The sequence below is a fragment of the Scomber japonicus genome, chromosome 19 (genome assembly GCF_027409825.1).
Source record: "Scomber japonicus isolate fScoJap1 chromosome 19, fScoJap1.pri, whole genome shotgun sequence".
NCBI classification, from domain to species: Eukaryota; Metazoa; Chordata; class Actinopteri; order Scombriformes; family Scombridae; genus Scomber; species Scomber japonicus.
The window spans coordinates 16,425,115-16,497,203 of NC_070596.1; the positions used below are offsets into that span (position 1 = coordinate 16,425,115).

The 72,089-nt window shown below is 38.9% G+C and overlaps 2 protein-coding genes across 4 annotated transcripts; both read right to left on the reverse strand.

The window, feature by feature from the left end:
• Positions 1-13,411: 13,411 nt before the first annotated feature.
• Positions 13,412-30,440, reverse strand: tbx5a (T-box transcription factor 5a). 2 transcript variants are annotated; one of them, XM_053340360.1, is made up of 8 exons: positions 30,297-30,440; positions 29,456-29,550; positions 27,936-28,055; positions 26,981-27,128; positions 19,292-19,444; positions 16,284-16,375; positions 14,563-14,795; positions 13,412-14,004 (listed from the first exon to the last, which is right to left on the reverse strand). In XM_053340360.1, exons 1-8 carry the CDS (start codon positions 30,438-30,440, stop codon positions 13,412-13,414), a joined length of 1,578 nt encoding a protein of 525 aa, XP_053196335.1. The 2 variants fall into 2 exon arrangements, with proteins under 2 accessions (XP_053196335.1, XP_053196334.1); XM_053340359.1 differs by having other exon boundaries at positions 30,285-30,440.
• Positions 30,441-59,812: 29,372 nt separating this feature from the next.
• Positions 59,813-66,641, reverse strand: tbx3a (T-box transcription factor 3a). Of its 2 annotated transcripts, none has more exons than XM_053340357.1 (7): positions 66,250-66,641; positions 64,850-65,117; positions 64,125-64,271; positions 63,092-63,168; positions 62,514-62,671; positions 61,303-61,946; positions 59,813-60,312 (listed from the first exon to the last, which is right to left on the reverse strand). In XM_053340357.1, exons 1-7 carry the CDS (start codon positions 66,639-66,641, stop codon positions 59,854-59,856), a joined length of 2,145 nt encoding a protein of 714 aa, XP_053196332.1. In that variant the 3' UTR covers positions 59,813-59,853. The 2 variants fall into 2 exon arrangements, with proteins under 2 accessions (XP_053196332.1, XP_053196333.1); XM_053340358.1 differs by having other exon boundaries at positions 64,835-65,117.
• Between the last annotated feature and the right edge of the window lie 5,448 nt (positions 66,642-72,089).

The window sequence follows — 72,089 nt, forward strand, 5'->3', positions numbered from 1 at the left end:
GAGTGAAAGCAAAGGGCAAAGGGGGTGGGGTAGATTGGGTTTGGGAGTATACTGGCACACAGACAGGCCACAGCGTCTCTCCAAGAACGACATGCAGACACCTGCATTTAGAGGGATCAATACCTTGCCACAAACAGCTCAGAGTGCCTCTGGAGAATAACATTTATTGATTTAGGACTGGTGTTAATAGAAGTAGCCAGTATATCTTATATTCTCCACTTAAGGCTGCTCTTTTTATGTTTTCAAAGCAAATCTGAAGCAACCACCTCTTAATTTAGTAGTTACACTGTTAACAGTATTACAGACAATAAAATTAAGCATTTGAAATCAATTTTATTTTTGGAATACACGTAGAAAAAGTAGTTTATACTCAGTTGATATAACTGAGAGAGAAACATATTGAATCTAATTAAAGCACAGACTACAGCAGTTTGAAATTTAGTCTGAGAAAGCATTAACTTTTTTTTTACATTCTAATTTTCCATTTTCACCAGACTGGCAGTGGCACGCATGATAAGTCAACTTACTGTTCCAAAATGTGATGGCCCCATACTGTTGCCTCTAGACGTATTGACCTGCTGTGTTGGCACATTGTCTCCAAAGACACAGAGGGGTCAGGTGGGGCTGTTTCCTCACTACCCTTGGGTTCAGTTACTCTGTAGGCAATGTATTGATCCCCTTGAAGTTACAGAGCTCCCCTGTTGAGTATTCCTATAGATCACGGCTGAGGTATCCCATAGCCAGTGTATAATAAGCAGCATGGTTTTTTGCATGAGGGTGTGGTACACTCTTGTCACAATGCTGCTCTGTTGACAGTTTTGGATGACCAGATTATTCATGCCACAGTGTCCCGCTGGTATTGGATTAGGTGTGATCAATCTCACGCTATGTTGTAGAACCAAGACCTACAATCAATTTGAACATTTAAAATGTGGCCATTTTCATCTGTCACGTAGCCTATGAACAGAGAATAGAGTATAGTAGAGAATAGAGTTGCATTCAAATATAATATTTTCTTCCTCTTCTTGTTTTATGGCTGTTGAAATCCAGCTTTTTGGGGCATTCACGCCAAATATATTATTTTCAAAAATATTACTTGAAAGGACATCACAAACTGTTGTTTATTTGTTTATCTTATTTATGTCTTCTTTTTTAATTCACATTCAGCTCCCATTCTTTCTAATGGTCAGCAGTGGACAGCCAGTTTTTTAACTAGTTTATGGTATCAATTGCTAGTTTCAAGTTTCATTCTGTAAATTATGGTCTCACTTAGAATAAAATAGAAGATAAACACAATATGATTAAGGGCGTGGCTACCTTGTGATTGACAAGTCACTCTCATGTTGACAACATTGATTATATCATGTAAAAATGGCGTAACCCAGACAATGGTTTCAAATCTGTTTTTTGCTGGCAAAAATTACCATTAGCATTACCATCATCACAGTTAACCATGGATTGTAAATGCACAGCGGTAATCTAACTAGCAGTTACCACTAAGGTCAGTCTCTTATCCAAATATGGTCAACTTCTGGCTCCAAACATCAAATATGGTGATGGTCAAATCCAAAATGGCAACAGTCAAATTGCTAAACCCAAGGTGTCAAAACAGCAGTCTACAAACCAATCGGTGACATCACAGTGACTGCGTTCCATCATTTTTTACAGTCTTTGTTCACATTTCCTGTTCCCATGATAGCTCTTCTTGTTGTCCACAGAAATTATACCATAGGGCTGTGCTGGTGGTAGAAAAGCATTGTTTTTATTTTTGTAGTTTTAGTTATGATCTTCTATCAAAGTAATCACTTAAGTCTTTGAACATTGCAAATTGCAACAATGACATTTAAATCATTACAGCAAATATGGAAGGACAAAGCTGAACCATGAAGTTGTAAACAGTGATGGATGTTTAAGAAGATGTTTTTCTTTGTTTCTCTTCCCAAAAAGTTTTGGCTAACATATGGATTTATTTAAAACCTGTATAATCATCTTTTGTAAATCTTGCGTGAAATCTTGCCTTGTTTTAGCGATGTTCATTTCCAGATCTTTGTGTAAATATTTCCTTATGCAGTGGTTGTTTACATGCATTTTAATATGTGATAATGTTTTATTTTGATGATTATTTATTTTTGGGAGACTTCCACCTTGTTCTCCTGGTCCATGGTCAATTTTCATTGTCTAAGGTATGGTTAAAGGCATGAATTAAATGGGTTGTTTATCCTTTTTATATATTTGTATCTAGTAAGAAAAAAAGTTTATTTGGCAATTTACCTTTTTGCCTTTGCATTGTTTGTGTCTATTATCTTGAAGAGCTCAAAACTAGGAAGCACAAGCGCCATTGAAATAGCGGGGTATGAAAACATGGATTATATACATTACTATTAGAGGTGTGATTTATGTTCATGCAAAAATAAGAGAAAATTTCAGTATTTTAATTTAGCTATTTATATCACACTGAACAGAAATTTTATTTTATTTGTAAGATGTCACATGCGGTGCATTACATTTTGGTTATGTTTTACACTTATCATAACACTATATAAGCATATTTCAAAAGCTTGCTATAATGCATTGGATTGTCAGTTGATGTCATATAATTTATATGTGAGTTGTGAAGCTACAGAGTATTGTATTTCTTTCTTTCTCTATAGTTTTACAGTGCTCAATGTAAAGAAGAAGAAATAAATACAATCTACTTGTCTGAATAATAGCTGTGAGAGGACTGTTCCACCATTTTAATTTAATTGATTGTATTTGTTCTGTTTTGTGGGATTACCATGCAATTTATATCTGCATTTTAGGGATCTTCCCAGGACAAAGCAGATAGAGATGCTTAAGATTGAAATAAACCAGCATGCTCCAGATCTCAGAGGACTGACACAAGTCTAAATGTGTTCCATATGGAGAAACTACTTCCCAGGTGGATGAGGGAAAGGGTTTTTTTTCCCTACTCGCCGGTATCTACAGTCTGTACCTGTAATTCCCACAGACTGAGTGAGGAATGGAGAAAGCCTGGCCACGGTGCCTTATCAGCTCTAATGATGAGACAGCTGGAGGCCATTTTCCAGCTGGGCCAAGCTTTGACATTGAAACACTTATGGTCTACCCTGCCCAGGCACTCCATGACAAGGATGGATGGGACTTTTGCAGTGTTAACCATTCATTCAAATCTGACATGATGGCTTTACCAAGCAAATGCTATAATTTCACTCACTCTTTGTTATCTTCCACAGAGAGCTAAAGTCGAGAGCAGCCTTTGGGATAAAAGTTATCTATCATGCAAGACAGAGAATCTTTTTTGTTTGATGAAAACATAATGTTAAAATCAAATCCTGATTAATGTGGGCTGTGATTAAAAAGAGTCTCCACCAAGATGTCATTGTGTAATTGATGAATAGATGTGTGTTCTTTGCACTAAACCGGATAGCATGGTTGGTACAGCACAATATTTCACCTAACTGAACTGGCTTTGGGGATAAGAATAATTTATCTGTCATGGAAAGGCCTCTCATCAGTTATTGTAAATTGATTTGGCCCAGATTCACAGCGTTTCTCAATATTCTTTTAATGGATACAAAACATATTTTCTCACTAGTACAACAATCTGTTTCTTGTCAGATGAAAGAGCTTTGAGACTTTTCTCTTATTTTCTTTCTGCCTTTTCTATTATCATAGTCTGTTTTCTAATGTGTTGCTCTCAAAAACTCCTCCATGCAGTTAATTAATTAAGATTTATTTATTCAGGGATTTTGATCATTAAAAACCAGATCTCTTTTGTAAGAGAGCCTTGAGAATAAATTACATGTATACAACGTCCCAACAAGACAATTCAGTCGCACAGCAGTATATTAAAGATATAAGTAGAACTGCAGTCCAGTAGTAATGCACATAGTACTGGAAACAAGTCTGGTTGGAACCTTTAAAGCTAACCTCTCATATGATCTGATGTCACAGTTTGTTTATTTACTAACTTGACTAAAGATGTAAATATATATGAGTAATTGATGAGAACAGAGGAATGCTGATGCCTTCTGGCTGTGAGTTATCTTAAGTAATGAATCAAATGACATTATGATAAAATAACATCCAGTGGTTTGAGAGTAATGGCTCCAGCAAACAGGATATCTCCATAATACAATTCAGATAGTACTGGACTGTACAGTATGTTTTTTTTAACTTTGGGAGGAAAAACAAACTGGTAAATATCTGTTTAGAATTTGTCATTTTGAGTGTGAGTGAACAATTTCCACAGTGGCATAGATAATTGAAGGAACATAAAATGCTCTTGTGAAATGCATATATTTAGTCTTTTCTGAGTTTAGATGATGCTTAAATTAAAGTAGCAGTAATGAAAACGAGACTGTACCTGGAGAGGGCCTGGTCTACTCTAGAGCTGGAGGCACATAAGATGGTATCGTCGGCATAGAAACGCACATTGCAATTCAGTTGACATTAAACATTATCCTAATATATTCAAATAAATCAGGGAAGAATATTTAGAGGTGAATGTATGTACAATAAATATTAAGGATTATCTAAATTTATTTGAGTACGATTGTGTAATGCTTCCCTGTGGTACAAGTTATCAAACGTGAGGATTTTATTTGAGACTATTGGTAACAACAGTCTGAACCAGCTGATTTGAACTAACTGTAAGCAGAATCAACAAAAGCTATTGAAAGTAGTTTATTTAACAAAATATTGTGATCATTGGTGTGAAAAGCCTTAGACAAATCTACAAAGAATACAGCACAATGTTGCTTTTTATCAGGCAAGTGAACAATGTCCTCATACTATGACCCGGTATAAAGCCTCACTGCTGTGGCCAAAGCACAATGACTTAATGAGCGATTTTAGGTTTTTACAAAGATTTATTTTAGCTATGGGCTGAAAGTTGTCCCCAGCCAGGAGTTCCAGTTGAAAGTTCCCCATTACCATATGGACACAGCTTAACGGATTCTCTGAAAACCCTCTTAACAGCTTCTGCACTGATATCTGACTCTAAGACACTCTCTGGTTTCTCACCCTATCAACACTGCACCATCCTCGTCTGCCTCCCCCAGAGGACGATCCCTGCCCTCCCCCTTCTTTTACCAAGTATTCTGACCAGGAGTGGTGCTGAAAGACTGAATGGTGGGAGATGGAAGGGTCTGTGCTCCCATTTCAGCGCTCCCATGCTTGTCTTGTCTCGGGCCAGCTGCAGAGGCAAAAATCGGCCGCCGTGCACAGATGCAGATTTCACATCACGGTGATCCATGTCTCCGTTGATATGCTGGACATCTTTACACGAACCAGAAAATGTGTTATCTGATGGAGGGCTCTCCTAATTCCAGACCTACCTCCACTGTCATCTGACCAAAAGCCTCAAGCAAGGACTCAAACTTATGCCCTGGGAATAGGCCAAAAAAGTGTGCAAGACTATTTTATCTGCCAGCAAGAGCAATATTAGCATTTGCCTCCTTGTGCATGGCCCAGATGTTCTGTTGATTGAGGCCTGGGTTTGAGCCTCTTTATTGGAATTGCATTAAGAATCACAACCCTGTGCTATTATTAGGAGAGCGCACCTCTTTGTCCCTTCTTTGCTTTGTCTTTTCAAACTTAAACGGAGCCGCCTGATATTGATGTCTCAGCCTGTTGTCCAAAGGTTTTCAAAAGGAACTCCCAGTTTGTAATGAAAGCCCAAAGTTGCAACAGTTTGACTTTTCAAACAGATGTTTGTGACTCCTGGATGAGATGGATTTGATTCTCTGAAAACCCTCTTTGTGCGAGGCGCTCATCCATCTGTGGTGATCTGTGTTTCAGTACATCTTAATAAAGTAATCCCCCTCCCTCGTTTTTCTACCCCTAGGAATGCTCTTGTTCTTGCACTCTTCTCCTTTGTCATGCGGGGCACCCAGACTATGATTTGTTTAGGTTTCAGATTTAAGGTTGACTGAGGCCATGACTCATCATTACTCTGAGATGACTTGTTTTAATTTTCTCTCTGCTGAAGTAACAAAACAGTGTAGGGTTTACTGAAAGATACATGAAGATATTAGTTTATTAGGGGACACAATTTTAGTTAGGGCTGTTTAAATGTGTTTGTGCTTTAAGTTTCAACATATTTGAATATACATGATGCACATTTTTCCAACATTTCATCATGTTCAATTATTTAGTAGATAAAAGCATCATTCCTTTCCATCCTATCTAGCCCTATCACTCGAGGTATGGCAAAGATATACACTCATAATCCAAATAAACCAGCAATGTGCCAGTGTGAAGTTCCATTCATCATCCAAGGTTTCCATTCATTAAGCATTCATTTGTTTTCCTTTTGACATATCACCAGACTTTCAACCACTGACCATGATAACTGAAGCAGTGGCCAAAGGTTCCAGCTCCTCCCTTTGAAAAGCTGACCTGTTCTTTAAATGTTTAAAGAGCCTATTGCATCATCGGTCCTCGCCCACACATGCATGTTTGGGTGAATCAGAGGGGGATGCATGGTGTTGTGATACATCATGTGTTTAAGCAGTGGAGGGGAGGCCGGGGTTGTGTGGGGTTAATGACTGTCCCTCTCTGTGGGCTGTGCCTGCTCTCGGAAAGGATAAGACTGGCGGTGTTGGGGCATCTGGAGCGCAGGGGTCACATCGCTCACATCAAAGGAGGCTGGGAGTCTAGGTCAGTGTGTTTGGCCATGGGGTGGTGGAGAGAGTGGAGGGGTAGTTGGAGGGAGTGGGAACGGGATCATAGGGAGTAAAGGATATGAAGAGGCAGACGAATGGGCAGTGACAGTGAAAGACAAATAGGAGAGAAAAACAGAGAGATTGTGAGGGTTAAGTGATGGGGGAAGGGAAATGGACGTGGCTGGGTTTGTCATTTTCTAATTTCATGTAAAAAGTTATATTTCTTACGTGACCTGCTGTTATTAATCTATATCTTGACTTTCACCAGTCTTTCACCAGTCAATAAAAATTTCCAAAACAGATGGGACTCAGTTGCTATTGATTATACAGTATTTTGCGGCCCATCCAAGCATCTTCAGATACAACAATTTCAAATATCCAACAATTTATGATGTGAATAATACAACTGTTATGTGGTAAAACCTTGCGGCAATACAAGAAAATTGAAAACAGCGCATATGTTGTACCTAAAATGAAGGGCTTGGGCCTCCCAAGCACAAGTTTGCCAATTTGACTTACCCGTGTTTTCAAAACTGGACTCACACAATCACCAAAGCAACACAGAATACTCCTTTGAGGCTGATAGGCTGATAATAGGTAGCCCTCCTCTTCTGGCATTGGTTTGTCTTATTCTCTTTACTTGATGTAAACTGCTTAACTTTTTTAAGTGTAAAAGGGCAGATGTCAAAGTTCCCAAATAGTTCTTTTTCACAGCAGACTTACTGAACTATCATAACAGGAAATGCACAGGTGTTGCTATTAACATTAATGGTGGCTCCATTCTATTCAAGTGTCCCATTCATGACAGTGTGACAGGGAGCCAGCAAGTACAACACCAGCAACCTGAAAGTGAAGCAGCTAAATGGAATTCAGCCATCATTCATTTTACACTGCTACACCTGTGCTTTTCCTACTGTAACATCACTGCTGTTACTGTGCCCCAAGTGTGTAGCATCAGTGGTTAACTACATGTCGTACCCATCTCCAATGGCAGCCCAGGCCCTCCAATCGCCCTAATCTAACAAAATGAGACTTATCATAAGATTGTTCTCCAGTCAAGGCCCATCAAGTAAAATGCCCTTGTGCATTACCTAAATAGGATCCTTTGATTTCTTATCAAAGGAAATTTTTTTGAAGAAAAAAAACCTCACTTAGGGCCGGGTTAGGCTCGAAAACAAGTAATCTGTACAGCGTGTTGTCAGAAGGTGGAATGAAAAGTTGGCTGTCTTAGAGAGGGAAACGATACAATATTGTTTAAATATGGGAATAACACATTCTCAGACTGTTTCTCCTTGGGGGCATTGATAGTGTTCACATAAAACAGTTGTGTCAAGAATGAAAAAGAGAGCTTGAGAGAAGTTCAAACCGTGGCTCCTTTCTCAGTTCTACACCCCTGGACATTCATGGCCTGAACTGGGTGTGAATGTCAGATTGACAGTTTCGTACATTTAAAGAAATTGTTAGAGACAGCCCCTTTTAATCTGCGTTAGATAAAAACCTTTGTGGATTGCTGTTAGTTAGTCTGCTAGCCTGCTGCTGTTCTGCTTGCTTTTCACCACACAATGTGTTTACACTTGACAAGCAAATATCAGTGTGACTGCACCTTTAGGTAGAAAATTGCTGCTTAGTGTGTAGACACTAAAGATATTCAGCACATGAATACATTTTTCACATGGTCTAAACTGATGACTGTCGTCTCTGACTGAATCAGTCACTTTCAACAGTGGAGCTCCCTGCACTGATAACTGACATAATTGTTGTTACCTCAGCCATGGTACATAGTGCATTTATTCCTTGTTAAAACCTTATTAAAAGCCACAGAAACAATATTAATGTGACTCTGTCCCATGTTGACCTTATAAACAACAGCTGTTTCGTATAGTTAGTTTTGCACTGCACTGAACAAAACAGCTCAACCCAACAAGAGACTAGGTGTACTCCTGAGCTTGAGGCAGTCAGAATCTGTCCTGAGTATAATAGTGGTAGGAACTATGATGCATTCACTTACTGATTTACGTAATGAAATGCATTTGAGCTGAGATACCATTGCTTTGCAAAGAAAATTTTAAGCCTGAATCAGCAAAGATGTTTGTAATTTCCACCTCTAGTGACCACACCTCATTCAGTGGTGTCACAGCAGGTGTTTTCCATCAGTGGCATCACTAATTGGATTTAGGCCAGTAATGTAACATGATTCAAAAAAGACTGCAACAATAGCACCTCCAGTACAAGAACTAAATTCACACGACAATGAAGTGCAACAATGGTATTTCCAGTCTAGACAAAGTGCTCCCAGTCCTCCAGACATAAAGGTAAGTGGGGGTTAAGGCACCAGTCAATGAGTGTTTGGCTGGATGGCTTGAGGTAGCACATTAAGTTTGTTGGCTGTAGTGCACTGACCAATCAGCATGGCTTTGAAACACAAACCAGATCAAAACTGATGCAATTCAAGGGAGGAAATGGAGAGAAAAGAGGGAAAATGCTAAGAAGGGAGAACAAGTTCACATTTTAAAAAGATGTTTATAAGCATACCTGTTAGAAAAAAGAAGTCCAACTCATTTGATACCTCCCACCTCATTTGGTGGCCTAGGTGACCACCTATAAAGCCTATGCCACAGGCTGCCTCTGCTGCGAACTTCTCAAAACACTGGGTATAACACACACACTCACATTGATTTAAGAGATTTATCAGCGGTTGTAGCTTCAGAGTATGGGGTAGGGAGGCTGTCCAGACAGCAGACATTTAATCTCTTGGATTATCTACTTGGTAAAGGGATGCTGGAAACAATGAAGTATAAATACTTGCTGCCAATACTGCATTTATCTGATGTTAACTCAGATCCTACTATGGCTGTGTCACAGGCTAATGATGTTTGCTTTGCAGATACAAATTTGAGAGTTTTTAAGGCCCTGAACACCCATACAGGTGTTTTCAGTTGCATTGACTAGACCTCTCCTCAGGTTGAAGGTTGTGGAGCTTTGATGGAAATTATGTGAGCCACCAGACCTCATATGCTAATAAGGATGATAAGGGTGTAATTTGCCCTGCCCCCACAGGTACAGCAATGCAAACAGGAGATTAGTGAGATGTCACTCAAGCTCAGTTTGGACACAACCACACAGTCCTGAGTCGAGGTCTAATCAGGCAAAATGATTAAAATCACCTGGGTGGGTTTACCATGAGTGTGCTGCCTTATAGCAGAATAACAGAATTCAGCAAGAATTGACGAAACAATGTTGTAATGTTTTAAATTTATTGCAGGTATTCTGGTATGTACATGTTTATTTACAAAGTTATCCACGTTTTTCGATCTTATTTTGATACTTTCTGACAGCTGTATAGTAATCTCCTGTTTTCTATATAAGTATGATTAGAAAATCCTATAAACAATCATAAAAAACAGGCTATAAAAAAATGGAACCATCTATCTTTGACACATGCAGGAGCAAGCTGATTTACATAGTTGAAAAATAAATACTATTGACAAATAACGTTCTATTGACTACAAGCATTTAAAAATTAGCCTTTGTTCACATGTAAAACTTATCTCTAACATACACCCATTTGTATGGTGAAACTGACCTTTGCTTTGTAATGTGTATCAAGTCAATTTACATTCTCTGTGGTGTCCAGCTGCTACTTTACAAGCTGATTTAAATTTCGATTGATCGTCAAAGAAGTGCCATTTTAGGGATTAATACTTCAAATTTGAGAGCACAAACATTCACATGGGTACAGTAATGAGACTGCATGAAACACACAACAACACAAAGACAGGAAATCTCCTTCGAAGTTTGCATGGCTGTTATGTCAAAAAGAGGGCGAGATTTTTATGATGCTTTGTCAAACTATCTAAAATGACATTGTAATACTGCAATGCTGGAGTTTGTCTCTACATGTCAAAAGAATTCAGAGGTGGAAGTACAGTACATGGAGATTGTTTTATAAGCTACAATCCAAATAAACAATAATGTAATGTTCAAATCCTTCTTCCAGCGTAACAAGAGACATGTATGCCCACAGCACAGACTGTAGCAAGGTTTAGCAGCATGGTAAACTGCTGAGCACCAACCTATCTGTGAACATCAGGTGTCAATCTACAACTGCATACTTGCCAACTAATTGACCAATGTGTGTCTGAAAGGATGCTTGACATCACTAGTGAAGATTTCATTACAATGATGCCTCTTTTCCATAACCACTTTGATCTTGTTAAAAATGTCAAACTAATGACGTGGATACATGTTTCATTACATAGAGAACACATGTGTACAAACACATTTAGAGCTAAAAACCACATGTGTTGCCTGTACTTGCAACATAATAATTTCAGTGTTTCCGTGATTGTCAGTGACCGATTCATTAACTGGTAATAAAAATAGTTTAGATTATCTTTCATTTTGGTGCCAACTGGAATTAGTTCCACTTTTATATTACTGCCTTTCCTATGATGAATATAGTGTGATTAAACTTTTAACATGGATTGTACAACTGCAACACAATCTGTATGAAAATCCCAGTTTCCATGTCATTATGCACACTGCTTTATTGATGGGGCACTGTCAATCATACAGCAAACCATCTACACTAAATATTATCATTAATGGGTTCTTCCACTGCCATAAACTGCTGTCATATTGTTGTTTCTTCCACAGAAGTGTTGTAAAAATGTAATCAGAAAGCTGTAAATAAAACTTCAAGTCATATTGGGCAAGTGGGGCAATTTATTAAACCAGATTATGTTTTCATTGTGTTTTTATCCACATAATCATGCTTTAATGTCAGTATTAATAGTGTTAACCCAAATCTAAGTAACAGATTTAAAATGTTGAATTTTTTTCTTAGGAGAGATATTTTTATTATGAACCAAATGTCTATACTGTACAGCTAAATACCTCTCAGTCTGCAGCAGCACTATTTTCAGTACTATCCAGTCAAACTGAAACAGTGATCAACACATTTCCTTCCAACATGATGATAGTCAAATTACTAATCATTATATAACTGTGCTTGAATAATTATCACATTTTAAGTTGCTGCTTTAGGGCACAATAAAGTGACTAAACCCTCAGCCTGACTTGTTAAGGCTAATGTGTTACCAAAAATTACCTCTTTACACATCCACACATGGAGTCACTATTCACTCTTACATTGTCACAAATTATTTGGTTGGATGTTCATGTTTATCCATCCATCTGTACCCGCTTATCCTTTGCAGAAGGCTGAAGCCTATTCCACGTCACTCTGGGCTAAAATAAAAATACAATTTTATTAAGTGGAGCTTAAACTTCTGACATTTGTTTTCTCTTATTGCTCACAAACTTCCTGCTACACTTTGCTGGCTGCCAGTCCACCACATTGATGTCAGCAGAACAACAGGATGGTAATTTAGGCCTAAAACTTTTTATTCTCACTTAATGCGTCCACAACAACAGGATTTTGTATTTATTGATTTCAAATCAACCAAAAATGCAGCGGGGCTTGCTCAGTTATTTAAAATGCTTGATTATATCATGCCTGAAAGTTCTTATCACTTTGAACATGGGATTTATTTTAGTTTTCTGCTTATATGCATATACTGCACAGAGAATTCAACATGAGAGCTTGACATTAATGGTTTCTGCATGTTGTACTTTGTGATAAATTTAAGATATTATGGCTAAAATATGAAAGTAGTTTTGCATTTGCAACTGTTGTATCTTACTACCCTTAATTATTTCATATTTTTCAGTTTTTCAGTTGTTTGCATTGTGAGGCACCTTGTAACTCTGGTTGTGAATGGTGCTTTATAAATAAAGTTTACTTGCTTACTAATTATCATGCCTTTAATAGTCAGAGAATTGTATATAGTTGGTATGGATGTCATTGTGTTGAAAAGAAACATTTTATTTGTTGTTCTGGCTGTTGACTTAGGCTCTTGGGGCTTGACTGGAATATAATGGAGTGCAGTGTACCCTACTAACTGAGAGGTATATACAGTAAAGTAACTGATAAATATTTTGAATCATGAAATCAGAAATCATCAAAACAGGATTTTCTTTTACGCTAGTGAATGTATCCAGCAACAGGAAAACAAAATCAACCTCCTGACAGATTTAAGAGCAAGCAAATTCACATCAGAGCCACAACAAAAGCTCCAATCTGCTTATTCATTTTTAACTCATAGCAATGTCTCTACAAAGTAAGTTTGAACTACAAAAACTTAAAAGAAAATGAGAACTCGGGCTAATGTAACAGAAGACGAATGTCCTTTTTTCCTTTTTTTTACACAAACTCGGGACATCAATACAAAAGAGTTTTGTACTTGTTAAAAAAAAGATGAAGACATATTCACTCATCACTGAAACATACACCATCGCACAAGAACACCTTCATCCTCGGGACTGCTGGAGAAGCATTTGAAGCATTTTGGTTTGTCTGTTCAGTGTCTGCATTTCCACTTTGTTTGCTTACTCTGCATTGGCGCAGTCTTTGCTCAAGTTCTGGTCCAGCTCCACTTTTCTCATGTTTATGTTAGTTGCTTATAAGTGCAGATGCTGTTGCAACAAGTTAAGTGATAAGATGCTTGATGACAGCATCCTACGAATATCCATTGCTGTCAGTGAACAATGAGCTCATTAAGATGAACAGCAACACATCCCCTAAAAATATAAATATAAATTTATCTAAACCCTGCCTTATTTTGGTCCTTTTCCTTTTTTTCTTTTCAATATTTTTTTATCTGTTGACTGTGAAAAAACTTTTAGCTGTTCTCGTTCCACTCTGGCATGATGCTGACACTATGTACAGTGTGGTACTGGTGTGGCGATAGTGTACGTGGTATACCATGCGTATAGAGGTACTCGTTTCCCTGTAGGCCAGCTGTTGGCGACTGAATTCCAGCCCCAGGACTACACTGGCGGCCCAGAGTCTGGTGGGTCATGGAGCTCTGGTACATGGCAGCATGGTGGCCATCACCCAGCTGTGGAGAGGCGTGACCTCCCACTCCCCCAAGTCTGGACACCAGAGACCCTGAGGTGAAGTGAGCTGAGAAGTGCTGGTAGGGAAGCCGCTCCATTGGTTGCATGGTAGTGACGGAGCAACTCCCGTACGGTGAGACGCTTGCCCAAGTGTTGCAGCTGATGTCCTCCAAGCTGGGAACAGGCTCAGCACCCTGCGAAGCGCTGGCGTACATACAGGCCTGCCGCTGGCTGGATTCACTGCGGTAGGGCCCACCAGACAGGCCGAGGCTCTGGGCGTAGCCGACTGGGCGGTAGTAATGATCCTCCTCACTGGACGAGCTCTCCAGATAGGCTTTCTTATAGCTGTGCTCGCTTGAGTGACAGTCATCCTCCACTGCAGATAGAGTTGAATGACAATTTTCCAATCAGCACAATAACTACAAAAAAATGAAGCTGTACTTCTATTTTTTATTTATTTACTCTATATAGAACTTACTTATTCCCCTCAAGTCTTGTTGACTTTGTCCAGATTTTTATTATCACATTTGTTTTGTATCTCACTTGTAAATATAGAATAGGTATGTTGTATAATACACAAAACTGTCTGGCAAGGGACCACAGATGTAAATTTACATGGCAAAATCTACAGTACACATACAATATGTGTCCATATTTATATTCATATAATTATAAAAATGACCACATCATTGCTGTGTTAGTTATTATTAGACAAATTAGAGTACACATATTTTTCTTTGTGTATTACTGACTTTATGTACCCATTAAAAACAAGGGTCAGCTTGCAAAGGTGGCTAATAGTAGCACCATAGTATTTAAAGCAGTGGATACTGCTGGATACTGACTGCTGTAAAGACTCACCCTGTCAGATTATTGATTATCTTCTTCTTTGTGTATATTTTTGTGTTGTGGAGTTCACAGTTGGGTTTCCTACCTTTCCTCTTGATGCAGTGGTACTCCTGGCCAGGCTCATGTGGCAGGGGATAGGAGCCTGACTGGGGCAGCATGTCCTGTGAGGTGCTTGTGACCCCGTTCTCACACTGGGAGTACTGGGAGCTCAGGGTGCTCGGGGTAGCCATGCCCTGGACTTCCCCGCTAAACGGACTGTGGCTTGAGCCCACTCTCTGGCGCACGGTACTGCGAGGCACTACTGGATACTCCTTGGTACTATGTTCAGAGACACACAGACACAAAGAGTTACAGTTGTTACTAGTTATGTGGAACTGAACTCTTATTGTATTGCATCCTACTGCAGAGTTTATTTAAGACTAAGCCTGCAAAAACATCAAGATTAATAGATTAATCTAGCACATTTCCTTTAATTCTAAAATTACTCCTTAAAAAAATCACCAGCATTCACATCAATGATTCACACCCACTTAAGACACACAGAGAGAAACTCCTGCGGGGAAAACCCTCTCCAGTGAAAATACCAGCATATATTTCACTCCTATTAATCCACAGTATCCGTCAATAGATCATTTTGCTACTTTTGGTTCTTTGATTTCAGGGATCGCTTCAGTTGAAACAGTGACCTGGTTTTTCAATAAGCTCTCCCATCAAAATGGTAACCAAGAGCAGACGTGCATAGTTTACTGTACTTGGCCGGATTGGATGATGGCATGTAAGAGTGATGGTGTGGTTTGGACCCTGACCAAGCTCTATACATTTGCAAGTTTTGATAGGTGAAATGCATTTCACTCAAAATGTCGTATTATCTTATGGCACGCACCTACTTAAAGTAACTTAACGTTGTTTCTTCCACTCAGACACGATCAAGCTTGCCACTAGAAAATCTGTCCACTGATTTCTTGAGATTTCTCTCTGCGTGACATTGATCTGAACTGCTTAATTGTAAAGAGTATATTCTGTGGCTCAAAATAAAGGTTATGGGAAGGAGGCAGGATTTTAGCACCCTGTAGAAAAAGCCAAACAGCTTTTCCAGCTTTCTCTGATTTGGGATTTCTACATTTGAATGCGCACAACGTCTGTATTGGCTGCCCGAGGGGGGTGGGTGGGCTGCAAGTCTCAAAACCAGATTTTCTCCTTTGAAAATGTGTTTTCCACGCAGTATGGACACATGCTCCATCCCTCATCTGGACTGAATAATACAGAGAGAGAGGGAGAGGGAGAGAGAGGGAGAGAGAGAGAGAGGGAGAGCACTGTGGTTGTGTATTTCCTTGGCTGCTGGACCCAGCTATACCACCAGTTTAACACAAATCCACACGCACACACGTATAAGCACACGTATATGCACGCACACACACAGCTTATAAGCAGTTGGAACATCCTGGTAGAAAGAGCTGAGTGGAAGGGAGATGTTGCAGTCATGTTTCAGAGGTTCTGCCAGATCAGCCATAAAAGTCCTCAACATGAAAACTGGCCGAAGATCAAAAACTACACTTACATCACTGAAAATAACACTCATAACTAGCTTGCATTTGGTCGATTGAAGGATTAAAGTGGGGCTTGTTAAGTGACAGTGTGACCAGAATGTCAGTAATCCCTGTCTAATTGCGGTTTACATTTATTTGACATCATTCAGCTTGTGTCAATATTTCCATGTGTAAAAGCCACAGATCAATTAAAAAAAAACAGATTACTAATACCATATAAATACACACATGCTCCACAATACTAAAAAAGAAAGCTTACCTTTGCATTCTGGACATCCGGTGCAGTTCCATGTCATCGCTGCCACGAAAGCCTTTTGCAAACGGGTTGTTCTCGATCTTTAACTGGGTTATCTGAAACAGCAAACACATCTGACATTAGTAACATAATGTTCAATAAAAAGTTGTTTGTTGTGCCACAAAGTCATATAAAGACAAAACAACAAACACAGATCAGGAACTATTTAAATCAAGACTTTGTAGGACAATTCAATAAACTCTCACAAAAGACAAGTCCTCTTCAATTTGTGCCATGATGATATACTACCATACAACATATTTTTTTTGTAGAACTGAGTTTTGAAGTTTTTTTTTTAAGGCGAATCAGACTGCTCACAGGAGAATTAAGTAACAGATCACATTTCCAGAAACCCAAGATGTCTTTTAGTCATAAACTAAACAATTCAATAAAGCAACAATTCAATAAGACATCTTTTCATAGCATAATTTCTAACAGACAGTTGGCGCATGCCTGACTGATGTGATTTATTATATCACTTATTATATCACTTTTGTTATTTTTTTTGTAAAAATGTCTTAGTCAATACCAAACAAAACAAAAAGTGCAGAAGTTGTTTTGAGAACCACCTCCAAAATAGTAAACTAATCCCAAAGAGGTTAAACAAAATCCAGGGATATCCCTCTCATGAGCAGTGGTTTCTGGCAGGTAGCTGGCAGCTCTCGTGTGCTTCCAGCTTTCTGACAAGACTGGAGGTTTGTCTACGCGCTGGCTGACACATTGACCAAACCTTGTAAAATCTCTCGTGTGACACTTCGCTTGCTTCTTGTTAATGCATGCAGCCTGGCAGAGCATTTTGTTTCATCATTTAGAAGAAAAAAGAAAAAAGAAAAAAAAGAAGCTTGGAATAAAGAGTTCAGAGCCCTGTTGCACTCTCTTTACCCTCTGCGGGCGTTCCAATGAAGAAATACAGCTCGACAAATAATTAGGCCTACTCATTCCACAGTGATAGCCTCAGTTCAGTTTACACAATGAGAAAATCATTTTGCAAAACACATGTGAGTTCTCCTACTGACTGAGCTGAAAGAATGGAAAGAGTCAGACCAGAGAGTATGAATATTGTTAAAAATAATTTGGGAGTAGACTCAGGACAATCAGGCAAATTTCATTCACAGCTTCAAAGTCCATACCAGTTTTACAAGGCTGTGTCCAAACTATGCTAATTAGAATAACTGATGCCTTCATAAACATATTTCCAGATGCTTCAGGCTATTTTAGATTTTTTTTAAAGTGAAGCATACACACATAATTTAAGGTTTGACCACTCATCTTTTAATTGAAATACATATCTCACAATTTGTAAAAATGTTTTAATTACAGCTGTGACATGACTAATTAGAAACCAGAGGCCATTTTCATTAGCTGAGAGCCTAACAGGTGAATTGGACACATGCCTGCAGCACATATTGCTTTGGCAGATGTTAGACTGTTTGATTAGACAGTTGTGGTAAAAGCGCCTGGAAATAAGAAGTGCTTGTTTTTCTGCAGGTCTGGAAAGCCCCAATAATTAGCCCGGGGTTACGATCTCAGCCCCCAATAACATGTTTGAAAATAATGAATGGTTTCTACAGAATGTCGGTCATTTGTGCTTCCTGTTCCCAGACGTGAAGAGGACTCTGGATTGGCTGCAGGAACATTATGAGCTTTCGCCCCTTTTCTTCCCTGCTCCCCCAAACTAAAAACATATACTAGGCCTTAAAATTATGTTAAGCAGACGCTGTTTACACATATATATATTCCCAGGATTTTTCCCTCATAAATTCGGGCAGAGTAAATACTAACCTAAATTAAGTTTAAAATCGAAGATTCGTTAAACTTAATTGAATTTTGTTATGTGTGCACCACCATTTCACAAATCAGGATATGTAGAAAAAACTAACAAAGAAAATGCAAACTTTCAGCTTTTAAACATTTAATTATGTGCAGCAGGCCTGAAAGTGCTGCACATTAAATTATTCATGGATGTTACCGCTCAAAACAGCGACAAAACGTTTACAACTGTATTGTATTCAAATTAATTCATATAATATAAAATTAAATCAACATAATATTTTTCAGTCGTGCAGTTATTACACATTGAATCCAAATTTCCGTCTTAAAAAAAAACGAAAACAGGAAAGTTTAGAAACAGCTGTTTTATGCTGCGCACATCTGTAACAAGCAAAGAAGGAAGAGTAGGAATAAACAGATAACTAATAACGATCATCTTATGATCTAGTAATTATCAAACTAATGTGACCTTTGCTGTGTAGTTGAGGGTGAGGGTTAAATGGAATGAAAACCACAAACACATTTCACTCAAATAACTGGCACAAAGTATTTAAAATGGCAGAACTGAGCGAAACAAGCTTAAACTTTATTAAATTCACAAATAAGACCACGAGCCACTATTATTATTATTATTATTATTATTATTATTATTATTATTATTAGTATTATTATTAGTATTATTGTTATCAATTTTTTAAAATTAAATTATTCATTTTTTTATTTTTATAATTCAAAAAGGAAATGATATCGTTACACAGTTGTATATTTGTGCTGGTAAAATGTAAGTGTGTAATAGAGGGTCCATTTCGACCTGTCAGCCTCAGTTTGAAACCCTGAGTGCGTTTACATGTGCGTCCTAATTTTGAGCCTTATCCACTTTTTGATTATATTCGGGATGTGGCGTTATGGAACATCTCTGCATACCTGATTATAACAATGTCCAGGTTTCTGACTGTCTGTCTGCAGGTGTGTCTTGATTTCTCACCATCTCTGCCACTATGAGACGCTTCAGAAACCTGGATAAGCTGCTTACATGCGCAAAAGATAACCAGGATACCAAAAACCCCCAACACCAGAATGCCAGTGTGCATGTAAACACACCCACCATTCAAATGATATCACCGCAATCTTAAAGTGACCTTTTTTTATTTTTTACAGAGCTTAAAATAGAGAAATCCAAAAGTACCGCGTACAGGACTTACCTTATGGTTTTGATATGATGTGACCGCAATAAAAGCCGTCTCGGGGAAGACGTGAGTGCAGAAGGCCGTGTTTTTGGAGCCAAAGCCGTTATTTTCATCCGCCTTCACAATGTGGATCCTCGGCTGATACTTGTGCATTGAATTTAGGATTATCTAGAGAAAGAGAGGATGGGAAGAATTACGTAAAATGCTCGATTGCAGGTTATTGCATCAAAATTTGCAGAACATAATGAATAGAAGTAGACATGCTTTAACACAAGGGTTTATTTGGAGATGTTTAGAGGGAATACAATCCAAAAAGTGAAGCGAAAGTTGCTTTAACAATCCTACATTAAAAAAAATGAATTAATGTATTTTGAAAAAACAAAACAAAACAACAACTTTGAATCTTTCCATTAGCAGCATGCATCATATGTGTTTTGTTTTAGCACATTTTGCTGCATTTGAGATCTAGACACATACCCCATAATGACATTGCAAAGCCAGAATTTAAGAAATTGGATAATTTATTAAAAGAGAAAAAACTGAAATATAACATTGACATTGTCAAGTACTGAGACCCTTTGCTAGGACACTTAAAATTTAGCTCAGGTGCCTCACATTTCTCTTGATCATCTCTGAAGTATTTCTACACCTTGATTGGAGTCTACTGGTGGTAAATTCAATTGATGGGGTATGATTTGGAAAGGTACACATGTAACTATATAAGATTCTACAGCTGAAATGCACAGTAGAGCAAAAAACAAGACATGAGGTTCCAGGAACTGCAGGGCACATATCAGGGGAAACAGGGTGGAAGTTTTTTGCACAACTTCACCTACTTCCAATGTGCATGAAGGGAAAAAAAAGTCTGAAGAAAGTCAAAGATCCAGCAACACTTGTAGTATAGGAGGACTTCATTAACAGACCAACACATTTCGGCTTGTAGCCTTGATCAGGGTCATCCTTTTCTGTTGAAAAAAAAAGTATTTCATTCAAGCTTCCCAAGAGCACACTAATCCTTAAATTGAAGAAGTTTGGAATAACCAGGACTCTCCCTAGAGCTGGCTGCTCAGCCAAACTGAGCAATTGGAGAGAAGGACCTTGATAAGAGAGGTGATGGTCACTTTGGCTGAACTCCAGAGACCCTGTGTGGAGATGGAGAAACTTCAAGAAGGAAAACTATCACTGCATCACTCCACTGATCTGATCTGGGCTTCATGGCAGAGTGGCCAGACAGAGTCCTCTCCTCAGCAGGAGCAAAGTATAGAGATGTCCTTCATGAAAACCTAGTACAGAGTGTTCAGGACCTCAGACAGGGCTGAAGATTCAGCTTCCAACAGGACAATGACCCTTAGTACACAGCTCAGACAACTCAGTGAACCTGGTTGAACATCTCTGGAGAGACCTGAAAATGGCTGTCCACTGACAGTCCCCATCCAACCTGACAAAGATTGAGAGGCTCTGCAGAGAAGAACAGCAGAAAATCCCCAAATCCAGATGTGCAAAGCTTGTTGCATCATACCCAAGAAGACTCGAGTTTGTAATTGCTGCCAGTGGTGCATCAAGTAAGTACTGAGTAAAACATCTAAATAGTGTGATATCTGTTTTTCCTTCCTTTAATAAATTTGTAAAAATTCTAAAATTCTGTTTTCATTTTGTGATTATGGGGTATTGAGTGTAGAATGATGAAGGAAAAAAATAATTTAAATGATTTTAGCACAAGGCTGCAGCATAACAAAATGTGAAAAAAAGGGTCAGAATACTTTCTCAGTGCACTGTACAAGATATGGTAGCTACTTGTATATTGATGATATGCTTCATACATGTAAAATGAAGACATTCAGTAGAGCAGAAAAGTGAAAATTAAATCAACTCACAAGTGCACAAAAGCAGGTAAAAAATGCTTTGACTGGCAGCTGCTCTGGTTAAGGTAATATTCTTCTATAATCCTATTCTAGCTGCACTTTTTTAGTCAAAAACTACATTCCTATACTTTTCTGGACACATTCCTTGTCTGAACAAAAGTAAAACTTTTATAAGTAAAACCTTTATTTAACTTTTACTACACAATGTAATGAAAATTGTATTATTTCAGTAATAGTATTTCAAATGAAATTGGGTCATGTGCATACATTAAAGATCGGTCTAGTTTCAGCCTAAACTAAAAAAAATACAACTGTGGCCTACTTATGTAACTCATTACAATTATCACAGTAGTATCACTGTTCCCATGGTTACAGTCATACAGAATAATAGGCTGACATAAGCAAGTCCTCTCTCTTGTTGCCCCTCTAACCTGACTCACTGTGCTAAGTGATGACTATTACCAGTGGTTAGCTTGGCGACATTAAGACGCGGTCCACACAGCTGAACTTGAGCCTTTGAGGCCCTCTCATCCGTGGGTCTTAAGTCTAATTGTTTTGACGGACCACAGAGTCATGATCATCAGCCTCGAGGACATGTATTGGCTTCTTTTTATGAAATCCACTTACATTTAAAAGATAAAAAACAAGACTTTTGTCTTCCTTTCCTCTTAAACCCCCTTTCCTTTTTATACCCTGCACCCACCACATGTCTGTCCCACAGGCATTCCTCCTATCTGTTATCTTAAAGGTTGTTTTTGTACCTGCCTTTCACTGCCAGCATGAGAGGACACAAGGGATCGCCCTGACCGCCAGTACCTGTGGGGGGATCCTGCAGTATAGCACAGACACAACCCTAAGTCCTTTATTAGAGCTGAGTGAACCATACAGGCCAACACAAACGATACAATAGTCATCCATTATTAATTTTCAGTTGAACTTGATCTCATTTCATGGTGCAATAGGTTTTTGTAATGGGCAGAAACTGTGCTTCCACAGTCTGCCATTCACCTTGTAGATGCACTACGATCTAATGGAAGTTACTGACCCTGTACTGAAATTATGGATCAGGATTTGTTGAGCATATCACTTTTGTTAGATATGCAGGCTGGTGAAGAGTAGGTGACTTGCAGATTAAAAAATCAGTTTAGCAAATTTTGCAATCGACCATAATGCAACTATTTGAAGGGAACCAACAAGGGTTTGGGGACTGCATACTTGGACTTGAGGTGAAAGAAGTTTTACCAAAACGGAGTGCCAGACTGAGAGAAATGTACATTTGCTCCTGCTTCATGGCAACTTTCTTTCACTGGGTTGTTTATAAATGCATATCTTAATTTTACAGCTCATAAATGTCATCATAAGTGTGGTATTTGTCCCTGTTCTGTAACATCCTGTCACCATGCAGAGAAAAAAAAACACATCCTCAACCACATGCTCCAACTGTGTGCAGCAGCGCAACCATTCTGTTTGTGTTTAGATTTGACAAACAAGGCTTTAAACGTTTGGTGGAAGAGCTTTCTGAACACAGTGCAGAGAAAAAGTAGGTTAAACAAAGTATTTTCCCATGCATTCATTACTGACTTATTTGAGGTCTGCAGAGATACATCCAAGATTGGGACAAACCGCAAGCAACAAGCCCATCAATGCAAACATGTCATTCACCACTCTGGATGGTTTTAGAAGCTAAAAATGTCTGCCACCGAGTCACATTAGAAGTTGCATGGAAATTCCTAACATATATTTCACCCTGGAAAATAGTACGGTCCACTAACTGTGGGTTCCCAAAGTCCAGTATCTGTGTGTGTGTGTGTATGTGTGTGTGTATTAGTAGGGGGGTTATGGGGGTAGGGGTGTTTCTGTGGACCACCCACTGGGGCCCAAGCACACGCCTTGTCTCACTGGCCCAGCCGCTGCCCTGCCTGGGTCCCTGTATCTCTGCTCCCCCCGCCGCCTCTGGATGATAGTATTTAATGATAGTGAGGGATCACTTTGGGTCTCGAGCCGCTGCCCTTTGCTTTCAAGTTCCACCACATCAGAGAGTTTCCCCGAGCCTTGGGATTAGCCGGCTTTGTACACCATCATCTATTGCTCATCACACACTGCCATTCAAATATAAACAGTGCGATCCTCACACTCCACCCTCCTGGCCAAAACATGTGTGGGAAGACAGGGAGACGAGTGCAGGAGCAAATTGAGGGGGCAGATGAATAACACTGAGAAATATTCCGGGAGTTGAGATCAAAGCAAAAAAACTGCAGCTCGGTATGAAGACCAAAACAAAAGATTTTTAGGAATTTAAATATAGGAACAATACAAACACCAACATGGTCAGCTAAATGTAGCAAAGTAGCTTATAAGTACTCTATTGCAGTGTTTTAAGAAGTATTTACACCTTTTACTACAATACTACAAAAGATCAGTAATGTTCTGCAAAGTTTGACTTGATTTAAAGTTCAATAAGCACATTAACAGCTACATGTACTTAAGTATAAACAATTCTCATGGTAAAGGTGGAGCACTTTTTATTTACTATTTATTTATATATTTATTTATTATGATAATTATTGGTAAAATTAGTTTGCAGCAGATTAACACTTTAGTTTAACTGAGAACACTGCATTTTATTTTGTGAGTAAAATCTGAATCTGTGAAGAAACTACAAACACTGCATCACACTTCCTTATACCATGTGGGAAAGCATAGCTACAGTGGAATAAAACAGAAATACACAAATAGGACTACTAATGGCTCCAAATTGTACATTAGCACAGTAGTTCAGTAAATGTAATTGGTAACTTTGTGTAGTGAAATAAAATAAATAAAACAGCTCATGAATACAATTGTAAATTAAGCATGTATACATTTAACATAATGTGGTCAGTATTTTTCTTATAAAATGTGCTATAGTTGTGTGTGGCTGTAATATTTAGAAGACACTGTTGCACTGTTGAAGTATGAGTCATTTGAATGCATAACCCCCTACACAAACTCGCAGGCCCCATTGGGTTGAAGCCTCCCTTAGTTCCTTTACAACAGCCCTGAGCTGGTGAGCTCGGCCCTGCTCAGCCCGCTGACGTGTGTCTAATTGCCAGACATTTGGAGAGAAAAACGTCTCTTTCAGGCCCGTCCTAAAGTGGTCCAATCTATATCAGCAATATGTTTTGGTCTCATATCTCACTAGGGCTAGTAATTATAAATCATCCGCAAGTTATTTCAACCAGCTGGACCAACAAACTGATGGAATAGATTTCTGGCTAGCCACCAGCATTTCATTTATGAATCCCATGGTGCTGTCTCCCAGCACGAACCGAGGGCGAGCCAGGAACCACTGCAACCAATCAAAAATTCACTTTAACCCAGAATTTACAACACCGCTCACATTCCGACTGAGCTCCAGTTTCATCTCAGCAGCTGGGCTCTGGCAAGGCGACAATCACTATAGGTGCCATGTGGATAGATGGTGGCTTATGTGTGTGTGTTTACAGCACTTTTTGCTAAAAGAAACTCATTTAAGATTCACTGTCAAAGTAGCTGTAAAAGAATGATCAGTGGACACAATATGTTTGATATTATCACTTTACCTATAATGTCTTAATAACTTTTACTACTGTCTCTTAAAAGATAAATATTTACAGAAAACAACTTAAATATGTGACCTTTTTCTCATTTTAGATTTGAGTCTTTTATACCTGTAATTAACATTTTCTGAACATCATTTTAACTTAATTCAATTTCTGATGTTTTTCCATATAATTTAATCTCTCTCCCTGAAAACAGAGCAGCTGTTGGTGTGCCTTTTGCCAACCTCATAATTGTTTTTTTCCTCTAATAGCCGGGGCTATTAGTAAGAAAGCTAATTGTGTGACTATTCTGTTTCTACAACAAGACATCTAATTTGGCCTCAATGTGGCCATCAACTTGAAATTTTATGAAAACCTGCCGCTAACAGACCCATTAATAGCATGGAAACTCGTTGATGAAGTAAGTGATGTTTATGTTTTGGGTAAGACAGGAATCACTAAAGCCTGGGGCCAGATAGTGAGCTCAAAATAATGAGGAATCAAAGTTAGGAAATGGGTACCATACAGGCCCTCACTTTGCTACAAAAGTGCCCAACTGCTCCCCTCTATTTATGCAAGCTGACTTCCAGGAGGTCTAGGACTTTAATGCTTCTAGAGGGTGCTACAATAAACCTTAACTATGAAAAGAAAAGAGGTTCCAGGAGGCTGGAAGCAAACATGTTATTCTACTTCATGGTGAGGCAAAAAGACACGAAATTAAATGATTTTTCTTTGTTGAAAATCAAGATGGAAACTCACATCAGAATATTTACTGTTTTCATCGTGTGGAGGACGAGAAATGGTTGTAATTAGAAACTTACATTTATGTATTAACTACATTTACTAAATTGACTTATCAAAGCATTCATTTACTCATGTCTTATTGCAGTGAAGTCACCTCCCATGTTTTAGTTTTATAGAAATCACGTTAAAGTTAATAAAATCAGGTATTATTTGAATGTAAAATAAATTCATTTTTTTGCAACAGGTCCAACTTTAACTTATTTTTCTTGGATTTCATTTTGCTTTCAATGAAAAATCAAGCTCACTGTTCATTCAGTTTATCTGGGATTTAAATTATTTTTTCTCTCAACAGTAAATAGTAAAAATGAATGGCGTTGTCATTTCATTCACTTGAAGATGTCATTCACATAACATTTTTCTCCCTCAACATAAGCAAATGTAGTTTCCAGAAAAGGATAAGTAGGATTATTCCACAAGAATAATAAATTGCATCCAGTCTGCTTTTAAATATTCTGAGCCAAACACTAACTTCTTTCTTTGCTTTACAGGCTCATATCCAATAATGCAAGGACAGAAAATACCATCTGCATCACAAAAAACTAAACAAAACTAAACAGAAAAATACTAATAAAATGTGTGGCAAAGTGGCAAAAACTGAAAATGGTCTTATTGTAAATTGAATATTGAAGCAAAAACTAAACAAACTAAATATATAAAATATATATTCTGTATTTAATTGAAGCACCGAATATAAATTGCATATATTCAGATAGATGAGGTCAATAGCAATTATATAGCACAACTTAAATTTCATAAGGTGAATGAGTTTGTAGCAGTTGGTTTTTTAGAATAAATTTAACAGGCAAAATTCATTCAGTCATTTTCATGATTAGACCACATCACATAGTGTAATCATGAAAAACATTGCTTTCTGTTTCTTATTTTATTTTATTCACTGCTAACAAACAAATGTGAAATTCTGACCTTTAAACTCCAAAGTATAATTACACCAAAGGGCACAGTTTCCATCAGTTCTGACCCTTTGCATTTAAAATTTAAGCAGGTAAAGTTTTTCACAACTATTTCAAGTTGTATAAAAGTAGTAATAAAGTCTTAAATGTATTATTATTATTATTATTATTAGTATTATTATTATTATTATTATGTGCATGTTGTATTCTTCGGGAACAGTCGCACTCTGCCGCTCCATCAATGAGTTTAGACGCTAATTTATCTGGATCATTATCAACGAAGTTTTGAGGAAAACGATCATTAGTCAAGTATTAGATGTGAAAACCAGTACTTGTGTTTTAAAAGCTGATAAAAAAAGTTGCCAGTAAATGAGTAGAAAGAGACGATTCGGGATAAAACCGCCTTTGAGTGACCACCCGCCCTGCTGAAGTGGCACTGAGCAACACAACACACAGAAAACATCCCAGTTTGGATCAATGTGCTACCACCTCTCTCTCTTTCTCATGTCTTTTACTGAATCACACACACGTTTTAAATAATAGAGATGATAGGGCCTAGGCACCTACGTGTCCGAACGGGTCCAAGTGGTTGTTGGTCAATTTCAGCTTTTGGAAGGACACCAGCTGCCTCATCCAGTGCGCCCCAGTGGCGGGAGAGTCCGGGTGAACGTAGAGCCTCCCGGGCATGGCGGGCTCGGCCTTCCCGGTCACAGACCTGAACCACAGCACCACAGCACCACAGTCAAACACACATATCTGAACTGAATGCAAGTTTTAAAAAAAATGTGAACATATGAAAATATTAAATGAACTTAGGAAGGTCTTTAAAACAATTAAATAAATTACTACACTGCTGTCAACTTCTGTGGCTTTTTTCGCGTTAAATAAAATAATTACGCTTCACATTTACGCAGTTTTAAGGTCACCAGAGTGTTTACCTCCTTGTCAAAACTTTGCACTGGAGCTTCTTTAATGACTAATACTTCAGGGAGTTCGTTTTGGATTGTCAGACTAGAGCTGATAGACATTGTTTTCCAACATTGTTAGAGGAGAGAGGAGAATTAGTTCCAGGACATGCTTCGGACAGGTCATTATCGGCAGTATTGGCATGTGATTATCCTCTTTAAGTATCTCTTCATTGAAACGCACTGACCCAAATAAGACATTCCTGTCCAAGGTTAGAGAGATCGACATGACACTAAACAAATAGCCCTGTTCATTTCCACCCGCTGTATGTGAAAGGAAGCCTTGTTGCAATGCACATATAGGCTGGTATGGCTATAGTAGGAAAAGTCAGACATTTCTCCCTGTTGACCAGATTTCTTGGCAGCACTAGAAAATACACAGTTTATAATTCTCGGGGAATGAATATGTGCACTTCCGATTCTCTTCCATTATGACAAAAATAGTCTATAACATTTCCTGTTGGGACTAAACTCCACAGAGCGTAGCCGGGACCCCCAAACATAAACCATCATTATTGTAAAAATGTTTATTTCTGATAATGTTACATTTTACATACCATTTATTGTCAGCGAACTTGTATCGATGGTCATCCGCAGGAACAACGTCCATCAGGAGAATATATTTAGTTTTGGGGTTCAGTCCTGTGACTTTCACTTTGAAGCTGGGGAACATCCGCCTGTAAAGGACAAAACACGCTTTATAGGCGCTACATGGTGTTTCTATCAAACTGGTGAGGAAGTAGGTTACATACACACACGAATAGACTATGGCAAGTTTTCATGGTTTTCTCCTGTATTTACTAGAAGAAATCACTTTTAAATGGCATCTAATTCTGCCCATTCTCTAATATTTGCGGTGTGCACACAACTAAAAAAAGGTTCATGAAAATCTAATTTGTGTATCCAGAGGAAAGATTGAACTAATTTACCCTTTTTAAGTGAGCGTTTTAAATGTTTCACTTAAACTAAACTAAACCAAACCAAACCAAACCAAACTAAACTAAACTAAACTAAACTAAACTAAACTCTAAACTAAACTAAACTAAACTCATGTGGGATGAGTTCAAATGATAAACTACTATTTGGTTTGGAAAGGTAAAAAGTGTTTTGACTGAGACCTGCACGCTATAAAAAATGTTTTACTGTGGGATCCGTTTAGTAAATCATTTGGATATTTGGTAGCTGTCATACTGGAGGGAAAAAAACACATAATGTGAGTATAAGGCTGAGCAGTCTCAATAGGGAAGGGCTGAAGACGAGGAGGGATGCTGCGCAATATCATTTCACGCCAAAAACAGTGACTGACGGGAAAATAATGGAGACTTTCTGCAGCTGTGAGAAAACAACTGTCTTGTATACACCGCACTGGGACGGACAATGTAATGTAGCTGCGTTAAAATATCAATATTAATCTTTTATGATACAGAGATCTGAGACACCCGGCAACTTTGACATGTGCAAGACACAAGCGGTCCTCATGCATATGCAGCAAGTTCACACGCGTCGATGGGCGCTGTTTTGACTGGATTCAGTCTGAGCGCAACAACGAAACACATGTACAGTCTCATGCATAACATGTTGCTGCAAAAGTCTTCCACGTGTGCTCTGTCACAGGCTTGCACGTACACAGAAAAGTGCTGAAAATGGCAAATCGTGCTCTTAAAAATTAGTTTATTCCAATGAATATAAAGTCATACCCAGCACTATACAGACTAATATTTGCTTTACACCATAGGACCGTTTTGTCCATTTGCTCTCTCTCTGACTGATTGGTCGATATTTCCCCAACAGGGCCACCCAGACTAAAATGTATAGGCTATGCAGTCATGGTGTTGCAGAGCGCTAAAGCGTCCACCAGATGCTCTGTGTTTTCTCTGTGGTTCCTCACAGTGTATATTTCCAAATCCCAAAGCATGAAAAAAAATTCCAAAAGGCCCCATAGTCCACATTTGACCTCATATGGATAAATTTCATATAAGGTAAGAATGTGATGCTTTATCAGCAAGCAGACGTGCAGTCAATAAACCCCACTGTTTCTGATTATACAGTATATTTTAAAATATATTTGTCATCTTACCTTCCGGCTTTGGTGATGATCATCTCTGTCCCCACCTCGTGAAACTTCGACCAGAGTTCCCTCTCGTGCAGGTAGACTTTTATTCCCTCCATTCCCTTTAAAATGAAACATCTTAGTGCCTGTTGTGCAATAACGTCTTCATATAGTCATATTCTGAGCAGTGGTGTCATGCGTGAGATGGCTTGGAGGCCTTCTGTGTTGGCCAATTAGCCTGCTGTCAAAAACATCAGTGTGCTTAGCAGCTAGAGGTGAAATTACAAATGCGTGGTGATTGATATTAAATTTTTATGTCAAGAAACATGCGCGGTACATTTAAATCACAAGAGGAAATCATGTAGAGCATGCAGTGACTGTGTAACCCTTGTGTAACCACGTAATGGGCCTTTAGCATGCACATAATATACAGTATAATACACCACAGGTAACGTCTGTATTTATCACTGATATGGTATCATATTTTTGCCATAAAATGCAGCGAAAATACTTCAAAACTTTTCTGATGTTTCACTTCTGATATTAAATTTCCAGTCAGTTACTTGGAGCAACTTCGTCAATAGACTATAATATCCAAAAAAGTGAATATAAAATAAACTATCGGCTATTTTAGATAATAGGAAAATCACCCTCTTCTATTGTTATTTTCTTCTTTTGTTTTAAGACCATGTGTGATTTGTTTGGACGACTATATGAATATATATATATATATATATATATATATATATATATATATATATATATATATATATATATATATACGTTAGAGTGAACGTAAGAGCCGTGGCAGCAGACTCGGCTCGCATCCTTAAAGCGCAGAGGCCTGCCCAGACGCACTGATACTGACCTGCTGTATGTAAGTTGTCTGTGATGATGGGGATTTGCTGGAGGTCCCGTTCTGTTTCTCTGATTTATTATCACTCGGTAATTCTCTCGAATCCGAGCCACCGGGAGAGTTTTGGAGGCTAAAAGTCTCCTCTTGGTCCGCCATGACCGAAGCTCCGAAAACAACCGTCCCAGCTGTAAGACCCAAAACAGAGATGTCAGTGTCAGAGGCTGCAGATTAACATTACAGTAATTACAAACTGAAATAGCTCACACACAAACAGACAATACTGTGTTTTTATTACTATTTGACCACAAATTCATATTTTTTAGGAAGTAGCCTTGCATTTAACCCACTAAATGGGGTATTACAATTCAGCCATATGCGCCCTAAAAACAAAAATTGACTGAGCAGAAAAAGTAAAATATAAATTTCATTAAAAATTGAACGCTTTCATTGTAACAGCAGAATAAACTTGAACTTATTTTACATTGTATTTCTAGTCTGTGTGCCCCCCATTAGCTGTTTAAACAAGCTGGCGTTTTTTTTTGGTAGTTCAAGATGCTTGACACAAATTTAGTCTATTTTAGTATTTTATCAAATATATTATTTAAACGGAATTGTATGTATAAAGATATTATCTTAAGAATTGTCAACATTAGAACTGTGAGGACTGACTTATTCAGCACAGTAAATCAGGCCTGCATGGGACCCCTTCACTTATTTCCTATTCATGTTCCTAAAACAAAAGACGTGAGTTTTGTTGTACAGTCCCTACATGGTGACACACAGGACAAAATGATGCACATGACCCCCCCCCCCCCCCCCCCCACCCCCCATCCCCCTACAAAATAAAACACACACACATACAATCCTCACTACTCTACTACACAGTCTACACGGCAGAAAACAGCGATCCCCACAGCGCAGAGTAGTCTTAAACTGCTTTGAATTGTAATAACACACACACACACACACACACACACACACACACACACACACACACATAGCGGGATCAGAGCCGGACCAGCTTACCTAAAAAAAACAAAAACACGTCGTTGGCTGGAGTTGGACGCGGCGGTGGCACAACACAGAAACGCGTCTCGCCCTCAATATGTTCAACGTTTGGTTCCAAATCAGATAATCCAGCCGTTTTGCTCGAGGAAGCTGCTCAGTATCTCCATGAATTCCTCTTTCCCCCCTCTCCCTCTCTCTGTCTCTCCCTCTCTCTCCCTCTCACTGTGTAAGTCCAGATTTCCTTCAAGCGGATCCGCGCGACCGTGGAGATCCTCTCGGAGCTCGGTGACAGCTACCGGGAGCTGCTCCGTGCCTTATTGTGCATTTTGCAGCTGAGGACAGTTTTGTGAGGCGACCACGCTCATAGCAGCTAGCAGTAGGCTGTAGCCGAGTCCCAGAGGAGCAGGTCCGTCACCTCCTTCTTCCCTCCTCTCTCTCCCAGTCTCTGTCGAGTCAATTCTACGTCTCCCCCCTCTCACTCTCTCACTCTCTCCCTCTCTCTCTCTGCCTCTCTCTCTCTCTCTTTCGCGTGCTCCCTCTCCAACCCTCCACTGCGCATCAATGACCAACCGTGCGAAGCGGAAGCTGGGTCCGCGACGTAGAGCGGGAGGTGGGGGTTATGGGAGTGCAGCATGTGCATGAATAGCATTGGTTTATATCCTAAATAATAATTCCTTCCAGGTCCCCACCCCGGGTCTTCTGATTTATCCGCTCTGCTAAACCTCTCCATAATCCCAGTCTGGTGGAGAGAATCCATTTGATATTTGCTGCTTCATGCGCCATTACGCGCAACCTTCTCTCCTGTAAAGTCATGGCCTCTAGACAATGTCGGTAACACTCAGTCCAAATTTGATTGGTGTGCATGATCAAATCTTGTAGGCTGACAGGTTGTCTCTGCCTATGGCCAAAACAATGATGATTAACGATTACTTAATTATAGCCTAACATATTTTGGCCTGTAGTCATGTTTAGTCAATTAACAATGCTAATTAAGGGGCCGTTTGGTCAAGCAGAAATTTATGAATGAACTATTTACTATCTTGTTATTTCCCTCCGCAGAAAAAGTCACAAAACAGCTTCCACAACTGAAAGCATGAGGCTAAAGAGACGCAAATAGATCGCAGTTGGATATATATTTGTTTTGGGGGGGGAAAAAAGGAAAGAAAAATGAACCTGCACGGGTCAGTCGGTGTAAGCTATGTTTAGGCCTGCGGCTTCACACACGTAGTCCGCACACCGCCGAACGTTTCGCAGGATACTGGACTTCAGATTCACAGATGGATCACAGCAAACCACCAGAATCTTGTAAATGAGATCAAACTGTAGGCTATGTGGGCTTTTTACAGTGCCTGGTTAGACGCACCACCGCAGATGCATATTTAGCTGCATATTATAGTTACAAAACGGCATTAATGTAGCATAAAAAGACCATTTGGCGTATAAAATGTCACAAAAAATGGAATGGGAGATTATCCTGTTCGTTTTACCATTCATAATCAAATGTTCGTCTGGTCAAAGTTTTGTTGAACTTCTACGTAAGTATCTGCCTTAACTTTGCCCAGTTTATAATAAGCAAAACGTTGAGAACAATAAAACTCATCAGCAGTGTGTTTAGTATGAACACTTGCAACTCGCCGAAGTAGTCATTTTTTGCAGTGTGCGCATTAAAATGTCTCATTTACATTTTAGGCTGTTATCTCATTAAGCAGGCGCCCACAGAGCCAAACATCATTCATTGAGAGAAAGAGCGCATGTTTTTTCGTCCATTAGCGACCCGTCAACGTTTATACCTAATTTAGACAGCATAACATTTGGTTCATAATAAAAGCAGGAGCTTGAGTGAATCTGGTGTTGAACGCAGTGGTTGAAAGTATGGCAGTCAAGAGTCTTCACTTTCTTTTCTGACTGTACAGGATTTCGATTTGAAAACATCAGAAGGAATCACTCATTTTTAGGAATAGCCTGTAAACATGTGCTAGTACGTGTCCACCAACTTTCTCCAAGAAAATGCAAGCACACTAAATTTAAGCGAAACAATGTCACCACTGCACCCATTGAAGCCAAGCATAATTAAACTGTTAAGTTTTATCACGAAACAGATATGTCAAGGAAGCTCTAAAATTAGTCACATCCATATTTGATATTTGGATGAGTTTGTGAGATAAAGGGAGCCCCCCCCTCTCTCTCTCTCTCTCTCACACACACACACACACACACACACATACGCACACACACACACACACACGCACAAGCAACAGGTCTCTGAAGGACTTCCCAGTGCTGCTCAATTACTGTATCTGTAAAATAAACATAGGTTTTGCAAGAACAAGACAATCCAACCGAGCACTCGTACACTGCACTGATTTCAGAGTGCAACAATGACTAAACTACAGGCATAGCCTATCACATTTGATTCAAGATCCTTGAACACGGTGTATATATAAAATGTATTTATTAAACTTCAGGGTTTACAAGTTCAGATACAGCACAGCATGTGCCTCCTATATTTTCCATGATCCCGTTCTGCCATATAACCTATTCTAATTAGCATTGTAAACTAAGTTGGGAGCGATTTGGGAGTGTACTTTATCTACACGCAGGAGCTGTGGGTGGAAGAATATCAATGAAAACGTGAGTGCCAAGTACGAGAGATGTCCTGCTATGACTTTGTGACTAAACTTAAGAAGTGAAAGATAAGATATTCCTTTATTAGCCCCACAGTGGGGAAAGTCGGTCATTAAAAATGAAAGGACCACGTGGAAATCCACCGAAGGCCTGATAAGCAAGTACAATAGAAAAAGAAAGGCAGTAAACAACAGCAGCCTCCTCAAACAGATGACGAGGATGTACATGAGCAGGGTGAAGGCTAATTAAGTTTTGCAGCCTGCAGCGAGACACACTTTAACAGTAGCTCGCACTAGCGAGAGCAGAAAATAAGCGTGCTACATTTGAGCAAAGAAATGAATATAAAACTTTTGTCTAATTAAATAAGCAACATAACAAATTCAGCGTGATATTAAAAGTGTAATGACCAGCAAATAGACGAGGTCGATTTGAAGTAGAAATTTAATAATATTATCCATGCAAAGACGATAAAGAAAAAAAATCACCTTTTAATGAATCCACACAAGATATAGCAACAAAGTAGGAAAAATATCACACACTCTCTTGAAGAAAAAAAGAACAATATTTTAAGAAAGAGGTGAAGCACTAATCAAGCCGGCATTAAAACTTGCTTTCAAATGCTTTAAGAAAGGCCTATTAAATATTAATAGTAATGATCAAATTGGAATAAATAAGATGTGCAAGTGAATTGTATTGAAAACCAATTATTAGAGTTCGCAACTTTATGATATAATTCGTTTTTAATTTGATGAATTGAGCGAACGAGTAATAATTAGACATGTGCATAGGCCTATCTTAAATAGATCACTTTACCTACATTTGGTTACAAAATGTCTTAGTTTTAGTTTTAGATCACATGACAAGAGGAAGTTCAAATCTGGAAAAAAGAAAAAAAGAATCAAACGAAATAGCCTACACTTTAATTTAAAATATCACATATCACAATATTGAGATCAAACTGCAAATTAAATACAACGAAAACATTGCAGATACACACCGGTCATTTAAACACACACTGCATACACACAAACATACGTCACAACAACTCTTGTACTACAAATAAACAACTACAAAAATATTTCCCATTAGTAACGCCCTCATCTGAACATTTCAATTGACACTTATTGAAGGGATTTTGAAAATCGATCTACATACTGCAGTATTTTTAAAATACACCTACACAAGTGATCATGAATATAATATTCAGCATGGAAGAGCAGCTGAGCGGCGTAAAATGTCAAGCAAGACCAAATGGTAATTCACAGAGAGAAACTTTGACTTAGCTAGAAAGCAGAACGATGCACTAATAAAAAATGGACAGAAGAAACCTGAACTGAATCCAATCCTTTCTGCACCCTTCCGAGTTTATGTATACTGTAAAGTAGCATAAAACCTGTCCTCACTCCTACAAATAGCCTACGCATAAAAATGTTGCGTCGTCAGGCTAATTGGTATTACTCTGAAACGTAAAATCTAAATGTAGCCTGGAGGACAGTGAACGCATCTCAATAGTAAACCACACAAGTCAGAAGCCAACAGTCTACTGACCAGTGGCATCTGAACACTTTCACTGCTGCTCTTGCTATAGACTGTAAATCTGCAGCATTAACATCTAACTGCTGGATACAAACACAGCCTATAGCCCATTCATGTCCTATCATGCAGCCTACTGTGTGGCAGAGTCCAACCCCCACCTCTTGAGAAACTACAAATCCCACTCATCCATGTGAAAATGACAAAGTGCCAAAAATTAGTGCAATATGTAATAAAAGGTGAGCAAAAATTGTGGCAGTTTTCTTGCGACATTTTAGCCGGAAATACTGTGCACAAGCGCAAACGACACACGCGCGCGCACGCACGCACGCACGTCTCTCTCTCTCTCTCTCTCTCTCTCTCTCTCTCTCTCTCACACACACACACACACACACACACACACACATTTACCGGTAACCACCATTTGCCTAAACTTAATCCTAACCTTAGTCACTGAGCCCAAATTCAGCTTTTCTCCCAATTAGAAAAGTCGTCCCCAATTAACGGGTCTTTGGTCTTTAGTCTGAATTTAGCCTGTACACACACGAATTTACTGAAGTGACTTTTGGGGTATCGACATTGACTTAATGAATTTCTTGGAGAGTTAACATAGCTTTAAGCATAACCACTACTTTCCTTACGCCAACCTTTATTCTAACCTTAACCACTGATACAAAAATCTGCGTTTTACGTGTTGGAGACAATTGGTCCCATGTCTGGCATGTCCCCTGAAAGTAACTTAAGTTCATATGGGAGGCGAGTCCCATGACTGATATTTACGTCCCCACAACATGAGAAATACCTGGACCACACACACACACACACACACACACACACACACACACACACACACACACACACACACACACACACACACACACAGTGGTTAAATACCCGCTCCCTACCTCCTGGCTGTCCACTACTATTGAGTGTGTGGTGTGTTGTTACCGCTTGTTTAGAGTCTGGTGAGAATTCAGCAGAAGACAGGCAGGTGTGGTGTGGCTAACCACCAGTCCAGCCAGGACTCTTGGATCCCTGGATCAGGGAGTAGAGTCTGCCCAAATACTCTGCATCAAAAACCAGGGGCCACATGCATAAGAGTCTGTGTAGAGTCATGACCAAATCTGTGTACAAAAACAGAAATATGCAATTATTTTCGTCAGATTTATACGCATGGTTTAAAAAAAAAAGAAGAAATATGTCGTTGGACGCACAACTGGGCACACAAGCACGAGCCTTATTTACACTCCCACAATTAGCCATAAATAGATCAAGACACGCCCTTAAACAACCGTTTTCATACTAATTCGACGCCTGCTCAATCAATCTGTACACCTGTCAGTGAAACAAACTGTAAAGAAGAAGTGCAGAGAAGAGGTTCTCCAGCAGCCAGAACAGCTGTCATTACGCGCGACCATTAGGCATGGCTGTGCGGCGCTTATCGCCTTCATATAATTAATTCATCACCTGGACCCGTAAACATTCATCGGCAGTAATATCTCAGAAATGTAATGCGTCATAACTAAGGATACAACAAAAAGAATAAGCTACTAAAATAAAATTAAAATGTTGACTCCAATGTAGGAAATTAAAAGAATGATAAAATTAGAAAAAGAAATTCATCAATATCATCTTAACAAATGCGCCTTTGATTGGCATTCAACAAATCTGAGTAAACACAGAAACAACTTACTATCAGTTAAACAATGTAAAACCATCTGATCACTTTAGCATGGGTGCGCCTGCTCTAAAGAATGCGTGAGGTGCACACATTCTGTTTTTATAAATAGGCCTACCAGTTTATGTGCAGGGAATGGCGTTTATGCCTGGTTTTTGTGCACACGCATAGTTTATGTATGTGGGCCCCGCTGTGAGGTTTGTGCCTGAAAACTCATCCAGAGTTTGACTTTCAGGATTTGAGCCAGGGGGAGGAAAGAGGGAGAGAAGGGGAAACAAAAGCTGCAGAGATTGTACTGTTTCAGGTGGAACTACGTCATTTAATAAAAATATAAACACAAAAAGCCACATAGAGGTTCATCCAACATGTTCATATTCAAGGCTATTCACACAAAGATTGCTTGCAACACGTTTTCATTTGGGAAGTTCTAACACAAGCTTAGAGGGGATTTTATGACAAATTTCTAAAACATAAACAAAGGAATATTATGACTCATCTTTGTGTGGATAAAGGTCTTATGGATACTCAGCACTCAGCTGTTTGTATATTCAGCAAACATTCCACTGTCAACTCAGAAGAAAAATGTTACTGGATAGCAGACTGCACCTTTAAAGTAACTACCAGCAGCATAACATAAAAATAAAATGTGACATATAGTTTTGTGTTTGAAATTATGACCTATCTTATAGGGGCTGCCAGCATTATATTGCTTAACTTTAAAGAGTGGAAGTGCAAAACTGAGCATTATGACAAAAAAATAAATAAATAAAAAATTGTGGGATAGAAAGCCAACAAAGTTCAAACCCATGGCAGCACTGCAGGTTGGGTTGTTAAGTGTAATGACTGGAAAAAGATGAGATGTATACTGATTGATGCCTCATTTGCTGGTGAGAAGTGTGCACACCCCCACTCCCACTCAACCACCACCACCCTCTGCCTTTCAATTTCTCTATATAAAGATGGAGAGTTATAACTCCCTGCTGATCCAGTATGGTTTCACCCTCCATGGCCACACATGGGCCTGTGGTCTGCCTTCCGCCCAGAGCTTGTGGCTGCACCCCCCACCCCCCATTTCTACCCTCACCCTCATGAGTGAGTTTAGCCTTGTTCCACTACAAAAGGCAATGATAAGGTATCTGGGCGTCCATGGCAATGCAGGGCTAAGAGGTATATTGTGTGTATGCAGAGACACACACGAATATTCACGTACAGAGCTCTACTTTCACAACCTGAGCGGGGCTTTGGGCGCAGGGGTGGTGGTGGGTTGGTGGCGGTGGGCTTGGGGCTGACACGTTTCTGCTAACAATCACATCACACACAGGGACCCACATTCCAACTTCCTGATCCCCTCCCCACCACCCCCTACCAACTCTGCTTCTCTGGGCTACCTCCTCCCTCCCTCAACAGGTCTTGGTGGGACCGTACAGGCATGGGCCAGACCTCAGCAGTCAGTACTAAGAATTTAGGAAACATGTTTATTTATTAGAAATACAAAAAAATGAACTGACAAAGATATAAGTTCTAAGAAAAATAAGTTAGCTAAAATTATTTAATAAATCATAAATCATTAAGCTTCATACAATTCCAGCACATCTGGACCCATCACATCTCGTTGGCTACTTGGTTAAGTGAAACGGTGTGTGGAAGTGTATTGTACTGTATATCATGTACTCTGCTGCCCTCTAGTGGTCTTTTTCAATACAACAATTTAATATGGGTTCAGAGTGCCAGTGCATTACGAATTCACTTGTCACAACAGCAAAGAAGAGCTCAGTGCACTATGGTTTTCCTGATATTTTACATATCTATTTCATGTATTTTATCAGCATAGTTTGGTGAGTTTAGGGTGGGAGCATCTTGGCCAAATACAACAGAACAGTTTACAGCTCATCTGTAACATAGTAATTGAAAATATGGCACCTACAAAAGCAAAGACATCAAAATACCTTTTGTAGTATAATACATATGTTTATACATCTGTACATTAAGAAGAAAATAATAGTGAATATATCAAATTCAAATAATAACAGCCTAGGTAAAATTGATACTACAATAATGTCTTAACACAAGAAAATAAACAATAAAGCCAGAAGGATTATGGCTACATAGCTAATTAAAGTCTGTACTACAAAAGAGAGTTGTATCAATAACTACACAGCAGGTCCTTTGATGTGGCTTTGCATATAACTATAACCTCAAACTTGGTGAATAAAAGCATGTAATCAAAAAGGACACGTTTGGTCATGTTTTGGGTTATATTCATAAATGTCTATAAATGCACAAGCCTCCAGAACACAACTGCATGTATTCAGACAGAGGCGCTGACACTGACTACAGCACTGACACACACACATCCAGCCACCTACAAAGCTGAGGTAATGAGCATGGGAATCATGTGGTGTGGTCTGCTCCAGCCAGGACCACATTCACAGACCCTGGGGGCCTGCTGGCCATCATGTCTCACCTCAGTGAGGTCAAAGCACCTTTGACTTTGACATGTTCAAATGCACAAATTATGACTCTCAAATTCAGAAATTATGAATTAGGTATTTTCTTTGCCTCATTCTGACTCTCTGGTATGTCCAGGTATGTCATTGAATCCCAGGCAGTTACTTTCAGACTCATAAAAGGAGATGAAGTAAGATAACAGCCAAGACCCTCTAAGCCTTAAAAATAATAGGATCTAAGACTAAAAAGCAGTCACTGTAGATCTGTCTTTGGGGTTCCTCGTGGTGTGAGAACTGGCCCTATATATATTATAGAAAATTACATAATAGTGAAATATAAAATGTTAGTTATCAACCTCATATATGAGGTATATGAGTTACACTACAACAAACAAGGAAGAGACTGAATTATTCCCTGTACATGCAGGCATTCTTGGAGATGAGAAAGTGGACAAAGAAGAGATTAAAAATGGAAATCCAGAAGTTATCACAAAGCATAGTGATGAAATGTAATAATTTATATCAAAATATAAATGGATTCAAGAAACAGCATTTGTATTCAGCTCAAAATAGGGGTAGTATGATAAGAGGTAGGGACAAAATATGAAATAGGAAAGACAATTATGACTAATGAACATTAATTAGACACTAATATAAAAAGCACATATAACCAGGTTTTTAGCCACATGCTAGCAGCAGGGAGGTCAATGTTGGTTGGTCTACTTCTTTGGTCCAGACTAAAATACTACTGTATGGGTTGCCATCAGATAATAATTGTCTCCAGAGGATGAATCTTACAGACTTTTATGATGCCCTGACTTTTCCCATCACACCACCATAGCACTAAATTTATGGTTCAGATTAAAAAACTGGCTAAATACAGTCAAGGTGCTGAGGGGATAAATTTTAATGACTAGGGTGATCTTCTGACTTTTCAAGCAGCACCTTTCACCTAACACCATCATCAGGTCAAGCTTTATATTTGTCCAAACAATTTATGCCCCAAAACCTAAAATATTCACACCAGCCTCAGCTGTACTTTGTGTTTATTGCTAATTGGCAAATGTTAGCATGCAAACATGCTACACTAATAGGTGAGCATTAGGCCTATACATGCTATCAGCACGTTAGCATTGGCACTGTGAGCAGGTTAGCATGCTGACATTGACATTTAGCTCAAAGCACTGCTGTGCTCAAGTAGCCTAATTTAAAGCCGCACATAGCCACCAGCATGGCTGTGGACTGTTGCTTTTGTTGGGAACAATGTCAAGAATCTGAAACCTTAGTACGTGGGCTCCATGCTCCAAGAAAAACAGTAGCCTATGTTATGCAGCAGAGAAACAGTTTACCAGAATTACAGAAATCAGCAGCAGTCATTACATTGAATGTGAAGGCAGTAGTAGTAACTGCTTACAATGATATGAACTAGACACGGAGAGGGAATTACACCAAAAGATGGCAGTATTGTTACTACAAGGGTGCCAGCTGCTGTAAGATCTCAAAGAAGAAAACGAAGGGGATGGCTGAATAAAATAATAATAATAAAAATAAATCAATCCATATTTAAATGTGCACTCACAATTTAAGGCCTGTTGATGATTAAGTCTCTAAGGCATTGTTAACTAAATATCACACACATTTTTCATTTTGAAGTAAATTCTCATTTGGTTCTTATTCAGTAAAGAGATTTTGACAATTAGATATATTTGTTTGATTTGTTTGATTTGTTTGAATCACATACCTTTGCTCTCCTCTGCACTCGATCACCCTCAATTTCATACTCTGGCACTGCCAAACCACGATGGGTCAATTTCTTCCAATTCTTTTTATTGGCAATTTTAATGGTATTATTGCCACCAATTGTTCTGTTATATCAGCTTTATCAGTTCTGAGGTGTCTTTCATTTGAATAGGCTATTTAGGCCAGAGCAGAGTGGCATAATCCACAGTATCCCTGTCATTGCAGACATCACATATTCCGCTTGGATGCCTCTCAGTTAGGGGTACAGGTGAATTTAATTTAGTGTTTAAACCAGAGGGTAACAGCTTAATGGACGTAGCCACCGTGGCGTCACCCACTGGTTTGTGGATCGGCGTTTCTGGCGCCAGTTTAGCATTTTGACAATCACCATTTTGGAAGTGATGAGACGTTGCCATGATAAGAAAACTTCATTTCGGACACATCCGCAAGTCAATATCAATAAAATTCATTAAATCCGGGGTTAAGCCATGTTTACGTTAGGCAATGTCATCTTGGTGGAAGCGACATGCCTTTGGGAAAGTGTTTACTAAGGTCATGAATCAAGTGAGAAGCAGATTAATTTCATCATTCGCTTCCGCATGCCGACATGCATCTATTCCTGCTCTGAATGAAAGTTTCCGCTTCACCTTTACCTTTCTAACCCATACCTTTTATGGATGTATTTTTTTTTGCGGGAATGCACCAAATGTGGATAAACCTAGGGGGGTTGTGATGTCTTATACGATAATACTACTCTTTGGTAAGTTATTTTTAATTTCCTTAAATATTTTGATCAAATGTGTTTACTAATACATTATAATATGTATTTAGGAATAGATACATAACTTTTGTGACTTAATTGATGTATTAAGTGGTGTAGGAGAAACTATGGGTTAGGCTATAGGCAGCAGTTTGACGCCTTTCCTCTGAGATTGGATTGGACTTGCTGAAAGCACGAATAAAAAAAAGGTCATAGCCAAGTGCAGAGTTGTCTTACCCATTTTTCTCTTTTTGGTACACTTGTTTCCTCAAGCTCTTCTGCACTAAGTAGGCTATAAAGCTACAGTTCCACTGATGGAAAAACATAGACCACAGAATAAGTTTTCGGCACAAAACCAACACAGACAATGAAAAACACAAAAGAATATTTGCATAAACACAGCTGTTGTCCTTTGTTATGTGATGTCTGGTGACATCCTGTCTCTGTCTTGTGGTATATCTTCCAAAACCAGATGTTTACTTAGGTTAAAGGTTAAAAGTTGTAGGTCATGAATGGAGGGTCAGGGGCTGTGTTTCCTGACTGACCAAAAGTTTAGAAGGTGGAGTTTTTGGAGATAGGAACTGTATAATATATAGTTCCTATCAGTATATTATACTGAGGTTAGAACTGGTGTAGGACGAGAGATTCAGGTTGAGACTCTATCAAGATTGAATGTTTGACACTGTTCTCTTTTGTAATAAAACCTTTAAAATATACAAGTGAGACGTGCCAGCAGAGGCGGGCTTACCATTAGGCAAATAATAATAAAGGTTTCTTCGATTTAAAGTACTTATTATTGTTTTAGTCTTAATTCACGCGCTTAAAAATACATTTAAAAAACATGATGGTTTGGCTGCTCCCCCTCCCTTCTCATGCAATGGACTATTCCATGTTACTGCACATGTGCAGGCTTGATTGAGGAAGACGGTACCAAAACAAACGTGTTGGCGCGGTTTTGAGAGGTTTTGAGTTGAGAAAAATGAAGCGGAGTTATCCCAGTGGAGTGGAGAAGAAGAGAAGGTGAGAGGAAAGTAAACAGTTTTTATCAAAACTACAAAAGGTGACAGTGACACCGAATATAGGTACTCGACAAGCCCAGGGTTGGAGTAACAACGGAGAAATTAACCCGGCAACTATTAACCTCTTAAAGCCGAGGCCCCGTATCAGCTTTAGTTTTGAAAATAATACCCATGGAGGGAGAACCTGGATCTTTTACATTTTAAAGTTTATTTTTTTCTCAATCAGATTTTCTTTGTTGACTTTCGTAATTCTTGCACATTTTTTCATAATCATAGTTTAAAGTTTGTTAAATTAATAGGCTGTGGCATTTGCCTGCTAAGTTGAACCAATGGCACGCAGCGCTGCAAATCACGTGATGTCAACCAATCAGACCTAGATATGCGAAGAACAGCTGCTGCTCTCAATATTCACCTGGTGGACATTACATGGGGTGGAGAGGTGAAGACAGCGGAACATCCATGGAAAACCACACGAAATATTATGAGCTAAATAAGAAGCTTCCACGTGTGTAGGTAAGTATTAATGTTGTTGGAAAATGCTAGCTATGCTATTTATTTGATGTATAGCCTTTGGCCAGGCGACGTTTATTACGTGTAAAGGTAGCGCTAACTGCTAACAGTTAGCCTAATCCTAGCTCTTTAAACAACTCGTGCTCGCTTAATCAATCAGTCAATTAAACTTGAGTTTTATTAGTGGTATTGTTGAACTTGCAAGGGTCTTAGCTTTCATATGAGATGCTATTTGTTGCTATCAGAGCGGTAGCAATGGAAATGTGGAGAGTGGGTTGACTTTCTGACTCTATTCGGATTTTGATATTTGATAATTAATATGCTTGGTGTTTGAGTTGTGTTTGGTGTGTGTAAAATTGACTTATATGTGCTTGTAGCGGAGTTTCTCCTGTTTAATTTGATGTGCAGTATGCAGTGCAGCCACGCACTCGTGGTGTGTGAGTATAATTAACATTACTGGTTATTTTATTGGTGTTACCATTATACCCAGAGATAACAGGGATAACAGAAGGAATTTAAATGATCTAAAACATGGTTCTCTGTGGTATACCCCAGTCAGCAAATTTCAAACAGTGAAGTAAACTACCCTGAAATGTTGTTGAGCATAATTGTATATTTTAATTGTTAGGCTAATTATATATTGATTCATTAGATACAAAATGGACCTTGCTGTCTAAGTTTTATTTAAACCAGCTTCGTGCCATATCAATTATGTGAAAGTTGAATTCATTTCATTTAGCACTAATGGACTAACAATATTCCCACTAGGTACTAGTCCCATGCTGGACAATGAGAAATGGTGCTCAAACCATACACTATTGGTGAGTTAACTTTATTCTAATATCTAACTGTTAATAAATCAGAATGCTTAGTAACATATTTACAGAAACACATTTAACAGTTTGATTTTTTACAAGAGCAATGCACCAGTTCAAGGATTGCCTCTGGAGCTGGGGGAAGTGTCATCCAGTCCACTTCTAAGAAATCTCCTGCCATCTTCCAGCCATGACATTCAGGGGCGGGAATATCAGGCCTACACTCAAGGCTCCTTCTGTGGACTGCAGCCAGTTAGCACGCTGGATGTGCTTGTGCAAGCAGTCCTTGTTTAGAGGCAAGTCTCTCTCAGAGGACTTTCCTGACTTGAACAGCTTAACTCTTGCCTTGTTAACATCCATACACTCCTGATCATAAAGGTCACATGTTAAAGCCTCCACTGCCTTGCAGAACTCTGGGGATGGAGAGAAACTTGTTCCTAGTTCTCTAAACAGGGTGATGTATTGTCTCTGGGAAATGAGCTTTTTATAAGCTTTGGTTTTCCCCACCCATGTATAGCGCTCAGTGTCACATCCAGAGACTGCATGCAGACCCACAAGGGCATCACATTTGTCTTCCACCCAGGGTGGAAGGAGAGCGGCCGACTCGGCAGACCTGTCCGAGGCTAACATTTATGTGCTGCAGGGGGCTCAGGGGGAAACACCAGGAACATCCAGCGAGAAAGTTGTTATATCTGATTTTCTGTCCCCCACATAATTCTAAGAAACAGTGTAATAAACTTATGTCATATGAGTTAAAGACAAAGTTTGGTTCTCAAATGTAATGTGCATAATGTCATTGTGTTTTCATGCTAATTTCTATTTTTTTTTCTTCACAGATTGTCTATTCTTTTCTTATTGGACACCTACCATCTTTTTCAGCCTCTTTGTGAAATAAAGGTGCCTTTTCAAATCTTCTCTGGGCTTGTTTTATGTTTGTGACGTTGGTGAAGTGGCTGTAGCAGTCTCTGTGGTAGCCACAGTTAGCTGGAATAGCAGCAGGTTCCTGAAGTTTGAGGTTCACATAACACAACCACTAGGTTTGTTGTCATACTATATAGTCACTATATAGTATGACAACAAACCTGGGTTGTAAGTTTAAATCTCAGCACTGCCTCTTCTGCCACAGTACTCTCTGGTACCAAGTTCTTTCCCTCGGTGGGGATCGTCTAAATACACGTAATCTCCCCTTGGCCCACCGCCACCCAGAGCCCCCGCCGGTGGGGGAAACAGCGCCCCCCCCCAATAAATAAAATAATGTCTCAGGGCAGTTAAACAAGCACGAATATAGTCATATGATACAGTGACTGGCAGAATAAACCATAAAAGAAAAATCCAACAAACTTCCCATTGTCAATTTACAACTACACATATCATACCTCTGCTGTTTTTATGGTTAAAAGTTGTGTCTTGTTGCTTAATATTCCTAGTAACAGCTACTCCAATGTCTCTGGATCATTTTGAGATGATTCAAGCCAGTTTCCATTTATTTACATGGCATGGGGGATGAATTGCAGACACCCTGTCTCGTGGTCGTCAGTGCGAACACACTGTTCTGTCTCCATCTAGTGGCTGAATTGTGCTATTGTGACAGATTTAGTCAACTGCACTACTTTCTAGAGGGCTTATGCTTCCTGCTTTCTTCATTCATCAATATTTAAGAATACAAATTTTAATTTCTGAGCTGTGGAAATTAATAAAGGTAAAATAAATTGAAGAATGTTGACTCGTAGATGCCATTTGTCTTTAAATAGTATCAGTTACAGGATAAAATGTACCATAACTTTTTCTCTGAAGACAGGAATAAGATCGTTCTCTAAAGCAAATGTTAACTAAAATCAGTGTCCCGTCCACCTAGACGATTTTGAAGTAAGCTAAAAGTAATCTAAAAGTATTTATAATACATTACTTGAGTAATCCAAGGGCATACATTACAGATTACATTTTAGGACATGTAATCAGTAATCTGTAGGGGAATACATTTTAAAAGTAACCCTCCCAACACTGGACAAGCCAGATGCTCTTGCCAGTAGTAGCACTGCAGGCAGTGTCAGCCGAGGAGATGAAGTGGAGAGTGACACAAGTGGCCCTTTTCATCACAAAGTATTAAAGCGGTCGAAATGGTAAACTATATTAAATGCTGATTAATGTTCTTATCAATTACAGTAAAAGCGAGATGATTCACTTGTTAAATAATAATCCTCAAGAAAGATTTTAAGGACTTTATCTAGCTTAGGAAATAGGATTTTTTCTCGAATTCACACTTTTTAGTTGATTCAAAATCTTTGTTTGGTGATAAATATTTTTCACTGGACAAATTTTAGTGTGATAATTTTAAATCTGTTGTCTCCACAGACATGACCTGAAAGAAAAAACAAACAAGCGAACAACAAAAACAAATATGGCCTGATGGTACAAGAGGTAAGGAAAGAAAACGTGGAAGAACACAAAGGAGAAAAAAATAGAAAAGGGACAAGAAGACAGAGAAAGATGTCGAAAACATCACAAAGAAAAAAGGGAGAGAAAGATAAATAGAAAAGGGAGAAGGAAAGAAAGACAAAAGTATATTTTAAAATGTTTGTTCTCATAATTGACCTTGTTATCTTTTGTGGTGTCTTCTTTTTTTAGTAACACGAGATACAACAATATCCAGGCTGAACCTACTTGCTGCTGCCCACATTGGAGACCTTGTGTTGAGGTGAGAATACAACTTTTCTCAGTGCAGTACGAAAATGACTGGTTTTGCCTTGGGCCCCCAAATGACTAAATATGCCCCTACGTGCCAGCGGTGGTTATCCTTCTTCATCAACACATCAAGAATCTACCTACTATTGAATTACACCGCAGCACCATCTTGGACGGATACGCGCATTTGCTTTGGTAAAATGACAGAAAAACATGCTTTAGACTGGTGAAGTCTTTCCCACCATTTTTCTTAAAAAAGGTTTTTATTTCGTCACATGTTTACTAGGAGCATCTGTACATCAAAAAAAAATGTATAGTGCATGACTGTGTACAATAGCACTGGGTCAAATAATGTAAATTAAAATTCACACAATATTAGTAGTCGTTGGTTTAAAATCTGATGATTATGAAGGCTAGACACTAAAGTCAAAATTAAACACAGCATTCATTATGTTATCTACAAATTCACTTGACTGTGACTGAGGTGACTGAGAAGGGACAGTAGTGAGTGAATGTGCAAAGATCTCATCTATTGTTCATCACTAAAAGAGAATTCTGTCAGAATCCAGACAGAAATCTTTCAAAAATACAATCAGAGCTAATTAAGACTGAGACTGAGAACCATGTTTTCAAGTTCTAGTATGCAAAGCACACTCAGATAAGGGAGTGGCACCATTTGGTGAATCTTGCGCCAAATGTTGTCCCCATCAATATGACTTTACATGATACAGCAGGGGTCTTCAACGTTTTCCAGGCTTGCGATCGGTGGTGGTCTGGGTGGGGGTGGATCGGTCTAATACATGTAAGCGGCAACACAGAGCTATAAGGACGCTTTGCTCTCACACGCGCTGCTTATAGTCACACAAACACACACAATTTGTGGAAAAAATTGCGAGGGGGAATATAAAAAAATGTCTAATCAACCAAAACTTTTGCGACCCCCCTGCAGTACCTCCATGGACCCCCTAGGGGTCGTGGACCCCCTGTTGAAGACCTCTGTGATACAGTATTAGACAGCAACAAAGATGACAACAACCAAGATGCATGAGTCCATGAATAATTAATAAATAAAAATTCATAATATGCAGAACACTTGACATAAGATCCAATTGGCATAAGTGTCCCTGAAGTATACAGTTTTCTAACTCTATAATTGAACTCTTTTCTAACTCTAGAATATAAATCAGGATTTCTTAACAATTGTTAAGCCCATCAAACTGAGATTATAGTTGGGGAAATGAAACTATATAAAATGGCATCACAAAGACCCGAAACCAAAAAAAGCTAATGCCAGTGCTATACTCTTCAGGAAGGCCTTTCTATCTGCCTGCCTCAATTACCAGTAGTAAGGTACCAGGAGCACATGGGGTCCTCTGCCTTCTCCCATTCAGTATATGGTTCTGTGTAAGAATCTTCTTTAATATAGTCTCTAAGTTTTGGCTTATTCCAGATCTCATCTTTCCGTTGTTCCTTACTAACCTTGAATAGTAGTAATGGTTGTGGTTGTGGTGTCATTGGATAATTTGAGTTACTGCACCATTTGCGATTTATTTGAGTGGAGAGATGGAGCCACCTTTGTTCTTAAGTGTATAACAATTTGAGGTAGGGATTTGTGTGCTCTCTAGCTAATGATGGATAACCTGCTATAACTTAATAACGGTGCTAATATGCACTGTTACTCCAGAGTTGCTTTAGTTATTTATATTAATGCTGTTACCGCTGGATTCTCCCTGTTAAAGGTCCAGTGCTGGCTGTGCTCTTAGCACTTGACATATAATGATGATGTATCCTCAATGCTGAAGCTTTTCCTGTTAAACATCAGAATTATCTTCCAATGCTGAATTAGACAGGCTGATCAAGCTAAATTATATTGTTTTCCAGAAAATATGTTTGACATTTGATTTGCGTTTTTCAACTTGGCATCCTAAACATCTTTTTTTTTTATCCTTTTGTTATAATCTTTAAGAAAAAATTGATAAAGGGCTAGAGTTAAGGAGACCCAGACTTTTCATATGGTAAAATATCTGGGATTTAGGGTGTTTGTCATTAGATTGTACCCCAAATGTGTGCTTTTAACAAGACAGACTTTGAATGGCATGATGCAAAAAAACATTAGGAGAGTAAAAGGGCTAAGACAGCAGCATAAGGCAGCAGGCTGGATCAGATGAAGCAGGTGACAAGGCCTAAACTGAAGCTAATCCTTGAAGTTGAGACCTGATGGAAAATAATATCATTGACATGTTCCAGCACTTGTATAATGACAGCCTGTAGGAGCAGCAAGCAGAAATCACTCCTTTAACATCTAACAATCATCATCTGAAAAAATAGTCTCTGCATTTAAGTAATTTTGCTGCTCATGGTGTTAAGATGCTCTGAATGAAATTTCAAGGCTTTAATGCAAACCTTCACAATACAGCTCTTCCAAATTAAATCCACTTGAGCCATGCTACAACTGGCTTTTCTTTGTCATCCAAAATAACTTGCAAGCAGCTTAAAAAGATATAAGTTCACAATTTTTCACGTCTGGCCTAAAACATTAGCCAGGTGCCCATGTAATTGAAAGAGGTTTTGCATGCTGTAATCATTCCTCCTTTTAATACCAGCCACTAAAGTACCGTATGCACTTTCAGTGTAGCTACGTGAAGGGGGACTAAGTCCACTGTCCTTGTTTTGTGCAAAAATGTATTTAAAAGTTTATCTGAAGCTAATATGAAGCTACAGCAGTCTGAGTTAATCAAATCAAGTGGATCTCCTTCCTTTTTTGAACACATTTCGTAGTGTAGCTATATTTTCTTTGCAACTCAGCAGGGAAACACTGTCCAGGGAAAAATAAAGAGTGAATTTTGTACTAAAAAGACCTCAGAAGATAATTAGTACATTTTCTGGATGTAAAACCAAATCAAAGTGCTGAAAAATCTTGTAAAGATTCACAGCTGAGGGTGATAATTCTTTTTTTTATTTTTTCATTATTCGTTCACATACACATGGTCATGTGACCCATTGTTAAAAAATATTAATAAGCCATTAACTGCCTTAAACTGTTGTACTACTGGCTTTGACTTGGCGTCAAGTTAAATGCATGTCTGTTATGGTCCTGTTCTTTTCCCACCCACTTCCCCCAAGTTGTGTCAGCAGGATATTAAAAAATCTCTTGTGCCATCAGGGGCGCATTTGTGTCTAAAAAGCCACTCTGGCTTCAGAGTTATTTGTGTTTGGCTCTCCCTTTTGTCAGGGTTTTGCACGTACATGTAACCAGTGAGTATGAGAGTCCAGGATTATCTCTTTTTATCAGTAACTGAGTACATTTACTCAAGTATTGTATTTAAGTACAATTTTGAGGTACTTGTACTTTACTTGAGTATTTCCATGTTATGCTTTGTGTATCAGAAGGTTTTCTCTTCTCTCCTCTTTCATTAACCATCTCATGACCCTTCAGATTTGTCTGTTGATCCCCTGGAGGGGCCTGTCCCCTAGGTTGGGAACCACTGGACTAAACTAGCTAAATGTATATAAAGTAATTAAAACTAGCTACCTCCAGCAGCTGTATAAGTAACATGCTGCTGACTCACTGATGCTCCACTATGAATAATCGAATGATGTCATATATAATAATATATCAGTCAGTAAACTATGTCAAGCTGATAATAGTTATGTATTTTTACATTATTAGGATTTTTCATGCAGGACATTTACTTGTAATGGAGTATTTTTCACATTGCTGAACTTTTACTAAAGTAAAGGACCTGAACATTTCTTCCACCACTGCCATTGATTGGTAGTAGTTGATAAAGGGCTCCACTTGTGTTCATATAACTAGAATACTGTAACTATTCATAATCTTTGATTTTGCTGCTTGAAGATGTGCTGTTTTCATCTGCCCTCAACTCCAAGCGATAGATAGATGATGGATAAGTGTGTATGAAATAACCAGAAAGCTCTTTGAGAAAAAGGAGAGCCTACAATGTGATGTCAATTTACAAAGATAGATTGACTGTGGTGCAACCTAAGCTGCCTTCACACACTCACACTACAGTCAAAACAAAGGAAGTATGTGTGTTTGTGTGTTTATGTGTGTGTGTGTGTGTGTGTGTGTGTGTGTGTGTGTGTGTGTGTGTGTTTATGTGTGTGTGTGTGTGTGTGTGTGTGTGTGTGTGTGTGTGTGTGTGTGCTGGTGGATTGCTACCCATTAGAAAGTCATTGTGTAGATTTGTATATATAGTAATTTGTGCCTTTACTTAGTATATTTTGAACAGAGGCACATGTATATATGACTTTGAATCCACTCGCATGTGTACTTGTGCGTGCGTCTGTCTGTTTTCGTGGTGAGCCTCCTTTCTAATCTGCCAGCCAGTGGTTGTGTATGAAGTGCTGCTGATGGTGGAGACTATTAGGCCTGTGAAGGGAGAGTTGGCTGTCTTCTCTGATTTGCCGCAGCTCATTTAAACTTCCAGCTGATGGTCGAGATTAAACGTCTTGTCTTAGAAGGAGGGACTCTGTGGCTAGACTTGTGCTGCTATTTAAGAAACTTGAATGAGTGAAATGCATGTAAAGAAGTCATTTAGTGTAAGACAACAGAGTAGCAGTTGGTTTGCATTCTCAAACAATGTATCATGCCTCACATGACATACCACACATGTGGCCTGGTTTTCTTATACATCTGGCAATCTGCTTTTAGGGTTTGCAAATGTCAGGTATGCTATATAGCTGAAAGGTTTGCAAGGTTGGTCTTTCAGTCTATCCACCACTTTGGTTCAGACTGAATATCTTAAACTACTGGATGGATCACTGAAAAATGTGTTGTATTTAATTGTGGTGCACAAATGGCAGTTTGTAATGACTTTGTGATGCCCAGACTTTTCCTCTAGTGCCACCATGGTATTTTGGTTTGGTTTTTGGTTGTGAAAACAGGAGAAAAGTCTCACCAACTATTAGATAGATTGCCACTTTGGTGCACACATTCATCTTGCCCAAAGGATGAATTGTAGTAATTTTGGTGATCTCCTAGTTTTTTTAATCTAGCATTATTAATAGGGTCAAAATATAAATTCGTTCAATAGGCATATTTTGGTTGATAAAGAAATAACAACTACAAGACAACAACAAGAATAACTGCCAGTGTTTTATTGTGGCGTGTATTAGGAATATTTACATGTACATGGTTCAAGCCTTTTGCTTAGTAATAGACATATATTTTTTCAGTATATTTCTTAATGTCATATGGGTGACCCAATAGAAGGGTTGTAGTTTGTAAATATGTGAAACTTTAGAACCTAAGCCATTGTACATGATCCTAATTTGTTTCAAATTGTTTAGAAAGAAATGAATGAACTTGTCCTTTTATTTGGCTTGTGGAGTGTTTTGACTTTCGTTGCTACTGGTCCTATTTCTTCTTTTAATGAAGAAAAGACACATTAGCAATTCTGTGTAAAACTGATTGAAGCTTTTAATCAGATATTAAGGATAAATATTGCACATCAAAATTTACTCAAATAAAAAATTACAGTAATGATAAGTGGAATAAAGTCCCCAACATGTCGATATCCTGTGAAACCACTTGGAGAATAAATATTCTCATTATCAACAAAATACATCTGGTTCCGAAAAGGTATGAGTTTTTTCAGATTTGATGAATGACTTAATTAACATGTACTCACGATGTGTTGAAACTGAACTTGTTTGTATCCTTGTTTGTCTTTGTCTGTGTACATATTTAAGACTTGGACACAGATGCCATCAGACAGGCAACAGAGAGCCAGTTTTCACTCCCCTAGGCAAACACTAATTTCCTTAAACACACAGTAGTAAGCAATGAAAACAAAATTCTTCCTCACTGTTACTGATTAAATTTACATAGAAATCAATGTTTAAAAGCAAGTAAGGAAATGACTAGGAACAACATATTTGTGGGATGCTATGCATATGCCAATTTGTAGATTCTTTGCAGTCTTTTTGCAATTTTGCTCAAACAGATTCATGTTATTCTCTAATATATGTATTATTTTTGCCAAGTGTTTACTGTAATATATTGTGTATGTTTGTAAAAGTGGACCTTTAGGGCATAGCTCATTGGGATCCTAACAAATAAACATGAGTGGGGTAAAAAAATCACATTTTTAAATAGTCTATTTTATAACTTAAATTGAACCAAACACAAATGCAGAACCCACAAATCATGAAAATGTTAAAGCTAAAGAAACATTTAGCCTAAGTGCATCCGTGGAAAGGCTATAGGCAAATAATTTTGAGTCATATTACTGTTTTGGTTAGAAATTACTTGACACGGTAGCGCTGTGTCATCAAGACAGAAATCTTCCTACATTTTGTAGTATGATGTGGACTGTGAACAACAGATTCAACAACATATTCTTGCACTATCATATCCTTGAGCAAGTCATAACACACCTCAAAGCTCCAGGGCATTTTGACTCGGGAGCATTAGGGCTGACAGCAGCACAAACGGAGAGTTTCACTGACTGACAAGTAGACATGTCAGTTAGCTGCAAATGCCTCAGAACAATGTAACTTAATCCTCAGAGGTGATATTTTGAGCAGTGCCTTCTTACAACACCAAAGTCAGATTACTCCTCCTAGGCAACAAACAATCACAGTGGCAGAAATCAGATCCACAACTTCTCTGAAACCAATTTCAGGTTTGCTACGTGTTTGATGTTGTTTTAGTTCTGGCACACAGGCCTGTCTTTTTGTCTTCAGGCAATAACCATGCACTGAACACCCTGAATATCTTATACGCCTCACTTATACTTTTACACTGTATCATTGTCTGCTTTTTTATGCTTTGGAAAAGAGCCTAAAAAAGAAATTGCATGTCACTTATGAATTAAGTAATGGATTTGTTCTTTCTTAAAGATTCATGACTTCATGACATACATTAAAACACATAATGTAACTTTTGAAATTAAGAATATTAAGATGAATCAGAGATCATAATTATAATTAGTCATAACCTTATGTGTAATTGTGATATTCATTACAATAATAACAGAAAAGAACATCAACTTCTCAAATTGCATGAGCAACTGGACTTTCAATTTAATAACATTTTTTAAATAGATCAAATGTTAGCATTTATCCAAACCACAGCTTCACAGTGGTGATGTGTTGTACCACCATGCCTGCATCGATTAACAACTTTAAACCCTTTACTGTCCTTTTGTAATGTGATCCTGAATTGAAGTGAAATGAAAGAAGGCAAAGAAAAGGAAGATAAAGCCCAAATACACCCAGTGCTCCTCTTGTTCATTAAAACATTTTATCATCAGAACTTGATTAATTAGATCTGAAAAACTTTAGTTTATAACATACCTATGGCCTGCATTCATGGTTCCCATCGTTTACTCAGGTGTTTTTCCCCGTAGTGATGCTCTTTGGTCACTAGAGTGCGCCACCATCTTATAAAAACACAAGCTGCCATGGCAATGAAAATGTTGCAGATTATTTTTTTAACCAAAGACCAAACATATTGAATGTCTCTCAGTGAAAACAATTAACATCAAGATGTGGTCACTTTTCTTAACATCTGTTTTTCTGCCTCTCACTCACTTGACTATTCTGGTCATCTTCTATTTTTTGCTCTTAATTATATTGGAGGAAAAACTTCAAACTACAAAGATATTGTATTTAAAATGGAAACACTAGGTGGACACAAACAGAAAATAGCAGAAACCATTTTGGAATTAAACAGTTCAAAGATACTGTAAAAATGTAAATAATTGAAACTCAATACTGGGAATTTTGTGCTGCATACTACACTAACATTGTTTTGTGTCTCTGAAAACGTCACAAATGTCTGTGGTTGCTGTATAAAAGTATCCCTCACTGTACCCCGTGCTGACAGTTTATAATAAACCAGTTTAATCATGCCAAAAAAGTCCAGTAGACTATAAAAAATTGGGATTGGATGATATTTACGTGAATGAAGCCACTTCTCCCTTTGTTTCTAGTTGTATTGGCAATTTTTTTTAATTCAATTTGCACAAAACATCTACATGTTGTTACAATAAGATGCAATGATCATGTTTTGTAAGTGTGGATTATTCTCATTTATACTTACAATCATAAGCACATAAATACATGCATTAAAGCAGAAATCCTTTTTCTGTTGTTTGTGCATGTGTGTAAATAAATATAAATAATCTGCCAGCAATATCATAAACACACCGTTCCTAATGGCCAACGGTGGTATTATGTTGAGAATAATACTTTTAACAGACTGCTAGTGCTGTGAAAACAGGGCTGACATACCCATAGAGCATTTCACTGACAAAATAATAATAATAATGATGCTATTAATAATAATGATAATAATAATAATGATAATAATAATAATAATAACCTTAATACAAAACATTCAAAGCTAAGCTGTCATTGTGCTTGACAAAGAAGTCTTATCCAATGGTTACACAGCTCTGTTCTTTGGTTAGATCTATGTAACTGATATATTCAGCATCTATAAAAAACACGTTCATGAATGCACCTTCACTCAGTCAGCCACCTACCTTTCTGTATGTGTAAGTGTTTACCATCCATGCAGTTGTAAACTGTTATACAAATTCCATAGTGCCAAGTACATAATATTAGTTATATGTGATAGGTGTAAGTCCCACTTTTTAGAGTAGAAAGAGGGTGAACAGAGGGGCTACATAAAGAGCCAGTATATGATAAATAAGGAGTTTCTGAACTGTGAATCATGCAAAGCTACTGTAGTGGAGTTTTAGACTAGAAATTAATATAGTCCACTTTAATGTTTGAACTGCAACTCTACCTGTATATGTTTCAATATGTCTGCAATCCTGTGTCATAATTTATGGATTAGATAATTGTTAATACAAAGGCCTAAAAAATATGTTAAACATGTGAGGTACAGGCACACCTATTGTATTATTCTTAATACAAAGGCATAAAAAATATGTTAAACGTGAGATACTGGCACACCTACTGTATTATTGCCTCAAGTGTATCTACTCAGCAGTATCTGAAACCAGAGCTCGTGTTAAAACATATCCCTGGAATGCAACCTGATGCAAAAAACATCAATACCTGCAAATTTTAATCACTCACAATCCAACTTTCACTCCACTAACTAAATTGTCAATATACATGTTAGATACAGCTGTTAAAATAAAAATAGATAATCTGTATGGTTTTCTGCATAGTAGCCTACCAGCAACTTATTTTCCTTTTTATTTAAAGAAGGGCACTTTCATTTACGAAAGACTGCCATGCAGTCTGCTCTCTACAAACAATTGCTTACAGTATTGATTTTCTCTGCTAACACCTTTTCTATACTAAACTGCACTGATTTTTTGTTACCTTTTTTAGCTACACAATTGCCTTTTAAAAAAAACCTTTTCATTCTGTGTTCAAAGATCTCATTTACTTTTTAGACTTAAATTTAACTTAACGTGTTCGTATAAAACATTTACATTTATGAATCCACATGGCATTAAAGCTGTTGGAGAACCAATGATGGATAAAGTAGGCTGATATAGTTCAGGTGATGGGTGAAAATGTCATATTTGTATACAAATTAATTTCTGAATTATATCTTGATTTAAATGTATACAGCACAGTTAAACTGAATAAATTAATGATTAAAAAATATTTCAACCACTGAACCAGTCAGATTTCACTTCAGAAACGGCAGATAGTGAAGTTTTGGGAAGCTGAAGCAGACATTCATGATTTCCTGCCACTAGATGGCGAAACTGCCCCGTGACATACATGAAAGCAACCTGTTAGACAGGCCGCTCAAACCAACATCCAACAGTGAGCCCCTTGAGTATAGAGCAGGGTAGGAAACCCTGTCAACCATCACCAAACAGACTGACTTGTTATAAATCAAGTTGTTAGCTCGTGATTTTAAAAGCTGAACTTTTTATTCAACCTGACACGTCTGGTTTGTGGAGGACAGGGACAAAACTGTAAAGCGGTAAAACTGACCAGTAATAACGGAGGCTCTAATAAACAAAATCAATTTATAAGAGCGTATAAGACTTCAAATTCACTCTTATATCAATGTGCTTATCATAATATCGCCATTATCAGTGGATAGACATGCTAATGAGTGAATTCTTATATTGTGTTTCTTCATTCTCTCAAAAACAAACAAACAAACAAACAAACAGACAAAACAAACACTAGGGCCATATAGGTCAAAACCTTTTTACAATACTATTTGAGATTATTAAACAAACAGGGATATTTACCCATCAAGTTGATTTTAACTAATTAATTTTAAGGCAATTTTGGCTTGAAATTGTATGGAGCTGAATCATTACGCATCCAGAAATTTTACAGAAGCTGTGAGACAATCTTTGTCACTGAGCCCTCAGGGAGCTCTCGCCCAGGATTTGTCCTTTGGTTTGCTATGCTGCTGTGTGGTTAATACACCAGAGTTTTAGCCGCTTGGGGGCGTCGTCTCTTGGTCCGATTACAGACGCATCGTCGCCTTCCGTGCAATAAAATAGAAGATATGCCCATCGAAGGCGCCAGGTGAGCAATAAGACAGGCCAATTGAGACAGCTTCTATCATGTTTACACCTATTGACTAGCGCCAGGCTCGCTACACATTAACCAGACGATATACAAATAAAGATATGCTGTTGATAAACTCATGACTTGAGGTGCCATAGAAAGGGTAATCAAAGGATTACATCGTCTTTTCAGATTCGACTCTGGCCGACAGTGACACCTCTTCAGTATGAGATAAAGACCCGTCAGCAGTGTAAATACTCTGCTGTCACTAGCCAAATAAACTTTTAGAACCAATCATGCTAAATGGCCCTTTATACATTTTTGTCAAAGCACTATTTGGCCTACGTGAAAATGCACCTCAGAAGAAAGGTGAGTCAGCCTCCTATATGCCATATCTTCCTAGATATAAATTACTAACACTTTAAAGTTTTTTCGTTTAAATTTTTAGCGTTGCTTATCATGATAAAAAAACAACAACGATAATAACAACTAAATAAATCATAGCCAACTGTATCATAAGTAAGTTTGACCAATAAAATTGGTAGTGCGCGGCCCAGATGGCCTGTAGGGTTGAGAGGGTCTTTGGGGTCTTCTTTGCCCTGAGTTATCTTAATTGAACACTCTGAACACAGCCTAGACGAATATTTCCACATGAGTTTACTGAAGTGTAGTAAGCGGGCCAAAAGACTTCCCTCACCTCCCAAAACATGGAGGCTGGTTACAGCAAATATTTTTACAAGACGTCTTGCAAAATGCCAGCTGCACATAAACTAATTAACATTATTAAAGGTGACAATTTCCGTAGTCCTTATTAGCTCCCGCTAAATCGGGATAACGCGAAGGACACACACTTAAGAAATCACATTTCAATATTTTTATTGAAACTTTCAAGAACACGATGTCGATGTTGTAAACTAGACATAAATCCAAATACAACATAACCCATTGACAACTTAAGAAACACAAAAGAAACCTTCATATTTTCGATTATGCGGCACTTTTACGATCAGGTTCGCAAAGTATTTTAATAACAGAAAAAAATCCACTTTTGTCACACTTCAACAACACTTCTTTTGCTCTCCTAAAAAAAAAGAATATTTCTTTTCAAGCCATTGGTGCAGTGCGTTGTCGCTTTTTCATTCGTTTTAAAACACTTCACACACGGGGGACAACAAGTGAAAATACAATGGCACATGAGTGTGAATAACTAGCTCAGTGGATATTTGGGGGGAGGAATAAAGTCCATATTTAAAGAGGGGTATAAATGCAGATGGCAACAAAAGGATAATAGCCCACAAACTATCTTTACACAGGTATATCGACAATAAATTAAGAACAGATCCCTAGAAACAAACTACTCCGTTTTATTTACACGCAATAACAATATGAAATAATTACATAAATATTTTATATATCCTTATGTACACGTATAATCAATTCTACCTTTCATTTTTCTTTATATTTACTTGTAATTTCTGCTTCCCTTTGCCTGTTGGACATTTTGGCTGAATCCCGCATGCTTGGGCCATTTTTTTTGTCCCGTAGCACAAATTCTTGAATTTAGAAAAAGCACGAAGAAAAAGAAATGTTTCAAAATTGTGATAACCCAATTTTTTTTTAAAGGAAGTTTAGCAAAGGGAGTGTGTCCGTTAATTATATTCAAAACAGAATATTTTTCACCCTTTTTTCAGTTTTTACTGTTAAAAATAACTTTCGTTTGGGGAGAGAGGCTGGGGGGCATACATGCAGTTTGGCCAATTAATCAATTAATCGTGTACAACAAAATACAGCAGTCTTTAAAAAGGTAGGTTAAACGGTAGTGAAGTCAAATAAGTCAAACCAAATTCAGAGTGCATATTAAAACAAAATTCTCCTCGTGTACAATAAAGTTAAAGGAGACAGGACACAGCAGCAACTTCTCCTAAATCTGCAAGTCACACCCATGCCAACTTTTCAGTTTCAATACTTGTACGGTATTCAAATGACAGATAAAAGTGTGGTTTAATTTAACAAAAACGTTTCAACAAAAACAAAAAGGTATCAGGTGTGTATTAACCAAAGTGCATTTCAGAAACTAAAACAGTTCATTTTTTTTAATTTAGTTTTTTTTCTTTCCTTTTAAAACCTGCATTAATCTACGAGGGTGCCCTTCTACTGTTAGTGTCTTCATCACCGTCAACACTTTCATGACAACGAAACGAGAAGCAGGTGGTGTGTTTAAAAAAAAAAGGAAAAAAAAGAAAAAGAAAAAAGCACTCCTATGGGGACCCGCTTCGTGGCCTGTCCTGATTCGAGTCCAGTCCACTGACCAGGCGCTGGATGCTCTGTAGCTCATTGGCGGCGTCTTTCTCTGTGCAAGTTTTTGGTGACACGGAAACCGAGCCGGAGGATATGGTGGACGAGTGGCTGGTCACCTCCGATGTAGAATCCAGGGTGACAGCAGACACTGGACTGGCTGGGACCATGCCGTCCCCTTTCAGCTCTGCCCCGCCGCCGGCCATGGAGGAGGGCATGGCTGTGGTGAGCAGCGTGCTATCCGGTACCGTCATGGGAAGGGAGTAGGGGCTGTACCTGAGTCGGGGGCGCACTGCGTTCAGGAAGGGGTGCCGGTGCACCGAGGAGGAGGCAGCGGCGGCGGCGGACGAAGCTGCTGCAGCTGCTGCCATGTACGTGTAGGGATAAGGGAACAAACTACCAAATGGGGACATGGCAATGCCCTGTGGAGGAAGGGAGATTCAAATTCAAACACGTATAATAATACAATTTACAATAGATATATAAAAAAGAAAAGTCGAAGAGAAATGCATTGCGATAAACTGTTACCCCAGATCCCTGCGAATATGTTTTGGATTAAAGTGGAACAAATGGGTGAAAATAATGATGCAAACAGAACTGCTTCGGGCAGTTCATGTACTTTACTTCCACTGTCCTCAGTAAACATTTTTCTTAAACTTGTAATGCGTTGTCACAACGCTAATGACACTCTCTAAGTAGATCTGCCAATACTGAATCAGCCTGTCATGCTCTCAATGCTTCCATTCACGCATGTTTTCACAATCGAAATAGTCCCAACAAAATATTCTGTAGCAGAGCTTTGCCACCCGGCATGTAAACAGCTTTGGTGCTAGCTCAATAATTTCTAATGCATTTAAAAAATCCTCACGTCTGATCTCGCAATCAAACAAACGTTTGTCTGTTCTAACACTTGTCTTGACAATAAAGAGGGGAGGACAAATTTGTTGTCTATTAAACCATACTGTTGTTTACCTCTCCGGGCCAATGAGGCATTTTAATACTCTACATTGTGGCACTAGCACACAGACTTAATGAGGTCATATCAAAAAGGTTGCCTAACACCTTGAGCTGTTGCAAGGTGGTCTTTGTCTCTCCAAGTACGTTTTTTCATGATTTTAATGAATGATAGTTATACTAATATCCATCACAACAATGCCAAAAGAAAGTCATAAAACGTGGTCTGTAACAGCCTAGTCAGTCAAACTTTACTTTGAATACGTTTGGCAATAAAACAAAACAACCACACATACAAAAACACAGCTTTAAAAAAATGATGAGAGCATTAAGGGCATTTCAATATCTGGCACATTAAATCTGGCATATAGGCCTCTGAGGCCTATATGTAGTACTATAACTCAACATGTGCTTTATACTACTACAAGTAGGCTTAGGCCCAGGAAAACTGGTTTTACCTGTGATGCCAAGACATGTTGCTGCAGATGGAAAGGTAGGCCTGGCGCTCCCGTCAAGCTTTGCTGAGGTGATGCCATGCTCGCCGTGTCCATGGTGTTCACCCCTTCCGCGGACACAGCTGCCAATAGTGGCCCCATGCCCGCGGCCATGTTTGAGAATGCGCCTCCCATATTGAACTGACTGGGGTGCAAGAGAAACGGATGCGCGCTCCCTAGGTGATTGAAAAACTGCTGTCCTGTTAGACCTGTTGGAAATCCAAAGTTATGCAAGTGGCTGTGGCCTATGTGCGGGCTCTCAGTCTGAACAGTCAAAGGCATGAAACTTTCCTTGCTTATTGATCTGCACTCGTCCGTTTTTGGCTGGTCCAGGTTTGGGCTCTTGAGGTCTTCTCCAGAGCGGGTAGTACTGGAGATGACTGTGATGGGGCTCTGCCTCGAGTCTGCCTGACTTTTCTCAGTCCTGGGGCCGCTATCGCGGTTTCTGCTAGTAGAGTCACTGTTACTAAAGGAGTGCCCCTTAGCTGGGCTCGCCTCATGGTCCTTTCCATCCTCTGTAGTTGTGGAAATCTTGCTGGAGTCCGGACCATCTTTGATGTGCCCGTCTTTGCTCTCGTCGTCGCTGTCCTCGTCGCTGTCGCAGAAATCTGTCCGGGAAAGAGGATTAGACTGTCAGTTGTCTTTCTGCAAATAGTATAGGTGTATCATAAAATTGCAAATTCACATTGTCAGCCATTGCAGTTGGCTCTCACAGGTGGAATAAGAAATAGACCTGCAGGGCACTTACTCGTCCACATTGGTGACTATGTTTGGTAAAATGTAATCTAGCCCATAACGTCAATTTCCAGCTGTTTCCAATAATATTTCGATGTGTGCTTCACATTAGCAAGCTGCATTTTTGTATTTGTTGATTTTTATTATTCGTGCTTTGCAGATTAATTGGTAACAGACTGATGTCATCTCGATGTTTCATCCTTTAGTGAGTACTTTCATTTTTCAAGGTTTTATTGTTGTGTTGAAACTGTTAATTAATGGGTAATCCCACAATATATTGAAAGCATGTACATGGACTCCCTCACATTCATAAAGTTTACTCTTATTCTACACGTCTAAAATACCTTGTAAAACGTCTTGCCACAAAAGACATTTTACGATTTAACACACGACTTGTGAGCGGAGGGAGCTGTGACCGACTGTGGGGTCTGTCTGCCTACCTTTCAGGTGTGGGGGGCCCACGGTAGACACGGCAGGGGACGAGGCCTGGCCGAAGCACTTAAAGGAAGGCTGCTCTCCAGAGGAGTCGTCTGAAGCCCCGTTCTCCTTTTTCTGCTGTTCCTCATATGAGCGAATGGACTGCAGGGCCAGCTGTTTCCTGTGCACAAGTACCCAGGTTATTATTGGTGGTCGTCACAACTCAGGTCAGCAACAGTATGCAGTGTAGCACGGTGAATGGTGAATGGAAGCTTATTACATTGGAGACCTGAGATTCATAGATCCTCACCTGTGCGGCAGGTGAGGATCCAAGGTTTTGACATGAATGAATAATTTGAAATATTAATCAGAAAGTGAAGATCGTAATATAAACAACCAAATGAAAGCTTCCATACCACCAGTGCTTAGATTTAAAGATTTCATTGAAGTCTACTTGGCTATTAGATTAGAAACCGTGAAGAGGCAGACTCCCTGCGGGGTAATGTGGAAGCTTTGACGCGGGTTTAATCCAGCGAGATCACTGTCTTTCTCAATTTATAAAAAACATCTGACTTTTTTTTTGTGATGCACTGTTTCATACCTCTTTTCCCGTCTCCCATTGCCAGTGTCACGGAATCCCTTGGCAAATGGATTATGGTCAATTTTCAGCTGGGTTATCTGAAATAAACCAAATGATTTTTGTAAATATTAGCAACTGTGTTACAATTGCAGGTGAAGCACCGAAGCTGGAGCTCATTTCAACAAGTTTACAATACAGTACGTGGAGTTTATTGTCTCAACAGGCTAAAGCTACAACATATTTTTGGTTTCACCGAAAAAAGGAAACAGACATAAAACAAAACAGCCCACAACGCACACAAATAGCACGCAAGCTCCCTTTTTTTTGGGCACGTTTTTCCACCAGCGTAAGCCAGTGCTGTTTTTTTCCTTTTCTTTTTCTTTCTTTTTTTTTTGGTGTAAAACTTTTGCAATACTTTATTCTCACACCACCTCCTCTCTGATTTCCGGTATGTTACCACATGGGAAAGGGAGGGAGGGGGAAGAGGGGGTGCCATCATTTCCGAGCAATATCAAAGAGCTGAGGAGATGATTTTTATTAAGTGTATGTCTTACAGAGTAAAACGCTACCATGCAGCCACAGTCCGACACAACCAAACTGCCCCCTCCCTTTCCTCCCCTTTTCCTCTATTGAGCCTAGTGTTGCACTTTTACTTTTTCCTCATTTCTCGACCCCAACCCTTTTAGTTGTACACACACACGCAGAGAGAGAGAGAGAGAGGGAGAGAGAGAGTCTGGGTCTGTGCCAAATCCTTTCCACGTGATTAAATAAAAGGAAGATAACCTGTATAACATTCCTCAGAATTATTACTTTCCTACCACAGGCCGGTGAATATGGCACTTACTCGCAACATCATCCCCCCACTATGATACTCCACTCTCACAGGCTCCAACAAATATGACGTCTTTCATATTTTATGACAACAAAATGGTGCAGAGCGTGAAAGACAGGGAGAAGAGAGAGAGAGGGTCTGACAGGGTTGAGCTGCACCAGCTATATTTGAACAAATAATCAGGATATAACGCTAAGCCTGTGAGCAATAATTGTGCCTTACCTTGTCATTTTGATAAGCAGTCACGGCAATGAAATCCGTTTCAGGAAAAACATAAGTCCTGAAGGTGCTGTACGGGAGTTTGAGAATATCGTTTGCCCTCACAATGTGGAATCGAGGCTGATATTTGTGCATCGAGTTAAGTATAGTCTGCAACACACATAGTCACAAAAAGATTAGTCAAATGTTCACGTTACACTGACATTTGTTGTCACAGAATTACAGAATATGTATTGCACCCCCCCCCCTCCCCACCCCAGAAATTCTATCTAAAATTTAGAAACCAGAAATCACACCATTAACAGGAATTAAAAGTGGTGAATTAAATTTTATTTGTAAAAATTGTAAATTGTTTACAAACGTCTTAGAGTGAATTTTGGTGCAGATTTCTGAATATATTTTCAGGTCCATAAAGCAGTTTCACAATATGGATTGATACAGATAATAGGTTAATTGCCTTGTATATTAATTATAATAATTATAAATAGTAGTTACAGAAAAGATTATTTCAAAATCAATAACTTTTGTTTTAAGTTTTTTTTAATGGTGTTATTTCGGGCAGTTTTGCTCCAAAAAAATTGAATTTTGAATTTTCATGGGACACCCTAGTTAAATAAAGCCTCAATAAAATACAAGTAACAATATCAGAATACACATTATTATGTCACGTGGGTAGTAAAAGGGTAAGTTGATAAATAGGAAAATTGACATACATTAGTTGAACTTACAAATCCATGCTTGTCGGAGATGTTGTTTGTCAGCTTGAGTTTGTGAAAATTGACGACTTTTGACATCCATTGTTCACCAGTAGCCGGACTGTCCGGGTGAATGTACATCCTCTTTGGCATTTCGGGGTCGGCCTTCCCTGCCACCATCCAGCGGGAGTTATGAAATTTGTACCTGCAGTCGTCGGCAGCAACAATATCCATCAAGAGAATATATTTGGCCTTCTTGTCCAGACCAGTGCACCTCACTTTGAACGGAGGGAACATCCGCCTGTGTGACAAAGAAAAGCAAATGATCAGCACTTATGCACATAAAACAATGGATAGAATATCCAACAATGTAAACAAAAAGCCATAACATATTTTAAAATTGACATTTAATATAAATTGATAATGTTATTCAGCCGATAGCCTGCTCTCAATTTTTCTGACAGTCAGCCGAAAAGTACGAACTGTCCCACAAATAAGCAGCTAAATAAACTCCATAATAATGTGTTCTTCCTCTAATTTATCTCCAATTAAGCCTATAAGACAACACGTCAACGCTGCTTGAATGGTCTCTTGATTTTTAATGCCTTGGAAGGCCTACACTCAGCCAGCCATCTTTGTATACTGTGATTGTGATGATGACGAAAATAATTTAGTCAAAGCGCACACACACACACACACACACACTCACACACTCACACACACACTCACACACACACACACACACACACACACACACACACACACACACACACACACACTCTCTCTCTCTCTCTCTCGCTCTCAAAGTTGACATTTCAGTGGAGTAATCCGTCAGCATAAAGCTTTGACAAACTGGGCACAAAAATTAACTACCATTTTAAGAAAGACTGATATTTTTTTATCAGTAAATTGTAGATCAGTGAATTTGACAGCCATTGCAACTAGTGTAGGCCTAATAGTAAAACAGCAGTTACAGCCCTAATCCCTGTTATTTGACAAAAATAATATTAGACCTAACAACTCATTTCCAGTCATTAAACATCTGTTTGTCCACGTGTTAATTTTAGCACAGCCTTCTGTCTTTGTAGGCTGTTTTAACACGCAGGCACTTAACCTCAGTTTATTTCTACCTAACTGAAAATATATTATTAGAAACATATTATGACGCAGTGTTGGTCGCATCTCCATGGCATTTGTGGGACAATTACCCTGTAATCTAAGTTTTATTAATACAAATGACAGCAATAGAAAGACTTGTAAGCTTTGTATAAATTAAAAATGTTGACTAGGGGAATTGGAGTGATATACCATCAGTGGCATATGAAAAATCTTCCAACATGACTTGTCAGTATGCACAGCAGGCTTCTTTGTGGTAAACAATCACTTTTGGGATGAACACACACTCACACGAAAAAAAAAAAAATCAGATTCACCTTCCAGATTTTGTGATCACCATCTCGGTGCCTCTCTTATGGAAGAGTTCCCAAAGCTCCTTGGCTTCCAGGTGAACTTTAGGGTCGTCCTCCACCTCTTCCTCGGGCTCTAGAGTCTTGAGAGGCCTGAGGTGGGCGGCCGCAGTCTGGTGCCCCAACGAAGAGAAGTGGAGGCCGGTCTCCGCAGCTCCCAGCAGCTGGTCCATGATCGGCTTTCCCAGCGCGCCCGGCAGAGAGAGGGAGCCGCTGGGAGGGAGAGCCAGGGCCGGGAAGAAAGGAGGCTGGTGACCCAGCATTGCACTCATGGCAAATTCCGGACCCCGGTGAGGTATAAACGGATGATATGCCATACTTGATCCCTGTATGACTGGATCTCTCATCAGGAAGTTCATCCAAGTGCAGGCACCAACTGTAGACGACAGGTCGGATTTGAAACAATATAGCCTATCTACAACAGTGATGCCTGCGCACAAGAAGAGCAAACGGAGACAAAATAAAAAAAGGGGAAAAATAAATCTGAAGTTTGAAAGCTTTTGGAAATTCCCCCTTCAACTCTGCAGAAATAAGCATCCACTTCTTTTTCACAAGTTGCTTTGAAATCTCTACAGTCGATTGCTGGATTTGGATCAAAAGTCTGTAAAGAGAAATGTAAAAATGTTCTCCATTAATCTTCAAGAGTGTTGCGAGTCCGATTTTCCTCAGAGTCTGAAGCACATCGGACACCTCTGTGCGTCTCGCTGTCTTGCGGACATTAGTCGAATTAAACCAACTCGGGTGAGTCACTTAATTGACTGCAGTGCATTCTTTCTCTTCTGCTGCTGTTTACAATATCGGCATTCCTGTTAAAATGCGTTCCTTCTTATTGGCTTCAGTCCTGCAGCGAGGGCGACGTGTTGAAATATTTCGATAGCGCCGAATAATCCCCCTGCCTTTACTTGCTCCGGACATGCACCCTCACACACACATACACACACACATATAGCCTGCACACTTTATTCCTCCTCTCTCTTTCACGCACGCACACACATTTCAGGGAAAGACGTGTGCAGAGAAAGAAGTCCGCTGACGGCCAGAGAGAAAGAGAGGGGGAGAGAGAGAGAGACAGAGAGAGAGAGAGAGAGAGAGAGGTGGTAAGGTCCCAGCTCCGTGATTTTCCTAGCGCCTCTGTGGCCCATAGGGCTTCATACTGTATGGATGTGTTGCATGTTACGAGTAGCAGCGCTCCGTTTGATTGGCTCTTTGACGCTTTCGGACCAATTGTGTGGCTGCGTAGGCGTGGTTTTAACAGGTCGGGTGGAGGGGACAGACTTCAGACTTATAAAAAGGTGTTTGGAAACTCAAAAGGGCTTTGCCGTGAAACACCACCCTGCCTCAGCCAGTGTTGTGTGAATATGTCAACATCGTTATAGAAGTTGCGCTATCGGTCGGTCTGTGAGACCCAGCGAAGGGGAGAGAGCAGACGAGCCAAGCCGGGAAAGCGGCTCGCTCTGTCGGCGAGATGTCATGATCTGCTGGGCTGTTGACTTCCTTCTCTAGCCCACAGCACATTTCATATTCTTATGCTTTGAGTATCGCGAACATAATTGTATTGATTCATAATAATAATAATAATAATAATAACAATAAAATATATATTATTTTGCAGTATTCAATTCGCGGTCTACTGAATTTTTGAGAGATTAACAGCAGCCGAGCCAACATTTCCTGTATCATCCTCCTTTGAAATCAGCTCAGGAAAATATAACCAGTTGACGGGATGAGGCGCTCGATGATAAGTTCATGTAGGATATATTAGTACAATTGTGAAGACACTCTCAATAACGGCTGATTTTAAGAGTTGTTGGTTATTATTAGTAATGTTTATGAATGGAAGAGTTACTCCGGTTTTTTCTTATTTTGTTTGTTTAAGCACAAACTCAGCTCTTCATTGTCACTCTGCCTCTCTAGCCTGCATCTGTATTTGAGTCTGACTGAAGTCTGATATGAATCTCATGGAAATATATATTTTGCATCTTATACTGATGAAACGCCTTGGATATATATATATATATATATATATATATATATATATATATATACATACACATATAGGCTATAGAGAGGGAGAGGATAGTTTAATCTCAGCTTCAAATAGCATTTTATGTAAGTTTACCTGAATTAATCTTTTATCACGCGCGCAGGCACCCAGAAGACCAGTAAGGATGTGCTCTCTGGTTCTTGTATTTTATCAGTTCTTGCATCTATGGATGTTTTTGATTCATACCAATCAATTCTGTTGTTAAATATAGAGCGCTTTCCCGGCACAACTGTCTAAGGGAAACAATTCAATTTTAGTCCCCGTCGACAAAGTGACAGTTCTGCATCGTGTCATTGACAATGCAATGTATTTTTAATTCTATGTGAGAATATGTTTTCGTCTATATGAAGTACATACAGCTGTCATTATCTTTTTTCTCCACATTATTGAGGGCGCCTGAACGTTTATGTGTTGCATAATTTATAAGGTTAAGCCTTAGATATGAATAAAGCTTATGGACTTAGAAGTCACCAGAAACACTAGTTAGAGGTGCTGTCGCTCACTGCCATTGGGTGCAATAATTTTGCCTCACTGCAGTGTCTAAAGAGATGTGCACTCAAAACAGCCCAAGGCAAGCGCTCTCTTAAAATGCTATTTAACCACAAATTCACAAGTAAACTAGAGAGCCGTGGCCAGTCAGCCACCTTGGACAAACATTTGCCATCAATTTTCAGTCAATTGTCTGTCTCCGTGGACGCAGGCGGGGCCCAAAGCGATGGTGGATCTCAAAGTCCTTGAGGGGGCCCATTTAGAGCGAATTCTCACAAAAGAAGTAATAGGCCCATTGAATCATGTCAGCGTGCTGCGATAAATGGTTTGCATCACACCTGTGTCATTATTTCATGTGCAATATTGTGTCTATTCTTATGATTATCGTGTGATGTACTTGTTGCACATTGTGGGTTGTTACAATTTTATGGAAGCTGGTTATAGTATTTTTTGTGAATCTTGAAGCTTGAAATAGTACATGACTCAAGGTTCATCCTCCTCACTTGGAGCCAGTGGAAGCATGAAATTTAGTTGAATATTAGCTCAGTGTTTGCATAAAGGTGTTGCTGAGAAAACATTGCTGTTATGTCATGCATGTTTTATTCATTGTAACAAAGTAGTTGTGTATCATGATGTGAGTTATGCATGTCACCGTGCCCTCCCCATCACAGAATTGTTCTAAGTGTTGTTTTAGAAAACTGCCCTTCAAACACCTGTATGTGTGTGTCTGTAAATGTGCATATGTGTGTAAAGTGGAGTGGTCTGCATGCATATGTGCAGTATGTTCCCCAGGGGACATACACAAGAATATTCGGCTTATGTGTTGCATGATATTGATTTGCCAGAGAAAACAAGTGTGATACTTGCTGATAAGCCACAGCAGGCTCTGATCAAATGAAAATCTAAGAGATCCACCAGTAGCTAAACATCTACACGGTATCAGCTCCAAAATACAGATTTCCACTTTCCACCAGCCTACTGTGGGCATTCCAGTCTTCTCTTTGTGTGAGTGAGGTCAGGTCTGTGTCAATTACTGGGGCTTATTCTTCTTTAAACACTCACCCCCATTAGCAGCACATTTCAATTTAGTGGAAGGTGTCATCAAATAGGAAGCAGTGTTGACACGGAGGCAGCCTTTCAGTCTCTGTGGCCAAGCGGGCTTCATTAGCTAAGCAAGTAGAGAATGGTCAATACACTATATAAACTTTTACAGGGTTAGGGCTCTCAGGGACTCCAAGAGGCTATAAAAAGGTCTGAGCTGACACTACTGATTGATGAAGCCAACTTTGTCAGCGCTTCCCTTTTTTACATCTATAGAGATCATGCATATCAAAATCAAAAGAGGCAGTATATTTGACTGGACAGGCTCTAAAATTTCTCGGCTCAACGTGGGTGGGTGATTTCTGACAGGAGAGGGGGGACAGCCTTTGTTTTAAAGTGTCCTGCCTCTGACTGTCCACGCACATTTCAGCAGTTATCCTCTGAGACTGTGCTACAAGACATGAGCATTTAATTGGAAGATCAGTTCCTTTATCATGCCTCTGCAGTGAAATTAATTCCACTTGCAACCAGTGGGGTTTTTATTGAATATTATTATTACTTTTTACTCCTTTTGCTAACCTCTCAATATTATCAATGAAGAAAAACTGCACTAAGGTCATAGGTTGTGAAGCCTTTATGCCCTGACTACACACAACAGCTATACTGTTTAGGTTCATTAAGCAAAGCTTCAAAGACATTCCTGGAATTGATCATGGAGCTGCAAGTGATGTAATGTATGCTGTCCTGTTTATTTGCAGATTGTTAATGATAAGCAAGGACAGACTTGGTGGCACCGCTCCTGAATGGAGGAGATTGTCTAGTGAGAGTCATCAGCCCTAACACCACATGATAGGGAAAGGAAACATCACAAGATTAGTATACTCAACTACTATAATGACTCCAAACTTCATTACGGACATCCCGACACAAAGTGGAGGGGGAGATGTTCAATTGACAGCATAATGACTTTCTAAATGCAAACCATTTACCTCAAAGATTTAGGTGGGGCTAAAATTGATCCATTGAGGCTATATTGCCCCAAAAGGGCGCAGATTGTAAAATGCACTTTCCAGAATCATGCAAATGTTTAACTCAATTGGTCGAATGATAAACTCCTTACCTGTCGATGAAGTGTCCCTGTCAGGCATTTTTAGTCAAGTCAACCCATGCTCTCATCAATTCCTGCACTAACCAGTTATGGGTATTGATGAAAAACAATTTTAGTTAATTAGGGGATGTGTTTATTGATGGCAGGGCATTGACTACAGATTGACAAAGAAAATGGTAGTGTGCTGGGGAGACATTTGCTCCCTTCATTGAGATTGTTCATCAACAGTGACGTAGGCTCATAACTTTTAACTTACAACCACATAGTTAAGGAGGAGGCCATTGAAAGGTGAAGCATGTCATGTTTAGCTGTTGATGTATTATCTAAATATGGCCAAATAGAGCTAAAAGACCCAGATCTAAATCTGAATCATTTATTAATTGATTGGTTGCATGTAAAATGTGATCTGTGTTAGTTATTCATATTTTGAAAGTGTAAACTATTACACATTAACATAAAGTAGACCTTTACTGTGACTTAAAATGTCACAGTTATTATCACATCTGTATGCTTTAAATATCAAGATTACATTAATATTTATGCATATTATAAAATCATACTTGTGTCAGAACTTATGTATTACAGGTTTGCATGGCATTGTTTAGCCCACAGCACACTAAACGCTTGCTTAATGGTTCCTGTTCACATAAAACAAGCTATGCTCATTATCGCCTGTTGCAGTACAATAGAGTAAGAACTGAACAGCTGCCTTCTTAAAGGTACATTGTTTGCAGCACTATAAGAACAAACCAGTCCAGTGGCATACATCACCTGTAGAGTATAATGCAGGGGATTTGTCTGCTCAACCTCATAAACAGCCATCAGGCTTTCTCTTCAGCTACGAGCGGTGTGATCAAGACGCTTGTGATAAATGCCTCAGATGTGGACCATGTGTCAAAAATCTTTAGCTTGCCTTACGTGCCACCACTCGCCAACATTGAGATAAGCATCTTTCCCCTTATATTCAGAGAATCTTACTGAAACCAGTTTTGCATGCTAAAAAGCACATAATAGCAAATGGGAAACAGCACAATCCTCAGGTTATTTGTCATCAAGTTAGCACAGTATAAATATGCTCCTGCTATGTTCACGAGAGGCATCAGTTAGGGACTATTTTGTGTTAAA

Coding starts and splice junctions, on each gene's coding strand:
- tbx5a (XM_053340359.1), bottom strand. CDS start 30,440: ATGGCGGACCAAGAGGAGACTTTTAGCCTCCAAAACTCTCCCGGTGGC. Junction 28,056..29,455: donor ATCATCACCAAAGCCGGAAG/GTAAGATGACAA, acceptor TGTCCTTTACAG/GCGGATGTTCCCCAGCTTCA. Junction 14,005..14,562: donor CCACTGCATCAAGAGGAAAG/GTAGGAAACCCA, acceptor CTCTATCTGCAG/TGGAGGATGACTGTCACTCA.
- tbx3a (XM_053340358.1), bottom strand. CDS start 66,641: ATGAACTTCCTGATGAGAGATCCAGTCATACAGGGATCAAGTATGGCA. Junction 62,672..63,091: donor AATGGGAGACGGGAAAAGAG/GTATGAAACAGT, acceptor ACTTGTGCACAG/GAAACAGCTGGCCCTGCAGT. Junction 60,313..61,302: donor AACATGTCTTGGCATCACAG/GTAAAACCAGTT, acceptor CTTCCTCCACAG/GGCATTGCCATGTCCCCATT.